At 40.4% G+C, this 60,948-nt stretch overlaps 2 protein-coding genes across 5 annotated transcripts in view; one reads left to right on the top strand and one right to left on the bottom strand.

Moving 5' to 3' along the window:
• SIDT1 (SID1 transmembrane family member 1) overlaps nucleotides 1-1,875 on the top strand; it is a 183,096-nt gene extending 181,221 nt beyond the window's left edge. For all 4 annotated transcript variants that reach the window (XM_056793482.1, XM_056793483.1, XM_056793484.1 and 1 more), the window contains one exon: nucleotides 1-1,875. This exon is cut by the window's left edge and continues 296 nt beyond it. The gene's annotated coding sequence lies outside the window, so the exon portion shown is untranslated.
• A 12,216-nt stretch (nucleotides 1,876-14,091) lies between these two features.
• Nucleotides 14,092-60,629, bottom strand: USF3 (upstream transcription factor family member 3). The gene is made up of 7 exons (XM_001362759.4): nucleotides 60,329-60,629; nucleotides 43,903-44,033; nucleotides 41,177-41,241; nucleotides 40,625-40,653; nucleotides 32,108-32,190; nucleotides 30,259-30,355; nucleotides 14,092-26,446 (listed from the first exon to the last, which is right to left on the bottom strand). The coding sequence occupies exons 2-7, from the start codon at nucleotides 43,909-43,911 to the stop codon at nucleotides 20,028-20,030; spliced, it is 6,702 nt and encodes a 2,233-aa protein (XP_001362796.2). The 5' UTR covers nucleotides 43,912-44,033; nucleotides 60,329-60,629; the 3' UTR covers nucleotides 14,092-20,027.
• Between the last annotated feature and the right edge of the window lie 319 nt (nucleotides 60,630-60,948).

The following is a 60,948-nucleotide window of genomic DNA, read 5'->3' on the forward strand; positions in this document are numbered from 1 at the left end:
ACAAGAAGCATAAATATCGTTCCCGCGGCATCGTCCTGCAACCCTCCCCCAGAAGTTGGTCAGCTGCGGCAAACTGATGGTGCCCCTTTTCCTTGATCTCTGGGCCCAGTGAGGCTACAAACTGACTTCTCCCAAGACCTTTTGGCTACAGTCACGTGTTTGTCAGCTTGTCTGCTCTTGGACAAGCCAGAGCATCCGTCTGCACCTTCGGAGCCCTGGTGGGGACGGTCCCTCCTTCGGTGCGCGCTATATAAGCTCGGGGGCTTCCCCTCAGCCCGGGGAAGGCCCACTCTCTGGGGGGAAGCTGTCTGTTTCCTATAGGCTCCCGGTCTATGTTGTTAATGGATGTGGAGCAGAACGTCCACTGGACGTTCTTTGTGACAGAGCCTCTGGGACAGAAGGCTCCTGTTCCTACCTATTCTTCACCCATCAAGCGCCCGTGTCTGCATCAAAGGCTCTTTGCGGACTCCATATTTGGCTTTAACGTTCCTGGGAAGACGCTGCTCCTCCTCCTTCCTCTTGCCAGCCCCTGTGGTGATGGACACCCTTTCAAAGCACGTGCCAGGGCGGGAAACTCCCAACAACCAGTAGAATGACATCCAGCGAGTGAAGCCAGCCCATCCTTCCGGGTGGCAAAATCGTCAGCAACTTCAGAACTAAACATCATCTGCCTCAGCCCAAGGCCGCAATCTTGGAAGATTCTAGACTTTGGTGCAAATGCCCCCTCGTAAAAGTGCTCACTCTGTTCTTCGGCCCCAAATAGCTGAATGGTGTACCTAAAGTATCAGTGAGAGAGAAGCGGGCAAATAATCCAGAAAAAGGAAACTTAGCAAGGCACTCAGATGAGCTCTAGCCTGTCCCTTAGTTTGCCCCACTCTGTGGTAGGCTCAGACCGTCTCACCTTGAGCCATTTTTAGAGCTGACCCCTTCCTGGCTGCAGAGAGCTCTAAGGATTTTAATGCTCTCTTTGGTAATACTCGATAGTCTTTTTTTCTCCCCCCAAAGGTATGGAAAAGCAGAAATCTAACTTAGGTCTGCTTTCCTTTTGCCCAACAGGCCTGCCTCTATGAGGCTGGGAGCCTCCATTTTTACATTGCTCCCTTCTTAGAAGGAATTTGATGTGAGAGGAAAACTAACTTTTGAGTGAAATTTAAGTCCCCTGAATTTTTTGACCCATCCCCTCAAAGAGATGAATCTACATCTTTTTTAAAAAAAGAAAAGTGCTTTTTAGCATTATCTTTACTCGAAAATATTTGCATAAGCATTTTTAACAAATACATTTTGGAAGTTTTACTTGGCAAGCCTCTTCTTGCTTTCACAACATGTGCACACGCACAAAGATGCTTGCAATGAAATATTGTGTGAAAAGTTTCTAAACAACCAAAATGGATTTAATAGCGTTCTGTTTTTCTTCATTCTTAAAAAGACCCATTTTTATAGTTACAGCCACATGGAGACCATTAATTACATACTCATCTTAAACCATAAAACCAAAGCCCATTTTACTGCACCTGGCACTCTTTAGACTATAATCCATGAATTCTTTTTCTTTTCCATTTCTCTTTTGTTTATAAGCCCCACTACGGAGAAATAGAACAATAAAAATCCATCCAAGCAGCGCCACGGCCTAATCTGAACAAGCTGTAAGGTCTATTCCCAATTCTGAGTCTTCCTTGGAAAACAAATCAGTAGAACCAGAGGGTGGGAGGCGGGCAGGAGGGTCCAGGACGCTTCTTCTAGCACTGTGTCTTTGATCACCACTCTGATGTCCGCCTTGTGCTGTGAAGTCACTGATTGTTGTGGATTGTGTTCTGTGTGGCAGGACTGAACGCCCAGATCAAGCCTGCTGTGATAAATGTCAATACTGAGATACAAGTGATGCTTGACCAACTTCTGTGCAGTCAGATCCAAGAACGAGGCTCCAAAGCAATCACTTGGCTAAAGCGAGCCTCCCGGGAACACCCAGGGAATGGGGCGACACACAGATCGTTTGTAAGCAGTCCTTGATCGGCAGTGGCTAAATTAAAAAGTGTGTGCTTGGGGCTCAGGGGACAGAGCCAGACCTAGAGCCGGGAGGTCCTGGGTTCAAATGGGGCCTCAGACACTTCGCAGCTGGGGGACCCAGGACACACCATATTGCCAGGACCGAGCGCTCACTCTAAAAGGGCAGAGAAGGGTTAGAAAAACAACAGCTTTGCCCTTGTAGTGGAGAAGCTGGACTTTAAGATAATGCCGCGGCCTAGTTCTTAACGGGGGCAGCGAAGGGGAATTCTGAGGGTGATAAAGTCAGTAGATGAAAAAGCCAAAGAAAATGCATCTCCCTGTGAGGAGCTGTCAGCAGGGCAGATAAGCAGTAACAGGGCCGGTGGGGGATTGACCTCCCAGAGGGGCAAAGTGACGTGTGGACGAGAAATGGCCCGGATGGGAGCCCACCTGTTTGCTGGGGGTGGCCAAGAGCTTACCTCCAGGGCTATTTTAGCCGTGAGAGACCAGGGCAAAGGCTCTGCCCATTTGGGGAAGGGACTTTCCAAGGTTCATGAAAATAAGCAGAGGCCACTTGGGGCAAGGACGGCTCTACTACAGGCCATCCCGCCTACCCCGCCACAGAAAGATGTGGGCTATGGAGAAAGGAGAGTTGGGCAATTATTATTCTCATGGCTGAATACGGAACTGGCACTATTCTCATTTAACAGAGAGGGAGACTGAGTCTTAGGGGGATAATGTTGCTTCAGAGCCTCCATACACTGGGGCTCCTGACCCTCATTCAAATGTCATGCCCACGGGCAGCTGGATGGCTCAGTGGATTGAGTCAGGCCTAAAGACAGGAGGTCCTGGGTTCAAATCTGACCTCAGACACTTCCCAGCTGTGAGATCCTGGACAAGTCACTTGACCCCCATTTATTGCCTGGCCCTTACTGCTCTTCTGCCTTGGAATGAATGCACAGTATTGATTCTAAGATGGAAGGTGAGGGGGTTTTAATCTTTTAACGTCATGCCCATTGCCAAGGGGGATTATGCCTGCAGGGGAATAGCTCTCCCCAGGGGCAGCCCAGGACTCCCAGCTGCTGTGCTTCCTCCTTTCCAGCTCTGACTAGGGCCCTGAGCCCTAACAGGCCACTAAGAGCCTGCTGTGAAAGCCCAAGCCTGGCCCTTCCCAGCCCCGGTCAGAACTTGGAGAAATACAGCTCCCGAAGAAAGAGTTGTCCAAGTAGGAAAACTGGGCCACCTCCAGGGGAAAGTGCCGCCCAAGCACCAGGAGAAGTGCTTTCTGCATGGAATCCTGTTCTTTCCCCCTAAGCCCTTATCTTCCCTCAACATCTCAACACTAAGCACTGGTTCCAAGGCAGAAGAGTAGGCAGTGGGGATAAAGTGACTTGCCCAGGGTCACACAGCTAGTTAGTGTCTGAGGCCATATTTGAACTCAGGACCTCCCACCTCTAGCCCAGCTGGCCCCAACAGCATGGACCTTTCCAGAGAAGTTCCCCGGGGATGAGATCCTAGACTTAGGTCTGGAAGAGATGGGAAAGGCCCTGAGTCCAACCTCTCCCTCCTCTCATTTTACAGATGGGGAAACTAGGCTCTAGAAAGGTGCCTTCCCAGGTCACGGGGCAGCAGAGGCAGGATTCGAACCCAAGTCACCAGACTCCCAATTGGGCATACCTGCCCCCTTGCTGCCTCTTGAATGCCTAGATGTTCAGGCTGTTCGAGGAAAGGGGGAAAGTCCTCGGGGGAAAGGCGATGAAACAAACTGCAGCAAGAAAGTGAGCCACAGACCGGTCCGGAGAGAAAATGGCTCTTCTATTCCGCCTCAAGCAGCTAGTACAGCTGCTGCCCCATGATGCATCTCCAGCATGATACCGCTGCCTGGGCTCCCGCTCGCTGGCTTAACCCCATTTAGGAGAGAATTTGCCCCCGGCTCAACTGATGTCCCACCGCGGCAAAGGCCTAGAAAGCCTCAAGATGTGGTGGGCCAGTGGGGGAAGGGTCCCCCGGAAGGAGAGGCCGTCCTTCCTGGACAAAGGAGGCAGGGCCTTCCTTGGCCACCCGGCGGCCCCAGGAGGGAGGGAGGCAGGGAGGCCGGCGCTTCTCCCTGGGGCCACCCAATCATTCTTTTACATCTAGCAAATCTCGATTTCAGGACTTCTTAAGGAACAACAACATAAGAGGCCTCCATTTCACATCGAGCGATCTCTTCCCGACCGCGCCAGCACTTTCATGGCTCAATAGACGGTTTAAGTGAGTGGCACTAACAAAAGCACCACCTCCCGCACCCCATGCTGGGGAACCTTCAACCAGGAGCCACCCTGAGGCGAGCGGAGCCAGGCCCCGGCGGATACGGAAAAGGCGCAAGGGCCGCCGGGAAGCCGCGGCGCCACTCCCACCCCGTGACGTGGCAGTCGAGTAGGGCGGAGGGCTAAAATGGCTCCCGCGCAGCCCCTGCACAGAATTTTACGGTCTACAAAGAAAGCACTTCACAGGTGTAATCTCGGTTGTTCCTCACTACAACCCGTGAATAGCCCCACGAGAGACCATGGTGATTTACACTGGGGAGATGAGAAAGCCGAGGCTGAGAGGCTTACCCAGCTAGGAAGCCCCCGCGGAGGATCTGAACTCAAGGCTTCCTGGCTCCAAGCATACTATTCCCAAAGGGTGGAAATCTGCCCTGTTCTCAATGGCGTCTTACCTGAAGGACCATGAACGTTCTCTGAAGCTCATTCTAGCTACTTGATACGTTTCTGGCAGAACTTAGTCTTCTTGTGGAACTTACCCTTATTTCCTCCCTTCTTGCCTTCTTTTGGATAGGGGCAATTGTAGGTCTCAGGGCAGCCACAGAGCACATTGGTCGGGGACCAGGCCTCGGGTTGGAAGGATCTGGGTTCAAATCCGGCCTCAGACACTTCCTAGCTGTGTGATCCTGGGCGAGTCACTTATTCTCCACTGCCTGGCCCTTACTGCTCCTCTGTCTTAGAATTGATACTAGGGCAGAAGGGAAGGGTTGTTTTATTCGTGGCTAACCACTAGCCTTTACACAGATAAGCCTTTAAAATTTTTGACCTCTATAAATGCATACCAAAATTTTTTCTAAGTTCTTATTTTCCATCTTAGAATCAATACTGTGTATTGGTTCCAAGGCAGAATTGTAGTGAGGACTAGGCAAGGGGAGTTAAGTGACTTTCCCAGGGTCACGCAGCTCGGAAGTGTCTGAGGTCAGATTTGAACCCAGGACCTCCCATCTCTGACTCAATCCACTGAGCTACCCAGCTGCCTTCATCTGAGCTTTTACCTGGACTGTTTGCAATGACCTCCTACTGGTCTCTTTGCCTCAAGCTTCTTCCTTGCTCCAGTCTATACTCACACAGCAAATAAAGTCATTTTCCTAAAGGTCTAGATCTGCAGGTCTAACTGGGTCACTCCCCTGCTCAATAAACTCTGCTGGCTTCTTATCACTTTTAGAATCGAATGCTGTTTCATCTCTGGCTTCTCTTTCAGAATTCCCATTTTGGGGCAAGCTTCGATAATGTAGACAATTTTAGTGCCGTTAAACATGTTTATGACCTATAAATAAGTAAACACATACTCGGGGACAAGGAGTGTGCAACCAAAAACATCTGGAGAGGGGCAGCTGGGTGGCTCAGCGGATGGAGAGTCAGGCCTAGAGAGGGGAGGTCCTGGGTTCAAATCTGGCCTCAGACACTTCCCAGCTGGGTGACCCTGGACAAGTCACTTGACCCCCATTGCCCAGCCCTGACCATTACACAGTATTGACTCCAAGATGGAAGGTGAGGGTTTAAAAATGTGGCGGCCACTGGCCTAGGAGAACGATGGGGACTTAACGGGGAATTCGCCCAAGAAATGGGCCTTTTTCCAAGTGCAGAAAATGAAAGCAGGGGGCGAAACCCAAAGGTGTGAGGATGAGCCAGGATGGCGCTAGTGGGTGGGAGACGGGGGAGGGCTTCCTTTTGAGTCTGAAGTGGCCGAGGGAGGCCAGGCGGGGGACTGAAGGGCAGCAACGTCCCCAACAGGGGCCTTCCCCCTCGAAGCCATCCGCCGCCCTCAGGCTGTCACAGAGATCAAGATGACCCTCCCCCGCAGCAGGGAGAACTGGGATAACAGCAGCCTCGCACCCAGCGCCTCACTGGGCGGCAGCTCTGCCAGGAGCCCAAACCTTGTTTTCCCGTCTGATAAGAGAAAGTCAGGTTGGGGCAGGCAGATGGCAGCAGGGCCGGACGCCAGGCCCTCTTGCCCCGAGTTCTGGGCTGCCTTCCAAAGGGTTGGCATATCCCATGTCAGCCTCTGGGAGGATGAACCTGGGGTTGCCCAACTCTTGCTCCACCTTTATAAGATTGAGAAAAAAAAACTTGGACTTAAGAAATAGAGGGGTCTTCAAGTAGGTGCAAGAGTCATCAGAAGGACAGCGAAAGGGGCAGCTGGGTAGTTCAGGGATAGAAAGTCAGACCTAGGGATGGGAGGTCCTGGGTTCAAATTTGCCCTTGGACACTTCCCAGCTGTGTGACCCTGGGCAAGTCACTTGACCCCCATAGCCTAGCCCTTACCACTCTTCTGCCTTGGAGCCAATACACAGTATTGATTCCAAGATGGAAGGTAAGGGTTTAAAAAAAAAAAAGAATCCATTGGATGCCATTTGAGGTAGGTTTTATGCAAAAAAGAGAAGCCTGGACTCAGAGCAGGGCTCTGGAAAGGGGAAAAAAGGGAAAAAAGAATTAGGAGAGTCTATGCAGCTAAGTGGTGCAATAGATTCAGCACTGGACTTGGAATCAGGAAGATTCATCTCTGTGAACTCAAATCTGGCCTCAGACACTAGCTGTGGGACCCTGGGCAAGTTTCTTAATTCTGTTTGCCTCAGTTTCCTCATCTATAAAATGGGCGGGGGAGGAAACAACAAATCTCTCCAGTCGCTTTGCTGAGAAAACGTTAAATGGGTTACAGAGTTTCAGACACGACTGAACCAGAGGGGGAAAAATGAGAGGAGATAGGTAGAAACTTGGACGATGGCTCCAGGAATCTAGTTAAGGGTTCTTTCTTTGGATTTAAAGGTTCCGGGGGCTCTGCGATGCCTAGAGAATGGACACTCCAGAAGGAATAGCTATGTTCTTCCTTAGATGCAAGATAAGAGAATTAGGAAATAATGAGAAACCAAGCAACCAGAAGAGCCTAAATTGAGAAACTTGAATTTCCCCAATGAAAAAAGAAAATGGAAGCCTGGATCTTGAAGGGGAGGGGGCTCCCTCTTGAAACCAATACACAGCATTGCTTCTAAGGGGGAAGGTACAGGTTTAAAGACCAACCAACCAACCAACCAACCAGAAATTAGGCATTAGTGCTTAAGTCGTACCTAGAACTTAACTGTAAAAATTAGTTTAGCTTCTAGTAATAAAAATATTATATTTTAAGAGGTCTATTAAGGATTATTAGAAATCAAGGAATAAAGAAAATACAAAATAAGAAACCACATGCCCAGGGCTGATTAGCCCATTCAAAGCTTGCTTACTACATCATTGCAATGGAAGAGAGAGAGGTAGGCGTTACCGCCAGTTAAATACTCCTTGTGATCTCATCCAGGTGGAGACTCAGGTGAGATTATAGGGAATTCTGGGAAATACCAAGGACTTCTGGGAATTGAAGTCTAGGTTCAAATCTCCATTTTACTTAAGTATGGATCACAGAAGAGAATGGCTGTTCCATTTGAGTTCCGGCCAGCAGAGAATAGTCTGCGGTTGTGAGGAAGAGATGAGAATATTATAACCAACCTCCTTATCACCGGGCAGCAATTCCTGGTTTTGTTTTTTTAAGGTGCAACAAGTTTTTATAAAGGAAACATTATTTGGAAAAAGAGGTGGACCCATCAGGTCTACTGAGGAATAAGAGCGGGAGGGCCCAAGTGCTGCAAGGGAAACTGTTTTTAGACCCAAAGGAAAGCCTTCCCTTCCTTGCTGTTCACTGTAGCAATGGCTATTTAAGAAGGCAGTTGCCAGCCCCAAACCACCAATTTGCCAAAGGTTTAGTTTTTTTTTTTGTTTTAGCCCTTCCCTTCTGTCTTAGAATCAATACCGTGTATTGGTTCCAATGCAAAAGAATGATAAAGGCTAAGCAAGTGACTTGCCCAGGGTCACCAAACTGGGAAGTGTCTGAGGTCATATTTGAACCCAGGACCTCCTGTCTCTAGGCCTGGCTCTCCATCCACTGAGCCACCCAGCTTCCCCCTTACCACAGGTTTCTTGTACCTCAAGAAAACCTCTGTGGAGTCTCTGTGTTGGATTCAGGGGAAGACACGGACCAGAATGGCTCTGGATGATCAGGCTGTGCTCTGATCTAGTGAAATATCAGACAAATGAGCTATTCTCCCTGGGCAGACTCCTGCCCCGCTGCAGCTATCTCCAAGGACACGGATAAGCACAATGCAGAAAAAGTCCTCAGCAGTTATCCAGCCAGCCATTCTCCTTCTGGGGATGAGATAGCTGATTCAAGCCAAACAGTGGCCAAGGGGGTGCCCTACCCTAGCTGGCAAACACAGGCTTCGTTCAGAGGAAACGAAATCTGTCACAGCCTAGCATAGTAAAAGCTCCTTTAACACGTGCACTCACAGTTTTACAGTCGGGGGTCAGACAGCAGGCTGAAAAGCCCTCATTGCAGAGATGAGGAAATTAAAGTCCACAGAGAGGGAGGGAGTGGCCAAGGTCTGCCATTGCTGAATCCAGACACCTCCTCCACCCCTCCAGCCACCACACAATCCCTGCTCCCCGGGAAGGGAAAGAATGGAGTGTCTACAAAGTCAGAAGAGATCCGGCTGTTCTATCAATCCACGATAACCATGAAGCCTGCTGTGCCCGAGGGAAAGCCAACCAATCAGAGAGCAGCTCTGGACAGCTCTGGCCTCCAACGGGGAACAGCTGGATTCCAATGAAAACTATCCCATCAGACACAAAGCCTGTAAACCCCAAAGCCAAGGCCTTTTACACAGATTCAATGATTGAACTTGGCAGCAGCTGAGGACCCAGATTCATTTTTTAAATTAAAACATGCACAGCATAAGGTGTCAGGTTTCCCTTGCACAGAAAGCAGAGGAAAGAGTGAAGGGAAGGCAGCAGGCCCTGGTATGCTTTCGGTTCCTAAAGAATATTCACAGATTTAAGACACTGTCAACAGTCCGAGACACGTAGTCCTTTAGCTTTTGTTCCAGGCCTCTTTCCAAGTTACCTCTGAGACTCCAGCTGTGCCAACCAGATGGATAAAACAGGATCAACCACTCAAAGGGAAGACAGAGCAGTCATTCTCCGTCCTCACTTGGGCCTTTCCGATGGGTAGTGGCTTCATTCGCAGGCAAATTCAGACAGAACCTGCCTACTCTGAAACACTGACTTGAATCTCTCGCTGGGAGGCCCAGGAAATAAAGGGAATCCATGTTCGAAAGTGCGCCTTCCTCTCCGGACTGAAATTCTCATGAGAAGCCAGACACAAAGAGGAGCCCATTTTAAAAAACTGAGATCCTGGGAAGATTCTGATCTTGATCAGAGAGCCACGCAAGGGGCTCTCTGGCTTAATGTTTAATCCACGTGTAACCTTTGGAAAGTGTTGCATCCAGGCATGAGATGCACAATGAGATTCACAAAACGCTACGTAGAGACAGCGATGAGTAAGAAGGGCTGGCCCTGGCGTCAGTGTCTGGCTGTGTAACCCTGGGCAGCTCACCTTCCCTCTACTAGTGTTTGTTGGAGAGAAGTCATTTTTCAGCCCAGTCTGACTTTTCATGGCCTCATTTAGGGTTTTCTTGTCAGATACCCGAGCAGTTTTCCATTTCCTTCTCCGGCTCATTTTACAGATGAGGAAACTGAGGCAAACAGAGTTAAGTGATTTGCCCAGGGTCACACAGCTAGTAAATATCTAAGGCCAGCCTTAAAGTCAGGTCCTCCTGATTCCAGGGAGCAAAGGCAAAGCTCTATGCACTGTGCCCACAACAACATTCCACGGGGCTGTTGTGCGAATCAAATCTGAGTGCTTTGCAAACCCTAAAATGACATGCACGTGCTTTAAACCTCATGGAAGCACAAGGACACCCATTTGACCTCCATTCACTGAAGCAGGACATTCTTCAGCACCACAAGTGGCCTGTTAAGGCACTAATCAGTTAGCTTTGTTGAAGGTCTTTCCAAACTGCTGATCTGGAATCCCTTTAAGCAATTTAAGAAAAGACCCACAAACACCCACACACGGCCAACTTGGTTAAAACCTGGGGTTACAAAAGGTCCTACCAAAAATAGACATCGCTTATTTTCTCTCGGCAGGCTTGGCTTCAAGGCCCTTTGAAAGATGAGGTCTAGCAAAGTTAATAGGTTATCTCATCTGCTAGACCAGTGATGGGTGGCTCTTAAGTTTCTGGGTTCAAAATGCAATGCTGGAGTTTTCTGGAGCTCCGAGAAGCTATTTATTATCTTCACTTTCTTTAAAAATATAAGGGTTTAAGGATGATTTCAGAAAAAGCTAGAAAGACCTCCATGATCCGATGCAGAGTGAAATAAGCAGAACCAAGAGATCATGGTACACAGTCACTGAAATACTGTGGAACAATCAAATGTGATAGACTTACGATGATCCAGGACAATTCTGAGGCACTCATGACAAAGAATGCGATCCCCCGCCAAAGAAAGAACTGTTGGAGTTGGAAGGCAGCTGAAAGCATACGATTTTTCACTTGTTTATTTGGGTCTACGTTTTGGGGTTTGGGTTTTAGAAGATTATTCATTTATAAACATGTTTTGCTTGATAATACATGTATAACCCAGATTGAATTGCTTGCCAGCTTCAGGAGGGGGAGGGGAGAAGAGAAGGAGACAATTTGGATCATATAACTTTGGAAAACTTAGGTGGAAATTTATTACATGTAATTGGTAAAAAAAAAAAAAAAGAAATATTGACAATTTGAAAAAAATCAAAAATAGGGGCTTAGGGAAATAAAACTAGATACCGACCTTTAGGAACAGAATGTTTCAAGAACCAGGTCATTCTGTGAGTTTGAGTCTTTTTGGGGTGGGGTAGGGGTGAAGAAGGGTCAGGGTACAAAGAGTTTGAACTAAAGAACCTAAACCAAGACACAACTGCACTTCAGCTAAAGTCACGATCGGAGAATAGAGGAACGGGAGGGGACCTCAGCAATCATCTGGCCCAAGGACTTCGTTTCACAAATGACAAGTGTTGCCCAGAGGTAAAGGGCTGGGTCGGGGCCGGGCTGCTGGGTACCACCAAATCCAGGCCTAGAACCTGGTGGTCTGACTCCCAGGAGAAGTGTTCTTTCCACCACAAGGTGCGGCAGTGGCTATTCCTTAAAAGAAAATCAATGGCATGTAGAGTCCCGAAGAAGTCACGTAAATAAGCACTTAAGGGCTTCCTACGTGCCAGGGGCCAGGTTAAACACCTGGGAAAAGAAGGAGGGCAAAGCCAGGTCCTGCCCTAATGGAGCTCACATGGGAACAGAGGAGACGATGTGTGTTTAAACAGATCTGCGTATGGGACACACATGCAGGGTAAATGGAAGGTAATCTCGAAGGGAAAAACCCGGGCATTCAGAAAGACCTGGAAAGCCTTCTTAGAGAAGAAAGTGGGATTTCAGCTGAGCCTTGAAGGGCAGCCAGGAGGCAAAGCGTCCCAAGGAGTGGGTGGGGAGAGGGAACATTTTGAGGGAGGAACAGAAAAGATCAGAGGAAGGAGGGGAATATGGCTTAAGACTGGAAGGGCAGGAAAAGACCTGCCAAGCAGGATTACAGATGCAATCCTGGAGGCAAGAGGGAGCCATTGGAGGAGGGAGGGTAACCCAGTCAGACCTGAACTTTGGGTGCAGGATGGGCTGGAATGGGGAGAGGCTTGAGGCATTTTGGCCACCCAAAGGTCACTGCAACAGTCCCAGGAATAAGGGCCTATACAGGGATGGATGGTGACTATCAGAGGAGCGGAGACAAGCATGAGATGTTACAAAGGTGGCCACCGAATATGGGGGAAGGAGGGGTACCTGGGTTGTAGCCTGGGTGACTGGAAGGATGTTGGTGCACTCAACAGTAATAGGGGCATTTGCAAGAAGAGAGCTTTCTGGAGGAAAGATAATGAGTTCATTTTGGGCCATGTTGCTTTTAGTTACGTGATTAACCAAGATGGAGGACTGGACATTTTCTCTGATCCTAACCTCGCAAACGTCTCCAAAACTGGAATATGGCAAAGATAAAGCAACTTCAGCTGTCCCCGTGAGTTAGGACACCCAGAATCCAAAAGAAGGCTTTTAAAAAATAACAAAACATCAACTAACTTCTACAAGGAACTCACTCAGTACTCCTCCCCAATGTGGACTCCATATTCATTCCTGGCATCATGCACTTAGCCTGTCCAGGAATCTGAACCAAGGATTCAACACATGGACTCTCAACCAAACCCACACCCTCGTTCCCACCTCCCTGTCTCCAGGACTGGGGAGATCCCAGCTTCAGGCTTTGGTAGGTTCTTCAGGCCTCAAAGACAAGCAGTACCACCACAGCTCCAGGGGTAGAAGCTTGCTTAAATGGGGGTGGGAGGGTGGAGAACCAGGAACTGAGGGAAGGGCAGAACTCCTATCACATGACATCCCATCATCCTCAGGGCTCTTGAGACCTAAAGGACAGAAATGGGGCCACAGTACATAGGTGGCAACTCTGGACTGCTGGAAGGAGCAAGCCTGGACACCGTGAGGAGTGGACATTGGGGAGAGTTGTCAGGCTTGTCCCCACAAAAGTCACTTGGGGCAGAGACCAACACTGGTGAACTATAAATTGCTTAGTGTGGAAGGAGGCTGAGATGCTTCAGGATCCAGTCCCCAAGGAAACCACCTTGAGAGGGGCAGGATTCAGACAGTGAACAACAGGGGAAATGGGGGGAGGAGACCTGAAATTACCAAAGATCTCAGGAGGAAGAAAACTCAAAACATCATGAACATAATAAGCTTGATAAATCTATAAGAAAAGCATGAACAACAGAAATAAGCCTCCAGATCTCATTAATAAGTCTGGGAAATGTTAGTTCGAGATGTCTGAGACAGTTGGAAATTCTGTTGGTCAAGAGAAAGGGTAGATTTTGGAATTAATTTGTACATAATTGAATACATAAGAACTGGTGGGATCACCTTGATACTTGGAAAATAGTTTGAAAGAAATGTATCTGTCCAAGCCTCTACATTTTTAAAGAAAAATCGGCCATCTAAATAATCTACTAGGTGGGAAAGGGAAGATAGTGCTGGGCCTAGAGTCAGGAAGATGACTTCCAGTCTCAGACACTTCCTAGCTATGTGATCCTGGACAAGTCACTTAACCCTGTTTGCCTAGAAATAACTAAATAATATACTCTTGTTCTCCTAAATTTGTATAACGTCTAATAAGACAAGCAAAGATAATTAATATTATTTGTAACTAATGAACATGCAAAATCTTTGACACAAAATGACATTTTTTGTTACATGCAAACTTTGTACTACATGAAGAGCCCCTTATATAAGGAAAATACATATCAAACCAACTGTTATGGTATTGTAGAACACTTTTGTAGATGTTGAGAGGGAAATAAGGTTTAGATAAATCACACACTTTGCTCTCACAGAACTTAGAAGGCTCAGAAGAAAACAGATAATTATAATAGAAAATTTCACATGTACAATCCACTTTAAATAGTTTTTAAAGGACTTTCACTAAGGAAGAAAGAGCACTGGCTGCTACTATATCAGGCTGGTCCCAGCATCTTCCCAGGCCCATGTTTCTAAATTTAGGAGTAAAATGGCTGGACTAGATGGTCGCTCAGGTCTCTACTGCCTTAAAATTCTGACTAGAATATAATGTTACTCTTAATTTCCTGTAGCATGTAGTTACTTTATCTTTGCTTTTATGACACATTGTTGGCCTCCTCTCTGATTTATTTGATGCCAGGCACACAACTACCAGTTATAACATGGTTTACAACATAGTTTCCAAGAACACAACGTGACAAAATGCAGGGCCTGCCCTCAAGTAAACTTCAAGGGCAATTTCAGTTTGTGAGATACAATTAAGTAATCAGAACCAGAGAGAATTTACATTGCAAAATTGCAAAGTTTATTTTCTTAAATAAAATACTATATTCATATCTATACAAATAATTATTACAACCATTAAAGTGTTACATTTAACAATAAAAATTTCAAAACTTTAAACAAGAGCATGGTTTAGAATATTCACACCCTAATGCAATGTATCTGTAAAAAGATGTCAAAATAAACAGGACACAATCTTATTTACAACTGTATGACGTTCCTGATCATATGATACATTTCTGTTCTGGACTCCATTACAAAAAGGAAACTAGAATTTCCATTAGAATTATAAACCAGGTAATTTACAGTTATAGGACATGGTGCACAGCAGACCCTGCTGGCTTGGTATAGATACAAATAATTACACTATTGAAAGAAATGCATTTAATTTCTCTTGGTAACTGCCATGTATTAGCCTTCTCAGGCAGTGTATGTAAAAATCTGTGAAGGTAAATGTCATTTCTACTTCAGTGTCCTCCACTCTATGGAACCAAAGTGAAATATCTTATGGGCAAAACGTGGAAGCCAAGCTATTCTCCTTCACACTAAAGCAGGAGCAGCATTTTAAACAACACTGTATGGTCCCATCCTACTTGGAAAAGAAATAATTCAACTTCCCCTAAAAAGAATTCAACATAGCCCAGTCCAGTGCCTTAATGACCCCACATGTGGAAAATGACAAGACTTGAGGAAACGATGGGATCGTCAAAAACAAAGGAGTGAAATCTCAAGTTTCTAGGACACAGTCCAAAGTGTCCACTTGTACAGAACAAAAAGATCTACAAAATAAAGGCCACCTTTTTCGGAGTATGGTTTAAAACTATACACGGAGATACGCCCCCCCCCCCCAATTCTCCACTTTTAGGCTCATAATATCTACAATGATAAATTATACATTATACCATAATCCAAAAATGACATTTCCATATTATAAAATGTATTTAGGAAAAAGTGTGATTAGTTGGATAAGATGTATGACTACTCCTACCTTTACACAGAATATATGGGTCACAGAAAGAGAAAGATCAATGTCGATGGGATTCACTTAAATATAGAGCCAATAATTTCGAATGCCGTCACAAGCAACCTCTGTTTAAAGTTTTGCTACCATTAGCTGCTTCTGACAAGATCAGAATCAAAGATGGCTCAGTAAGATAAGGCAACAGTGAGAAACAAGAGCTGGACTTCTTTTGGCAGGGGAGAAACATCCTGGCATGGCAAGTAGCACTCTGGCTGTTCCAACTGGGTGGGTGATAAGCTCCAACAGCAAGCCTAAGGACCAGAGGCACAGTTTCAGTTAAAGTGCAGTACTGGTACAGGGAATTCTGTGCAGAATGAGACACAGCCTTAGGAAGATCTCCACTTTTTATAAATTTAACTGGATTGCCTCAGGCTGAGCTTAGAATCACCTTGCAAGCAAATAAACTCCAGTATTTCTTCAGGGTCCGCAAAAGAAATTTCAAGGACAGAATGGATGGTACCCCAAACATGAAGGTGGCCATTTTAATTTTGAAACAGGAAAAGGAAAACAAATATTCAGTACAACATCAGAAGGATGCCATGAGATCTATCAGAGATTAACTCCAATAGTCTTCACTGGCCATTGGATGTCACTGTTGCCCTCCAGAGATACGGAGCCCTAAGTGCATTTCAACTGGGGGCAAAGTTGAGGTTTATATGTATTTGAAACCAATAAACTCGAAAAGAGATTCCCAACCTTTTGGAGCTGCACTCAAAAGTTGCTGGTGACATGCTGCCTCCCTTCCCCACTTTTTCTGCTCCTTCCTCTTCCTACCTAATTCCACCTTGAAAACAAATATGGTGTAAGATGACACTTGGGGGGAAAAAACTACATCAAATTTTAGTTTGGTTTTGAGAATTTCTTGACAACTCTTTGAAATAACTGCAGACAAGCTAGATCAACAAAACTAGGGGGTAGCTGGGTAGCTCAGTGGATTGAAAGCCAGGCCTAGAGACGGGAAGTCCTAGGTTCAAATCTGGCCTCAGACACTTCCCAGCTGTGCAACCCTGGGCAAGTCACTTGACCCCCATTGCCTAGCCCTTACTGCTCTTCTGCCTTGGAGCCAATACACAGTATGGATTCCAAGATGGAAGGTAAGGGTTTAAACAAACAAACAAAAAACAGACATTGGGAATCACTGATCTAGGAATACAGCACGCCACCTTCTACAGACTGTCAGGCCAATGGCCCAAAGGAAGGCTTTGTTCGGCTAAGAATGCCTAGGCTGACAGACTGCCATCCACTTGACACTGTCTGGCAGAAAGGGAAAAAAAAAAAGCATGTGTACTCATGTGTCAGGACAGAAAGGGAAAAGACAGAGACATTTTTTAGAGCTTCTATTTCTGCGAATGTTTTAAACTGCACTTAAATTCCATTATATTATCACATTATTAAAGTTGGGTTCTAGGCTCACCCACTTTATAGAGACAGCTAAGAAGGCATAAGCAAGTAGTTAAAATATCGAAAAATTGTAATTCCCTTGAAATGCATAAACGTTTCGTATATTCAAGTAAGATTGCTTAACAGGTTAATTTTGGTTCCAGTTCAGCATAGCCACTTTTACTGAAGTTTTTTTGGCAAAGGAATGTTCTGCCTTTCCCTAATCCCTGCCTCCAATTCTTTTTTTCACAGTTTGGGTACGTTAAAGTTTTACAAAGCAAATTCATCCCTGACTTTTCACTTATCTGGAAAAACAGGGACAGGTCTCATACTTCCAAATTACCCAACTAAAAAGAAAACTCACTGAAAAAGTATCATCATGAAAAACCATCTATCCTCCCTCTACTCTACCTCCATTAACCTGCTGTGTGACAAAGTCAATGATTGGTATCAAACATGATTACTTTCATCTTTGATGATTATATAAAAATTACACAAAACAGAACTTTGAATCTTTCTACTCATTAAAAATAGTTATCCGTAAGAGAAATTAAATGTTTCAATGTTAATTTTTCCATAACCAATTCTAAACCAATACTGAAGCAAAGACAAAAAGAATCCATGAATTAAAGGGTAATCACTGATTCTCCAACTATACTGATTTGGAGTTAGTTAACAATAACTAATCAGATCATAAAATCATCTCTAGAATTGGCTTCAATCTCCAACCCAATTGTGAGCTTAATTTTTTTCCCATAAAAATAACCCGTTCATGTTCCACTGCCCAAAACTTTAGATCACTCATTATTATAGAATCAATTGCCAAGATTTATATAGCACATATTTAATACTGCTAGGATATATCACCATAGGCACTGGCGTTTTCAAATCCAAATAAGAGCATGTACATCAATATATAGCAATTACAATTTATTTTTGTATTTGAGGCCTCATCTGAAATGCTCTCCTTAGTACTGTTATATGTAAGTACATAAGTATAAGCCTACAGCAGGGAAACCTCTTTCCCCTATCCCCGCCCCTGCCTGTATCAGTAGCCACATCTTGAGACTAGTAGGGGGAAGGATGGACCTGGACCAAATAGGGAGGATCATTTAGGGCCATTCAAAAATCAGAATGTCCGCACACCTAAAGGTAAGTGTAATGCAAATGAGTAACTACCTTTGGCTAGACCTGAGCAGAATAAAGCAATAAGCTCATTAAAAGGTACTTGGGAAATATTTGGGTTTTAAGGACTTTTCAGAAAAAGGCAGCTGAACACTTTCCTACTTCAAGCTTATGTTTCTTCTGCTTAGCTCAAGGTAGACCTAATGGCTTTCAGGTTTCCAACGGGTCATAAAGGGTTCTACAGAAGTGCATATTCACATATGGTCTATATTCCCAAACTTGCGCACCTTCTGACAGACAGGAGCTGATAAAGTATAGGGAAAAGCTTGATTTTATAGATTAAAATCCCCAAAAAAGTCCAAAAACATGTCTTGCCCTCCTTCCTGCTATTTATTTACTATGTTCATCGTCCCTTAATTTGAACCCCCCTCACACACACTAAATTTTGAGAGAAAAAGAACTTTGAGGGGATGAAAAATAATAGCTTACATTTATGTAAGTTTACAAAAAGCTTCACAAACATTATCTCATTTGATCCTCACAACAACTACAACCTCTCCCAAGCCCAGGAAGCTGCTTTCCTGAGTGGCAAAAGCAACTGAGATTGGCCAGAGCAGCTAAAGAGGCACAAATGACCCTACTGATGAGTCTTTAGAAGAGGTATTAACAGGGGTAAACTGTCCTGACCAAAACTTCAGAGACTCTACCATGGGGGATGGGGGTGGGGGTTATGCTGTAGAAGGTGTGGTCCCTTGGGTTCACTCCATTAGCACAGCATTTGGAATAATGAATACAAGTCATTCACCATCACTGACTCATCACTTTGTTGTGGCATTAAATACCTGCTAAAAAGGTGGCCAGGGAAATTATGAGCAATCTCAGTCACTGCCTTGTTAACTAGTTGGATAAAATGAAGTTTCTGAAATAGTCATTTATCCAAAAAACTTTTTAAAAGGCTTTCTCTCATTCTTGAAGTAGGTCTTATCTGTACATTTGTAGGCAAGTAGACCTGTCAACAAGCCATTTTCTGCATATAGACCTGTGTATATATATTTATTTTTCTCCCAAATTTAAAGATTTTTTTCAAATGAGGATTAAGCTCCTTAATATTCATGCTAGGGAAGAATAGTTAGAAATTTCCTGAAGAGAAATCTGTGTATTTTTGTGAAATAAATCATATATTAGACAAATTAGTAAAGATAGGGGCAGGCTATCAAACAATAGGGATGGTTGGACTATATGATTTTACTCATCTAGGGTATTAAGAAATGAGGTAATTCCTTATTCTAATGCAAATCAGTAACTTTCAACAATTTATGGCCTTAAGAGAGCAGCTTAGAGCACTGAGGGGTTAAATCACTTGCCTAGGTCCACAAAGTATAAGTCAGAGGCAAGACCTAAATCTGGGTCCTCCTACCTTCAAGGCCGGCCCTCTATTTATTAGGCAATCTGAAAATATTTCTCTGCTGAGAAATGAAAAACTCAACCAATCCTGTGAAATTCAATATATTATCCTTAACAGGAACTAATGATTAACAAATGCAAAGGAAATCAGTTAAAGAATAAGCCCAATTGATCAAGTACTTACTGGGTATTTGTCTTTATGGAAAAGACCTACTTTCCAAAAAGGATGAAGAAACTGAAATACGGATTTTCCAAAAAAAAAAAAAATCGGTTTGGGAAAGTTGGTGGGCCTTAGTTTTCTCTTGTGTAAATAAGGGGGTTGGTTTAGATGATCTATAAGGTCCCTTCTAGTTCTAAGTGTATCCTATTGCTGAGGCTAATACTTAAAGGCTTTTGACTTCAGGATCAAACATATTAAAAAGTGTCTATTGAATTTGGCTCCCTATTTTGAAATGCAAGACTTATGAAATTCAAATGATTTTTAATTTACTTGAGCTTTGTAAATCAAGGCAATAACCTTTTAAAAAAATAAACCAATTGGGGGGGGGGGGAATATAATTCACATATTTGTTCATTGTTCTGCTTTCCATTATGAACATTAACCAGAACTTGGTCATTAGCCATAATGTTTTTACATTATGTTATTATTTTTATCTATAAAAATAGGTTTTGAAACTAAGCTCCTTCTCACCTACCAGCCAATACAAGGTTGGTCTATCTCTAATACCATTTGATTTGTTCCCAAGAAATACAAAGCACCCTAAGTGATACTTGGAAAATCCACTGGGAGAAAAGTCATAGTGCATTTCAAGTTTAAGTGTAATTTCTTTCAATAAGCCACTTTTCTTTTTTGGATTATCTCTGCTGTTGCTTCCCTAGTGTGGATAACAGAAAATGGACTATATACACATGCACACATGAATATATATATATATATGTACATATATATATTTACATATACACAAATATATAATCTCACTCATCACATTTAGTTTCTATCAGTGTTTAAACTGCTGAACTGCAATCATGACCTAGAATATGGCTTATGTTGTGGGCAGGTCTGTTTGAGGTCTGTTTGGAAGAGTCAGATGCTGAGGAATTTGCTATTGTAAGCAAAGGAGACATTGCTGAGCCATCAGGAAGAGCTGTGGCTATCTCTGGAAACAAAGATGTCATGTTAAAATTGGACAAGTGAGAGTTGGTCATGTGCATTGGTGGCATATCAGGGAGAAGAGGAAAACTTGGTTGAGCAAATCCAACGGGCCTGGGAGGAGATAATATTGTTCCAAATCGGTTATTTAAACCTCCACTGTTTACCTTCTCTGTGCTAGGATTTGGGAACATCTGATTAGAAAAATAAGGGATTGAAATATCATTGGACAGTGTGGGGTGAGCAGGGGAATAAGGAGGATAGAAGGAAGGCAATGTATTCTGGGGATCTACTGGAATGAGCGCTGGGGTTCTAGTGGCACTGGGCTGTGTAACTTGTGGAATGAAAGAAGTATTGGCATTGATGGGTGGATTCATACCACCCTCTGGAATAAATGGGAATCCAAAATTTTGAGACAAAGTGTGTTGGTCTGGGGCTGAACTATCATTAGGTACTTGTGGGCCATCAGGCATAAAACGAACAATACTTCCTCTCTTCTCTGTAGAGGATTGCTGACGTCCAATAATCATACTGCCACTGGTAGACAGAGGGAGGTGGGGAAGACTAGGATCAAAGACGTTATTATGTCTTTGGTTTCCAGAACGATTCCTTTCAGGCTGACGGATTTTGGAACCACCACTGCCATCCTGTAGGGGATGCCTTGATCGCTGGGTTACTGAAGAATTTGGCTGACGAACTGAAGGAGGCCCTTGATCACCACTCCCATGAGATACAGCCGGATGAGGCAGAGTTGGCCGTGCTACCCCATGAATGTTAGTAGTAACTGGGGGATTCATGTGGCCCTTGGTTCCATGACTTTCAGTCATTCTCATGGGATTAGACTTTTGTACAGATACATTGGGGCTTGTGTTTCGACCCTGAATATCCCCTGAGGAAGAAGAGCTTGAAAAAGGGATATTCAAAGTACTGTTCCTGGTGTTAATAGCACCCAAAGACATGTCACAGCTTTCTCTATTCTGACTCTCGCTCTCTCTTCGAATATGGATGCTCTCATGGCCTGGAGGACAGTTATATTCAATTGTAGAAGATGGGCCACACTGTGAATTCCTCTGATGTTCTGAGATTGATCGTTGGTTCCCAATGACCTGATCACCTAGATGAGGTGCAAGCAAACTCTGCATAAAACTCTGGTGACATGCATTTTCATTGTCCCTAGGAGGAATTGCATTTCCAGCTGGCAGGCTCTGAACTGGTGGATAAGGTAATCTCTTTTGTCGATCAATAGGTGGCCCTGTATTTTGACTAATTCTAAAGGCCTGGGATTGCATGCCCCTCAGAGATGGCACAGGATTACCTATTTCATTGTTTCTTGAGGATTGTACTTCAAAATTAGTCTGGGGCTGTTGGCTAGCCCCACTTGGCTTAAATGTCTGACAGTCAGAAAGACGAACATCCGAGGCAACAGTGTGATCTACACGACTCTGCATATTATGAATGGCTAGACCTTTATTTCTTGGAACATCAAGATAACTTCTCATTTCAAGCTGATCTGAAACCCTAGGACCCTGAACTGATATGCCCATTCTTTGCTCTGAATTAGATGATGTTTTTCCAATGAGTGCTTCTGCAGAATAACTTGAAACTCGATTTCTTTCTGGCCTATGTGGCGCGCAGGTCATATCTGAAGACCTTGTTACAATACTTGGCTGGGATACCATTTGTTGCTCCAACCCTCTAGGTGGCATAAGTCGTTGCATTGGGTTGTGTGCACTCACATGCTCAGAAGAAACTCCTGAACCCTGTTGTCTAGTTCCAACATCCTGTTGCTGATGCATAATATCTTGATTTAGATGGTTGGGGGGGTGGTTATGGTGGGTCCGGCTTGTTGAAGGATTCTCACAACTTTTTTCTGATTGGGAACCTCCAAAATGCTGTTGCATCTGTTGTTGGATCTGTTGATGGTGGGGATGAGGCTGACCACCTTTGGGTCGTGGCTGATCACTCGCATGATGCTTCTGCTGTATTGAAAGCTGAGGGGCTTGAGTTCCCTGGACAAGACTTCTTTTCTTTTGCATCTGAACTTCCTGCTGTATAGTCCTTTGCTGATGTACATTGTGGGGCTGTGAATGAATGGAACTGTCTGCATGAGGCACATGATGCTGCAGTTGATATAAGTGATGTCTGTCTCTTAACTGTCCTGCTTGTTGCTGTTGCTGCTGTTGCTTTAAATACGGATGGTTGTTGTGAAGGTGAGAGATGCCTTGAGCAGGAGGTACATGCTGCTGCAAGGGTTGCAGATGCTGACTTCCTGCCTGGCTTTGCTGCTGCTCAGCCATTGAAGGCTGTGAATTGCACTGAACTTCAGGTTGTCGCAAAGCAGGTGTGACAAAGTTGTTGCTGGATGGAAATAACCGAGAAAGGTCATCCACATGCCCTGGGTTGCTAACAGGCACCACTGAGTTTGAAGAGTTAGAAGGGATTTGACCAACCATCATCTGAGTTTGCTCAGCAATGCTGTCAGGTGTCCGGCTCATCAGGGTCATACCTTCAAGTCTGAGGGGTGCTGGCTGACAATGTTTTTGCCTTTTGGCTGTAGAAAGTAAAAGATCATCTTGAACAGGACGCTTGGCAGGGTCCTTACGGCTGTCATGACTTGACTTTAAGTGTGATTCCTGAATTTGTGAATTTGGTACATTATTAGTCATGGTACTTAGCTGGTCTTGGGAATATTCAGTCATCAGGGATGATTCAGAAGGCTGGTTGGCATAGGAACTAGACGAAACTGATAGATTCACTGTTGCAGGAATAGTCGATTGCTCTGAGCAGCTTACTAGAGGATGGCTGATGCTACTCTGATGGATAAGATTATTAACACTTAAACTGGAAATGCTTGGGGACTGAGAAGTTGAAACCTGTATAGAGGCATTTGATGTTTCAGTTGATACTGAACAACTTGGTTTTTCAAGAGACCTATCTACATTTGCTTGAACTGGATCCTGGGAATTAAATTCATTTGCTGTCACTTCTACCTTTCCTGTGGTACTCTCTTTTGCTGTCTGTGTTTTGAAAGACTGGTCTCCCTCTAAAGATGAAGCTTCAGATGGCTTTGGAGGAGTTTCCTGGATATCAGCCTGGGCACCAACTCTTCCCTTCTCAAGGTTCTCTTGATCAAAAATAGCTCTTGCTGCAAGTGCTACTATGTCGGTTTGTTCTGCAAAAGTACAGCTGTCACATGTATTAGCTGAAGTACTGTTGGTAACATCTTCTCTAGTGGCATCAGGAAGCATGGATGCAACTGAGAAACCTCGACTACTACCAGAGCTAGGTGACATGGGGGAGTCGGCCTGCCTGCTGGCAAGCAAAGAGCTACTAATGGCCTCTTGATCGGGAATACAGGAATGATGCTGTGGTAAATTCCCACTGTCACTGTTCATCAGCAATAGCTCCTGTTTCTGAGGCAAATCAATACCTGATCCAATGATTTTAGAGTTTTCTGAAGAGAAGTTAGGATGGTCCACCTGGGATGAGAGAGGGGTTTTCTGACCATCTTTTTCTTTAGTAAGGTCAGAGAGCAATGCAGTTAAACCATGTCCCTTTAATAAGCCTGTGGCTTGCATTGCAACTGCTGAATCTTGTCTGCATGGCTCAGCAGCAATTTCCACTTCGGAAGCACTGTTGGTACTTGTAATGCTTTGGGTTGATGAGGATGCAGGAACCTGAGAAACCAAAATATGTGGATCATTTGGAGAGGGAACCAAGATACCAGGCGAAATGCAGGACTTGGAAGAATCTGACAATTCTGCACTAGCTGTTGGTTTACTTTGAGATCTCCCTGATTGCAAGGCAGACACAGAATCCTTAGTTGAGGCCAATACAAAATGTTCAACCGTCACGGGTTCTTGGGAGGGTGAATGGGATACTTCTAATGAATTAGACTCTGAGACTATAGGTTCCGAATTTACACCCTCAAAGGCATGAGAATCAGAAACACTCACACTGTTTGCTTGAGATTCAACAGTAGGAGTTAATACCACAGGTAGGCTTTCAAGCAGCCCATCGGCACATGACTGCTCACTGGATCCCTCTGTGTTGGCACAATCTAATTTCCCCGAATCCCTAATAGGATTTGCCAGGCATGCTGACTTGTTAGTTACATGTTTTTTAGGTCCTGGTTTCTTATTCACTCTTTTTGATTTCACATTAGAAGGCAAACTAGTGAGAGCTTTCACTGGAGAAGTGTTCATTTGATTAGCAGTGCTGGGTAGTACTGTTGTGTTTTCAGTAGTTATGGGAGATGCTGCAGTAGTTGGTAATGAAACACAGTTAACTGGAGTGATGCGACTAGTAGTAGCAGGTGGAGGATTGGCAGGCTGGCTGATAGCCAATTGTACACAGCTTTGCCCAGCCATTTGTGAGATGCTTTGATTGAGGCTGGCCAAAGCACCAAATGTATTCAGGGCAACATTGGTATTTGGATCTTCGCTGGTGGTAGGTTGAATAATTTGCATAGGGGTTTGATTTGTAGCTCCCGTTGAGGACATTACAGGCTGCAAAGCAAATAACTGTCCATTTAAAGAAATAGTTTGAGGCTGCTGTTGGTTTGACATGGTAACAGAAAAAGTCTGTGTAGAATTTGATGATGATGATGATGAAGGCCTCGGTAATATATGGACGAGGTGCTTTCCTCCAAATGTTTGTGGAGTCAAAACATTTTGCATGGAATTATTAGACACTACTACAGGACTGGCTCCATTAACAGAGACACGAACAGAACTTGGAGGTGGAGCAGAGAGGAGTGGCAAAGGATTCTGATTAGCTGCCTGTATAATCACTATCTGTTGACCCACTGTTTGATTGGGAACTTCTCTCATGACTCCTGGGCATGGTGTGGTAGTAGGTGGCTGAAGAATGATAACATTTGGATTAGCTGGGCCTGCATTAACAGCTGACCCAACTGGCTGAGCCATCTGAATTACTTGCATTGTTGAATTAAATGGAAGGATATTTGGGGGAGGCTGAGTTTTAACTGTTGGTTGAGCAATTAGTGGCTGCATAGGTAAAGATGGACAAGAAGGCAAGGTCACGACTACTTGCTCAATCTGCTGCCCATCTGTAGGAAATGAGCCATTCAAACTGATGTTTGAAGCCATGTGTCTACTGTGGTTGGTAGCTGAGGTACCAGTGCCCGGCTCATTTAATATTGGGGTCACGATAGTGGATGGTGTCTGGCTTAATGGCTGAACAGTGTTTCCTGCCAGTTGCAACGTAGTCCATGTGGTCTGTGTGTTTCCAGATGAGGGGATGCGGGTAAGGCTGTTTATATTTTTCAAATCAGAAGCACTAACACTTGAAGAAGGCAAAGAGCAAGAAAGAGACCAACCACTGTCTAAATGACTTGCCGAGACCATGCTTACAGAAGTTGCAGGCTTGACTGCGAGAGCTACAGAGGGTGTCTCTACACCAGCTCTACTCATTAAGTCTGTGTTCTTATTAATGCTCAACGGAGAGGAATTCCTAGGGACTGAAGGTCTCAGAGTCTGGGAGCAAGCCATATCAGCACCTAGTGCCACAAAGTTGTCCTGGCAATCACTTCTAAAGTGCTGCAAGCCTGGACAAGATTTGTTTCCATGTTGTACTTGAAAGGAAAGGCCAGAAGTGCTAGGGGGGATGCTGGTAGCACAAGACACAGTCTTCGGTAACTTGGGGCTCTCTTGTCCATTTTTGCTTTCAGAAGCATTCTGACCACTTGGTGGTATATTTGAGGAATTTGGTTGGTGGGATTCAGATCCAGATGGAAGGATAATCTGTGAGCTGTTGGAATTAAGCACACTTGACTCACTTTCTGAGGTGGAAAGTTCAAGAATGTTCTGAGCAGGAATGGCAGCAGGAAGACAAAGAGGAACAGACTGGCTAGCAGCCAAGGAGGAAACTGTGGTCTGATGCCATGGCTTATTTTCAGGGGGATAAACTCCAGCATTAGACACAGGAGTCATCAGATTGCAAGTCCTTTTTACTGGTACAACATTAGCAGTCTGCTTTTGTAAATTATGACCTACATTAAATGTTATTCCCTGAACAGCTGTCCCTTGGCTATTTCCACCAGGTTGACTTCCATTTGAATAGACGATGATGTTCTTTTGAATCTGGTCACTAGGAATAACAACAGAAACTTTTGCATTTTTGAGATTTCCTTTCCAGTGGATTGTAGGATCATCGTATAGGCAAATGTCATTTGCTTTCAGTAATTCAATATAACGGCCATTTTCCCTTTGGATTTCTTCCAGCTGTTTCCGCAGTTTTTTAATTTCTTCAGCTGTAAAATTTTTAAAAATCATGAGAATGTTACAAATGTCCATTAAAAATAATCCTAGGATTACAAAATGATTTCTAAATAACCAATCTGAATTCTAAATCACTTAAGGACAGTACCAGCAATCTTAAATTCTCTTCTAATACAAGTCAGACTGCTGAATTTGGTGGCAGAAGACTAGGATTCAAACTCAGCTGCTGCCATTAATTACTTGTTTGATTTTTGGCAAGTCATATAACTTTTTTTAAATTAAATTTTATTTTTAAACTCTTATCTTTTGTCTTAGAGTCAACACAAAATATTGGTTCCAAGGCATAAGAGCAGTTAAGGGTTAGGTGCTTGGGATTAAGTGTTTTGCCCAGGTTCACAAGGCCAGGAAGTGTCTGAGGCCAGATTTGAACCTAGGACCTCCCATCTCCAGGCCTGGTGCTAAACTACCTCACTACCTCACAATTCATACAACCTTTATGAGGCTCTGTTTCTTAAAAGGAGAAGACTGGATGAAATGAATTTATACGGTTCCATCCAGCTCTAAATCTACAATCCAATGATTCTATCATGGGATAGATAATACAATGACAAGTCTTTTATCACTAAAGGAACATACCGATTTCCTTCAGTCCACATCTTTAAAGTTTATTACTTGACAAGAAAATAATCTCCAAAGTTTAGAAGGCTTTTACTAAAATTTAATTTATTCTGGATTCAAAACTTGCTTTTAACACTTCATAGCTGTATAACCAGGAATAAGACACTTGACTTTTCTGAGTTTCAATATCTTTATCTGGAAAATGGGAATAATACTTAACATAATTATTGAGAAGCTAAAAAATGTTTGACAAACTTGAGTGTTATGTTTGTGTTGGCTATTATTTTTATCATCTGCACTATGGATTTTAATACTCATTTTTACACAGATGATTTTCTCTGTCTCTCTCATGTTACTTTCTCCAGTCCTAATCTCTCTCCTTTAGTGAATATATATTTTCTTTTTAAACACATACTTCCTGATTTAGTATCAATTCTAAGGCAGAAGGGCAAAGGACAGCAAAGAGGGTTAAGTAACTTGTTCAGGGACAAACATCTAGAAAGTGTCTGAGGCCAAATTTGAACCAAGGACCTCCCATATCCAGCCCTGGCACTCTATCCATTGAATCACCTACCTGCCCTTGGGAGGTATATATTTTCATACCCATACAGTATATATCATCTTAGACTTTTCTTCCTCTCACCCTGCATATCTAACTAATTACCAAGTCTTCTAGGATCTACTGCCCCCCCCCAAATCTATCTCCACTTCCTTTAAAAAGTTATCAGATTCCTAGATCAGGCTCACCTCATGCCCTGAATTATTTTAATGGTAGCTGGTCTCCCTTCTCTTAATTTTCCTCCTCTCCAAACAATCTTCCATAAAGCTATTGTCCAGAGAAGAAAATACAAACTCCTCAGCCTGATAAAGTTCTCTGGCTCCAATCTACTTTCCTCGTCTTCTTTCACACAATTTCCCTTCACCAAAATCTATGTTCTAGTCAAACTAGAATAGGAACTATTTCCTAAACAAGCCCTTGATGCATCTGTACATGTCTAGCATGTATTCCCCACCTCTACCTCTCAGAAATCTTGTCTTTGAGGCTCAGCTGAGGTGCCACTTCCTCAAAAAAGCCATATTTGTTTTCCTCATAAGTCAATTCTCTCCCGATTGACCATGGATTTACTTGACTTTGTAAATGGCAGGAAGTTAAGCTTCTCAATAACAGGGACTATTTTGTTTTTAATGCCTCAAACAGTGTCATCTCAGAGCCTACCTCTAAGTAGGCACTTAGTAACCATTTTTTTTTGCTCAACTGAATTATCTGATTACTAAAGTAGGTAACAGTAATTACTAGTTAAATATTTATTGTAGACCACTTTGAAAATACTCCTTATCTGTAGCAATAACCAGCACAAAATAAGAAAAGTTGCTGGAGAAATTATTACTAATATCTTCTAACTTTGCCCCAATGGGATCAATATATAATACAACATAGAGGTTTCATTTTTTTTCTGACACAGACATAATAAGATATATCTTATTCAGGGACTTCTCTCTCCCCTGCTTTTACCTTTATCTCGATCAGATTCTCTACTAAACTAGATGTTCTTTAACCTTCATACTTTAGGCCTATAAAATTTCTCAAGAGTATTCTGTCTATATGGCCAAAAGGGATATCATGGTGAAGGAATAATAAATGGCAACCTAACTGCTGTGCTGGTATAAATGAAAAAGTAAAAGAACCAGAGGAAGGCAGTTCAGTGTTCCAGTGTGTTGGGCAGATGCTGAATAAGGGATTTACAAAAAGACAAGGACAAACTGTTGACCAAACTAAAAGTGGAATAAGAAACTTGAGAATTGTGTACCAAAATGTTCTGCTGAAAAATAGAAAGCAAGGAACTTAAAAATTAAAAGAAAATTCAGGTTCAAGCTTTGCCACAGAAAAATCACTGTACCTCTACCTCTCTGGGCTTCAATTACCTAATTTGTAAAATGTGAATAATGATATTTACATTCCCTCTTCTGTAGGGCTGATGCAAAGAAAGCCACTTTATAAGCTTAAAGGTTCTATGTAAATTCAAACTATTATCTCTGACTAGTTTCCTGAAAGAACTGAAAAAAAAAAATCACTTCATTAGACACTTCTTACTCCCTCTTCACAATTTATCCCTGTTATAAACTTGGGACCTGATCTCACATCTCTCAGAAGAGGCTCTAAACTTGTTTAAAGACCAACATTTCTGAGCTCATATACTTCCTACTTCTGCAACCCTGGGCAAGTCACTTAACCGCCAACTGTCTAGGCCATACTGCTCTTCTGTCTTAGAATTGATCCTAAGATAGAAGGTAGGAACTTCAAAAAAATAAATAAATAAATAAATAAAGAAGTCCAGCATCACATCTACCTCACTGGATAAACTCTACCTTCTATTCTCATCTAAAGCAACAGATGGCCTATTATGCTATTTACAACCATAAGAGGCTTCCTTTTTGCTTTCACCAAAGCTACAAAACACGAATATAATCTAAACTTGCCTGCCACCACGGTCATCATACCTCCAGGCAAAGTATTTTTAGCCACAATAATGAGGTTTCCTCTGTAAATAAACTGAAATTGCTTTGTGATAGTAAAAATCAATACTACTTAGAAGTCAGGCGGTATGACATTTCTTGCAAACACAGTAATTAAATCATTTAATAAATTCCTTGCACTGGCATGGAGAGCAACAAAATTCTTTATTATCTTTGTAGATGGTCTTCATGAGTTACTGTAGCCAAAAAATTTCAGCCCTTGTGGGCAACCTTTCAATGATGAACCTTTCAATAATGAACCTCACAATAATGAACTACACTTCACTATGCTGGTCTTCTAACCACAGTCACACAACAAACAAGTTTGACAGGCTCAAACTTGAAGCCTTTATAAACCTGTGAACTATTGGTAGGGTCTCTCAAAAACCCTGGTCGCCTCCATGCCACCATGAGGTATCAGCTATTTCTGTCCTAACAGTAATTTGAGGAGATATGAGTGGACATAGCCATAATAACCTGCCCTGTTTTTAACTTAAACTAAGTCGAAATCTGCCTTATAACCTTTTGGCATTGCTTTAGCCAAAAGATACCATTATAAGAAAGAGAAATAAATATTCCTAGTTTAAAAAATTTGCAGAAAATTAGAGTATATCACTTGATTTGATTATTTTAAAATGATGGAATAGTGATAGGTATAAAGTGAAAAGAGGTGAAAATTTGGGGAAAGTTTGAAAGAAATGTATATATTTACCTTGTTCGTGGTTTCCTCCATTGAGTAAGAGCTCATCATTTTGCCTTTTTAATTCTGTTATGTACTTAAAGGCTTGATCCAGAATCATATTCTTGCTCTGCCAGAGAAAACCAAGTTTTAAAAAATGTCATTTAAGAAACGGCCAAAAATCCTAAAAGTAGGCTTACATTTAGTCTCAATAAGAATATCTGAAAATCTAGTCTAATTCATGGCTTTAAAATAATGTCATCCTCAGACACTCTTCATGTTGTTATATCTGTGTAGCCACCATTATAACTTTGTTACATGATATACTAAAAGGTTTCACTGAAGAGTTGTAGTGCCATACCCTAACATTATTTATGCTGAGATTAATTCAGGACAATTGTATATGAAAACAAAATGTCTTGAAGCATTACGAGATATTATGATAAGCATTAAGTATGTTTCAATATCCTCACACCACTACAAAAACTTCTCAATAAGGATAGAGACTACATCTAGTTTCATTTTCATGGCCTTAAGGCTTAGCAGAATATGTAGTACATAGTAGGAAATTCATGGTTATAAAGACATCATGATGTGATGAAATGAGCACTGAACAATATCAGAAAATGAGGTCTCTAGTTCTGGCTCAGCCGTTTCATAGCTAAGTGAACTTGAGCAACAGCTTCTCTGAACTCCAATTTCATTATTTGTAAAAAGACAGTAATATCTATACTATAGCCTTAGTGAAAATCATGCTTCTTAAGCTTTTTAAAGTTTTTTAGTTTAAAACTATTTAAACTATTGTGCTTAAAGCTGCAGTAAAACTTTTGTGATACTCTGTATATTTATTTCAAAGTCATAATGATCTAATGAAATAATGTAATAATTCTCACATCAGTGAAAAGTACTTTCCTATTATTGTCCCAGGTCACCTAAAATTGAAGCGTGGATTTTAGAAATCTGTGTGATCCAGTAAACACACTTAGACAAAAAGGGATTGACTCAAGCTAAGTACACCAAAATTTTAATAATTAGCCCTAGCAGAGACTTGCTAAATGATCTGAAGCAATGTCTTTTTAATACAAGATGGGAAATAGCATGCTTATTATTTTATGAGGCTGCTATGCAAATAGGCACACAAACAATTAATGAAGTTTACCTGCCAACCCCTCTGGTTGACTGCCCACCAGTTTCTATACCAGACAAAATAAGTTTGCAAAAAATGTCTTTATGTAGCAGTGGTGGAGAGTCCAAAATGGAAAAAAAGAGTCATCTGGAAGGCATCTACAGCTCTTCTCCATAATGATTCCAGAATTTTATCCACTCCTACTTTCAGGTGCCAAAGACTGGATTCCATATGGAATTTAGTGGAAGGGGGATGGGAGGAGAGAGAGAAGCAGGGTCATAGTTCCTCCCTTTCACCTGCCTTAGAAGATAGCCAAGAGGTGAATACCTAGATCAGGACCTGATGGGACAGAAACTATATGAGGGAGAATTCCAAAAATTTGCTGTGTAAGAAAAAAAAAAACAAAAGGAATAAGAGGACATAATGCTTTCCCTCAAACTTGTCACATAGTTAGGGAGACAAAACATGCATGAAACAACTAAAGAGAATTATTAACACTTTGTATGAGTTCAAACTACTACAAAGCAACATACTTAGGTGGTGAAGAGGGGCACAGTCATGGGAATTAGTAACTCAAAACAAAATTCTGGATGTTTTGTTTCTACAAATGGTAAATAATTGTAACTATTCAAATATCGCAAGCATCATGATCTCTAGGGGAAGAGGACCATTTTAATGATAAGAAATGGTTTAAAGCATAAAGGAATAACTGAGGGTTTTCCTAAGCAACATATGTAAGCATAAGTGATTATTTACCTGCTTTAGTGCAGGTGAACAAGGGACAAGTTCTCCAATTCGATTGATCCCAGCATTAATTTTCTTCTTTCGATGCCTCTCCACTGAAGAGAAGAAAGTAATCAAAGAACTAATGAACTGTCACATTTATTCCATATTGTTTGATCTCTTTTCCCATCAAGATAAAGAAATTTCAAAGAAAAATGATTAAGATACTAGCCAAGGGATTATAAAGAGCTTTTTCCTCATAATTAGTCCATGAAACAGGTAGTACAAGTATGATTATGCCCATTTTTTTTAACCCATTAGTAAACTAGGACTTTAAGAGGTTAATTCCCAGAGTTGTCCAAGATCACACAATGAGTGTCAGGCTGGGATGCAAACTCAGGGTTCTGAAGTTTAAGTCTAAAAGGCATCCTTGGTCAGGGACAAGCTGGGCTGGCGAGCCTATGAAATTCCTTTAAACTCTTTTAAGAGTCTGTGATTCTGTGAAGTTTTAAGATCAATAATGGATAAACAGATGTATGGCTATTCTTTTTTTATGTGATCTTTAATAAACTCAAGCACATCCAGGTAAAGAAGGTATAATGAAATGACAGAAATTACCAAAAAAGAATGGCTGTGCTGATAGTCTACATTCATTAGTCTACAAACTAACAATTACTAGACACTTTAACAAAAGATGAATCTCAAGAGCCTGCAGCCAAAGACATTAGGAACTTACATAGCTTTATCAAGGGACACAAACTTGAAACCATCTTATGTTAGCTGCCACTTTAGACCTGACAACATGGATAAAAGAGATGTTTAAAAAGTCTTTCAGGGAGGCTAGTTGGGTATAGGAATGCTTATTACAGGTGGCTTAAAACAACCAAACAATTTCTGCTTCTAGATTTGTCCCTTCTTTGTGAGGTCAGGGTTGCCTGCCTATTCTAGGCCTACAGGATTTTCACCACTCCCACACAAAATTTTGTGATGTTATTTCAATAACTGTTTTTAAAAAAAACCTTCATATGAAAATAAAAGTTTATACTTTTCAAAGTTGCAAGGAAGGAGAATGGAAAACCCGAGTTTCTTTAAATGTATTAAAACTCAGAGAAGTAACTTCACAAATGTCTATCAGGTTTTTGTCAGTCCTTTTAATAAAATGCTTCTAGAATTGATGGAGTGTGAATGCAGATCAAACCATACCACTTTTCACTTTAGTTCCTTCATGAATTTCTTCTTGAATGTGTAATATGTGCCTTCTTTCACAACATGACATATATAGAAACAGGCACTATATGATAGCACACATATAACTTATATCAGATTATTTACTTTCTCAGGAAGGGAGAAGAGGGAGGGAGAGAAATTGGATCTCAAATTGTCAGAAAACAAATGTTAAAAATTGTTTTGATATGCAATTGGAGGAAAAGTACAGGAAAATATTACTTGGGGGGAGGAAATGATGCTTTTAAGAAATTTTTCTTTAAAACAATAGCAAAGGTATTGTAGACATGACTCTAAAGTCTGCTGCCTCTCAGTTCAGGTTCGATTCTGGGATGAAATGAGGCCCTCAGTGAATAAAGGAGGCTTACTTTGTTCAAATCCAATAAGATATACATCTCATAGTTTTTCTGGACATGGTTTCCATATTGCCTCCAGATAAGCACATCTGTTCAGTACATCAAGGTATGGTGACTCATGTGGTCTTAGGCAACCACCAAGTCTGAGAAGCACCCTTTTCTGCTACTAAGGCAGGAAGCTGCACCAGGAAGCAGAGACTAGTCAGCATTCATGAGAGGAGAAAGTCAAGGAAGTTCAGTGAAGTCAGGGAATGCAGGGACACTGTGTCAAGAAAACAGTGGTTCAATTGGTAAAGGCTGTTTTGTGTGTTTAATTTTTCTGCTTCCTAATCTGTAGCTGAGAACATTAATCATTAACTGGTCTCTAATTACTTCTTCATAAAAGGCTGCTCCTTTGGTAACCCCTTCAAATACAATAAATTAATAAGGCTGGAAATCAAAGTTACAAAGTAAAGCATTCCCTTGAATTTCTTCAGTTGTCAGGCAATGGATGCACCAAGGATATTCAGAAAAAGATTTTTGATAAAGGGATTAAGGATAATGTTTGGACCTATGATTTCAGGGATACAGGGAACTCCCAACTGAGGAAACTTCCTCTATTAATGTAGTTTGACATCCAGCCTGGATCATTCTACTCTCCTAATCTCACATATCCAACTGCCTTCTGAACATTTAGATGGCCAGTAGACATCTTAAATTCAACTGTTGAAAACTGAACTCATTCTCTTTCTCCAAAAACCTTCCCCTTTTCCAAATTTCCCTATTACTCTTAAGGGCACTGCCATACCCCCAGGGACCCAGGCTCATGGCCTAGGCATCATTCTGAACTCTTCACTCTCACCCCCTCTATCCAATCAGTTACCAATTCACAATCCTGTTCTCCTCTGACACAGCCAACACCCTAGTTCAGGCCCAGATCACTTCAAGCTTAGGACTACTGTTATAGTCTTTTGGTCAGTCTCCAAACTTCAAGGCTCTTTCCACACTCCAGTCCATCCTCTACTTAGCTGTCAAGGTAATCTGTCAAGTTGATGGAGCAGGCAAGTGTCACAGTAGAGTGCTAGAGTCAAGAAGAACCAAGTTCAAATCTGACCTCAGATACTTACTAGCTATGTTGTGAAAAGGGAATTCTTTGTTCTCTTTGTCTATTCCAAGTTCCCACTTGTAAAAGGGAATCCTTTATTCCCTTTGACTATTTTGAGTTAACACTTAGTTAATAATTTAAGTACCACTACTTAGTAAAATAACTTAAGTACCCCTACTTAGTACTGCACCAGATTGTGAAGACAGGATTAACTCTTCTTTGTCTACTTTTGAATTGAATCAACAAAAGCTTGAACACCCTACTTAGCACTAGGTGGAAAAGCTTGCAATCCACTTAGAGAGAGCTCCAACCTTTCAACTCAATCAGCCAGGAATCTGTGAATCCTTTTGATAAGAATTTACACCTCCAGTAGGGAAGAAGTGGATCTCCCAGACACTGTGGGCAGTGCTAAACAATTTGGAAACTGTGACTGGCCCCTCTGAAGAGGGGATAGGACAAGAGGTCACCATAAAAGCCATGGAATCTTTCAGCTTGGGGCTGGTCTTGTGGAGATTGTCTTCTAAAAACAGTCTTCGAGGGAGCTTTGCTGGAGACTTTGGCTTGGATCTTGACTTCAATTTGGTTCAGACTCCACCACCAGCCCTCCTGGCTGAGGACTAATATAGGTATTCTCTAACCTCTTTCATATTACTTTATTGTTTCTCCTCTATTTTTGGTAAATAAAGTTCTAACTTGAGATAAAATAATTTCGGTGATGACATTATTTCATATAGTTTTAAATCCAACCATTAAAACTTAACCCTTACAATGTGACCCTGGGAAAGTCACTTATTTGCCTCAATCTCCTCAACTATAAAATGAGGATAATTTACAAGATCCCTCTCCCAGGGTTACAGTGTATAATTGAAAATCTGTTACCCTAAAAAAGAACTACATTTCTCAGGAGCCCACTGACTTCCTCTCATTATGTACTTCCTGTAGACAGGGGATAAATTCAGTGGGTGGTCCTGCTCGGGCTCTCTTTGACTTCCTGTGAGCATGGTAATGGTGGTAAGAGGGGATTTTAAAGAGGCTGATTAGCCATGGGCACATGGTTGGTTTTATTTTGTTACCTTTTTATTCCTTTACTTCTAATAATCATTAATAAATCTATTAAAATATAATGTTTTTATTATTGAGATTTAATTTTAATATGATGGCAACCACTAGTTGGAGAAGGACTTCTCAACTTTTTTAAAGATAGCCTAGATAATTTTTTTTAAGCCACATTTCTCCTGTCTAGGCTTTTCACCCCCAACCACCCACCCTCACAAACTCCAAGAGAACTCTGAACTCTCTTTGGAACTGCTGACTTACTTCTTCAGGCTCTACTTTTTGCCTGGTTGCCCTCCCTACCAGCCCAGCTGTTTTAATTTGAGGGACTTGTTGGAGAAGAGATAAACCACTTCTCTCGCCCATCTGCTTGAGCCAGTGTCCCTCGATGCTGCCTCTCTTTGGAGCTGCTGCCAATCCTGCATGTTCCTGATACTGCCTGCTCTTGCTCCTGAACCTCCTCCTGATCTCCTGATCCTCTGGCCCCTGGCCCCTGCCCCTGCCCTGACCACAATCACTTTTGTTGTTGATCCTTCTGAGCTACTGGTAGCTGCCACTATATCTTCAAAACTCACAAACTTGGAGCAGCTGGTAAAAACCGGGATGTGTTTTCCTTCGGCAACAATTAGCCTCCTAACTCCCTATCCACATGGCAGGGTAAACAAACTGCTCCTAAGAGTTTTATCCCCGGGGGAAAGGTTACTCTTTGAAACAGGAAGTAAAATTATAAGCATGGCTCACTCTATCAAAGAGCACTACCTTACCTATTTCAAACAGCTTCCAGTTTTATGATGTTTTTTCTTTCTACCATTCCTGGGAGCACTGATCCTTTCAATTATCTTGCCTGAGATTCAGGGGAGAAATTCATCTCCCAACAACCCTTTGCCATTTTGGCCTGCCCAGTCTTGAAGATTCATCTAGTTTGGGATTCCTCCAAACCATGTTCAGGGAGAAATTCTCCCTCACTATGGGAGATACCAGAGCTCTGATGAAAGGAATCTGTTCAGATAGAGAAGGAACTTTAAAGAGACTGGAGGTGAAAATTTCAAGTCTTTTCAGACTCCATTGTTTTATAAATGTCTCTGTATTTTATTGTATTTTGCTGATTGTCTGTTTTAAGATTTAATTTTGTTGTTGTAAGTTCATATAGTAATCTGATCAATACTATTCTGTTCCACAGAATCATTTTGATCTACTGTGTTTTAACTATTAGATATATTCTGTTACCTTTCCCCTATAACTATACTGAACAAAATATCATTGTATAAGTCCATAAAAACATCTTTTTCTTCCATTTTAGCTTTGATAATTGTCACATAGATGATTGGTAGACTCCATCACAGTGGTTAACAGCCTTTGGAAAATATAATGAGCTAAATATCTCAATTTGATTTTAAGGGGTCTTCAGACATGACTTTTTAGATTTTTTTTTTCAATAGCTCTGACTGATCATCTTGCCTGCCTCTGAGTTATTTGTAACAAGAGGTAATGGGTCCATTTAGTAGCTGAAGTGGAGTGCAATTATATATCTCCACCTCTGCATTTGTAAAAATGAAAATGGATGGGACATATCAGTCTCATACCAGAGGAGCTAGAAAGTTGTTCCTAGGGCATGGTACCCCTGGATGGCTTCCAAGAGGGAGTATCTCCCATTTGTAACTTTTCAGCATACTCTACCCTTCCACCAGAATGATCTAGATTCTTGGGGATGTTTTTAGACCCAACATCAACAGTACAGAGGTTTAGCTTTTTCTAGATTCCTCTGCAACATTTTTAATAATGATGCAGTAATAGATTTAAAAAAATATCTCAGCCAAGGTTGAAAGACTGCTACACCTGAAAAACTTGTGACAAGTATCCATCAGTTCATTTTTAAAATGTCATATAGCAACTCATGTGAATCCTAATGATAGTGGGTTTGTTTGCTATTGTCATTAAATGGACTATTATAACTTTGGGGATTTTGATACTTCTTCAATGTGCATTACCTGTTGTACTACTGTTCTTTATGAAAAAGTATTACTTTGTGAAAATCATTTGCACTCAACACAATAGATCATGGCCAAGTTTGAAAAAGAAATGGATCTCATTTTTGGTGAGATACCTTTGTATTCTACCTTTCCTTAGCTGACACAGTGTGTCAATGATTGTAAGCTATATATTTTTGATTTTTAAATCTTTTATTATTTTTTTCTTGTATGTGCAATATAGTATTTCATTTTTGTTTTTTCCTCTCCTTTTTGTATTTGAAGCACATGTCACAAGTATTGAGAACATTTTGCAATAATATAAGTTTAAAAGACATTTGCCCTAATGTCAATGCATACCCAAAAAGCTTTAGACTATAAAAATGGTGCCTTTGATTGTTTAAAAAAATTATGGGACTTTGCTTACTGATTCTGTCTGATTCCAGAAGAAGAGAATACAAAAAGAGCCACTGCACAGTGCCAAAGAAGCACAAAGCTAAACTGCATAGTGCTTATCGAGAACAAAGTCAAAGAGACCAATCTCAGTGAGATTGATGAAATTTTGAGCTAAGACAAGAGGAATTGAACTTGTTTGGGGTTCGAGGTTACAGCTGCTTTGACATATGTCAAAGGCAGGTCTTCCTTGTCCCACATTCTACCAAGTATCTCAAATTTGGCTCCTACCTGGTTCCCATAAATCTAGTCCCTTTTCTGTTTTTCATAGTGTGGCAAACTTTTTGAAGTCCTGGCTACTAATTGGGTAAATGCATAATTGCTTAAATCACTTTACTTAGATTTTTAAGACATAAGACTTTGATTTTTTATATTTTATCCACAAGTTATCTTTTCTTTTATTTGGATTTTTTTTATGTTTCTGATTTCTCTTGCCAACTGATTTATATACCTCATAACTCAGCCATGCATCCCTAAGTGATCCCCGTGTTTTTCAATATCCTCTTCAGGGAGGATTGTATTATTATTCTAAAATGCAAAGTTTAAATTCTTTTTGAGAGTAATTTTAGCATAAGAGACATGCTACCTCTCCAAATCCTGAAAATGAACTGTTTGGAGAAGGCACCATTAAGATTTCAGCACAGACCACCCACTGCACCAGAAGATCTAGAGTGAACTTGGGGATGTGATGATTTGAACTGTGTGGGGTTGAATGCATTTGTTTTTGTATGTATACTCTTATGCCCTCTAACTGGCTTTTTGTCAATGCGCCTAGCAATCATGGGTTTGTTCTTTTCCTTTTTATCCCGAAATTATTGTAATTTAAAAGTTAATTATGCTAAATGATCAACTGGGCAGATGAGTCTTCCAATGATCATCATGGGGGAATGTATAATTGAAAATCTGTTACCCTAAAAAAGAATTACATTTCCCGGGAGCCCACTGTTTCCTGTCATTACATACTTCCTGTAGACGGGGAATAAATTCAGTGGGTGGTCCTGCTCAGTCTTTTTTTGGCTTCCAGGGTTTGAACAGGATAATTAGCCATGGGCACGTAGTTTTATTTTGTATCCCTTTTATTCATTTATTTCTAATGATGTTTAATAAATCCCTTTTAATATAGTATTTTTGTTATTGAGATTAATTTTAATTTTTACAACAGTTAGGATCAAATGAAATAACATTTGTAAATTGCTTAGCTCAGTGTCTGGCACATGGTAGATGCTACAGAAATATTCATTTCTTTTCCCTCTTCCTGAAGTGCAGGAAAAAGATTCCAATGGCTCTTTATGATCAAATAGAAAATCCTCTGATGTTCATGTCTGGGTGTGTGTGCATACTTTGTACACAACTGTTTATCTTTTGCCTTTCTTTTGTATTCTCAGTGGTTAGCACACTGCTTGGCACACAGAAGATGATTAAGAAATATTTGCTAGCTAACTGATTGGAGAGTCACCCGAGACACAAGATGTTTAGTGACTTGTCCTAGGTAACAGAGGCAGGATAGCAAGACTTGTCAGTTTCAAGGCTGGCTCTCTACCATACACTGCCTTTCTTTTTATGAGGATGAGGGAAAAAAATGAGAAATATTCACTTCTCTCTCCTCCCACTGATAATAGTTGTTTTTTTTTTAAAGAGGCAAAAACAGGACATATAGTTAAAGTTCTAAGTTTTTAACACTAAAGATATTTTTCTGCTAGGAGAATAATAATCTCCTACCAGGCCATTCACACATTTCCCTGCACCAGTAGAGAAACAGATCAAGTTTTTCCTGGGTCTTCAGTGGAATGATAAGGAAACCCTTAAGAAAAAGAAGCTTTTTCTAGCTCTGTACACTGATGCAGATAAAATCTATTCAGTCTGAAGCATTATAAGTAAAAGCACAAATAACCCCTCCGCTGCTTATAGTGTCTTTCAGAATGGTCAAACTACAACATAAAAAAATATATATAAATTACCTCATGTAAATAAAATTCTGAGGTGCTAGGGTATCCCATGCCCCTACTACAGTAAACAATAAATACAGGATTCTGCATTCAGGATCTTAAAGAATCCTTATAATATATATCCTGTAATACTCCTTTCCCCCCTCCTACATATACACCTTTCAATTACTTTGGTGTTTTCTTAATTAATATAATTTATCTAAGTCATTGAAAACAATAGATTCTGGGGCTTTATTAGTCTTTAGATTTCAGTATTTAAAGAAACAGTGAGTCAAAAAAAGGTTACTTTTTTCTTCCTCAACACTTTGGAGTCCTTTATAATAACTAAATACAGCAAAACTGTACATTTCCATGAGTAAATAATTATTCTGTGTTGCAAAGTATAAAATCTTGCCTTCCAAAGCCAATACAACTTGATTCTGAGTGAGAGAATGCCAAATGTAAAAATGAAACTCCTATATTATTACCTGCATTGTGTGTCTCCCGATTTTTCTTTCTGTAACAAAAGGTATAAAATAGGTTGCATAAAAACAACAGGCAAAGACTTTAGTAAATCACATAAATGAACAACTGAATTGTCATATAAGAAAAGAATCAAAATGAAGATAAATTTCTCTAGCAAGTATTGTGGTCTGGAAACTCTCAAAGGTAGATATTTCATTGTGAATTAGAAGCCATAATGCTGGAAGGAGGTGTTTTTGTTGTGTTTTTTCCCACCAGCACCTAGCAAACCACTTTACAGAGGAGGCAATTAAACAAATATCTGTCGAACACTTTCTTCCTCTCAATAGGGATATGGGGGACTAAAAAGAAGGAATGTAGTATATGCTGGCTGTCCTATACAATCACTTTGCCAGTTGGTTTTGATTAGTTTTATTTGTAACAAAGAAAAAGTCAACAACCCAGAGGAAGAGAGATATTAAGGAAAAATAAATGACAAGAATAAAATTTTGAAAAGAAAGGCAAAATAAATGCTTGTTATAAAGAACAGAATGGTTGTCTCCACACTAGTTCCTTACCGGTGCTGCTTCTTTGTAGGAGTTTCATTTTCAGTCATCTCTGGCATGGTTATAGAGAGGAGGACCTGGGAGAATATAAAAAGATACACTGACAATTAAAAACTTTCCAGAACTTCCCAACACAGAAAACTGCCTTGAATTGGAATAGCAGTGTTTTACTGTGTGCCTATTCTGGGGAAGGAACCATGCCAAGTGCTTCAAATACAGTCATAAGGCAATCTCTTTAAGGAGCTTATGGCTTAGTTGGAAAGATAGAATATAAACAGAAAAACACAAGGTAGCATATGCTAAGTGTGAAATGAAGAATAAAGGCAACAAGTACTAGAAGAGTTCAAAAACAGACTTCTGGGGGCTAGATGAGCTGAATAAAGCTTCATAGAGAAGATAAAACTGAACCTTGAAAGACAAGTAAGTTGAGATGAGAGACAGAAAAGAGAAGGCATTAATTAAAATCCTTGTAACATTCTCCTGGGTATTGTACTTAATTAAAATGGCAGTTCCTCTCCCACTAAAGCGTGACAATTTAAATTTTCAAACAAATGTTTAAAAAGATTAAAAAAAAAACTTTCCCAAAGTTTCTCTGTAAGACATTTCAAATTTTGGCCTAGGTTGGTGGAATAAAAGAAGAATGATCTATTTAGTGCCATACCCATGGAACTCCCAAAAATTTTTTTTACTGATTTAGAAAAAAACATAACAAAGTTCATTTGGAAAAACAAAAGATCAAGGATACCCAGGGAATTAATGAAAAAAAATACAAAGGAAGGGGGTCTTGCAGTCCCAGATCTCAGACTATATTATAAAGCAGCGGTCATCAAAACAATTTGGTACTGGCTAAGAGACAGAAAGGAGGATCAGTGGAATAGACTGGGGGCAAGCAACCTCAGCAAGACAGTATATGACAAACCCAAAGATCCCAGCTTTTGGGACAAAAATCCACTATTTCATAAAAACTGTTGGGAAAATTGGAGGACAGTGTGGGAAAGATTAGGCTTAGATCAACACCTCACACCCTACACCAAGATAAATTCAAAATGGATGAATGACTTGAACATAAAGAAGGAAACTATAAGAAAATTAGGCGAACACAGAATAGTATACATGTCAGACCTTTGGGAAGGGAAATACTTCAAAACCAAGCAAGAATTAGAAAGAATTACAAAATGCAAAATAAATAATCTGGATTACATCAAATTAAAAAGTTTTTGTACAAACAAAACCAATGTAACCAAAATCAGAAGGGTAGCAACAAATTGGGAAACAATCTTCATAAAAACCTCTGACAAGGGTTTAATTACTAAAATTTATAAAGAACTAAATCAATTGTACAAAAAATCAAGCCATTCTCCAATTGACAAATGGGCAAGGGACATGAACAGGCAATTCTCAGCCAAAGAAATCAAAACTATTAATAAGCACATGAAAAAGTGCTCTACATCTCTTATAATCAGAGAGATGCAAATCAAAACAACTCTGAGGTATCATCTCACACCTAGCAGATTGGCTAACATGACAGCTATGCAAAGTAATGAATGCTGGAGGGGATGTGGCAAAGTGGGGACATTAATTCATTGCTGGTGGAGTTGTGAATTGATCCAACCATTCTGGAGGGCAATTTGGAACTATGCCCAAAGGGCGATAAAAGACTGTCTGCCCTTTGATCCAGCCATAGCACTGCTGGGCTTGTACCCCAAAGAGATAATGGACAAAAAGACTTGTACAAAAATATTCATAGCTGCGCTCTTTGTGGTGGCCAAAAATTGGAAAATGAGGGGATGCCCCTCAATTGGGGAATGGCTAAACAAATTGTGGTATATGTTGGTGATGGAATATTATTGTGCTAAAAGGAATAATAAAGTGGAGGAATTCCATGTGAACTGGAACAACCTCCAGGAAGTGATGCAGAGCGAAAGGAGCAGAACCAGGAAAACATTATACACAGAGACTTATACATTGTGGTACAATCGAAGGTGATGGACTTCTCCATAAGTATCAATGCAATTTCCCTGAACAATCTGCAGGGATCTAAAAAAAAAATACTACCCACAAGCAGAGGATAAACTGTGGGAGTAAAAACACCGCTGAAAAGCAACTGCTCGACCACAGGGTTGGAGGAGATAAGACTGAGGAGAGACTCTAAATGAACACTATAATGCAAACTCCAACAACAGGGAAATGGGTTCGAGTCAAGAACACATGTGATAACCAGTGGAATCATGCGTCGGCTATGGGAGAGGGAAAGGCGGGGGGGGGGGGGGGGGGGGGGGAGGGGAGGAAAAGAAAACGATCTTTGTTTCCAGTGAATAATGTATGAAAACGACCAAATAAAATAATATTAAAATTAAAAAAAAAAAAAAGAAGAAGAATGAGGTAAGGACGTATTTAAAGGAAAACAGCCATAAGAGTAAAAAATGACTGAGGTCAACCATCCTACTTCCAGAATGAAGTAACATTAAGTACTAGAGGAATTCAGGGAGGGAAAGAATCTCTCTGAAGTTGGACAGTTGGAAGAAACCTTAAAGTAGAAGGTAAAATTTGAATTAAGCCCTCTTGGAAGGTTACATAGGTAAACCAGCTTCAGGGAGAAGGGTGTGTTCAAGAAACCATTTCCAAAAACTTGTTATAGCTCCAGTCTGATACTAGTAAAGATATTAATCATCTAAAAACAATGCATTGGTAGAAAACCTTAGAATCATAATGTCCAGTATTTAAGGATACTAGATCACCTTTCTCATCCAAAAAGGCTCACAGTATTTCTTCACTTTGGATTCCTGGTTTCCACCTTCTTACTTCTGTTTCTGATCCATATGTATCATCTTCTGCCAGGAGATTGTCTATATATTATAATTTCTTCTTACTATCAAAAGGAAAAAAAATAAGAGAATGTTTACAGTTTCTATATCTCTTATGGAAAATTATAGGATAAGGTTTGGCATATATATATATATATATATATATATGCCAAGATAACATGCCATGGTCTCTTCCTTACTGCCAGGGAAAGGCTGTAGCCCTTTGAGTAATACTTCCCTCTTCAGAATTAAGGTAAAAATTCTCTAAGAGGGTTTATCCTAGTAAAGAGGTCTTGGGTATCCTCTCACAATATCCCTTCCATAATCCTTTCCTGAAAGACACTCATTTCCCTTAGGTACCTACTATCAAACTTTCCTAATCCCATACACAATTAAAATTCCTATTTCCTCAGTGAGGATAAATTCAGGTATTTGAAAGAAAAATAAAATGGGATTAGAGAAATTACAAATAGTCCACAGTAAAGTTTCTTGAGGGCAAATGGAGTAAGATAACTAGCACAGTGCACACACATTACAGAGTAGATACTAAATAAAAATGGCTGTTAAATTATTAAATAAAGGCTCTCTCAGAAGTATCTGCATTTTAAAAGGCCTCTTGTCAACTCAGAGCTCTCAAACTGGTAGGATTTTTTAGTATGACAAAGTGAAAAGGAAAATTATAGGCAGAATAGGCTGGAAGACCTTCGAGCACTTCCCTTCTCTCCAAGTTCTAGTATTCTGTCTAGGGCTAAAATTAGACTTTCTACCTCACCCACCCTACCCCAATTCCCCAATGACTATTAGTACATATCCCCCTATATTTTTCTGAGAACTGATATCTATTACCCGATATTCTTACCAGTAAGCTGTAAGAAATGGAGTTAGAATCTTAATGTCATTTGTGAAGGATTGACACTTCAATTAAGGATGTTACAATTTTGACAGGAGCAGTACCAAGTCCTAGCTTCTGCAATTACAAAGTTAAACCACAGAGTTGAAGGGGCCTAAAGGGAAAGTAGGCATATATACTCACTAAATGCCACAAATAAGGCAAAAAGAACTAAAGGATGAAATGACTTTGTGAACCTTATAAATATATTCATCTTTAATACAAGTAGGATTGAAATTTAACTGATACTATTTAACATTCAATTTAGTACAATGAGATAAAGACAAAATGAGAAACCAGGTGTATCTCATTCTGCAGAATACTTTGATATTTCAATGGATCTGTGATCACACTTGCATTGATACTCCCTTCAAAATAAAGCTTTTAATTCATATGTGAAAATCCATCCAAAGGACTCTGCTCTGACCTATGATATATTTTATATCCATCACTGAGAACTCAATGAACAGAGTGACTTCTCCAAGATCTATCTTTAAAAAACAACAACAAAAATAGGAAAAAAACACCACCTTACTTTCTGTCTTAGAATACATACTAAATATACAGTACAAGGCAAAAGAATGATAAGGACTAGGTTATTGAAATTAAGTGGTTTAACTAGGGTCACATCAGAACCCAGGTCCTCTTGACTCCAAGCCTGGCTCTCTATCCACTGAGTCACCTAGTTCTACCCTTTCTCCTTGTTCTTCCTAGGGGTCTATCTTCTTTTCTAATCATGTGGAATCTTTTATGCCACTTCTTGTGAGAAATTCTCCATTAGGTAATGTACTGCTGCCTAGTAAAGTTCATTATGGGTTTTCCAATTACTCTTCAGGCAACCCATGTTATGGTGTTCAATGGATCAAAACCACATTAAAAAATACTTAAAATAGCACCACCAAGAATATTGGTGCAGAAAAGATGGCTCTTTGTTTTCAGAAGGAAGCTTGTGGTCACTGAAAGTACATTAAAAGCAACTGAACCCATATTCCAGCTCCTATTCGATTCTCAGTCCAGTTCACTGTCCATCTGCAACATCTGTTGAAGAGATATGAAGTGATGGACCAACATGAATTCTTTATTTGATGGTTTCTTCCTGTGAAGATAGACAAAACTCTCTTGAGTATTAATTTGCTACTGGGTACCTTAGTTAAGCTGGTTTCTCTTAGGTAGAATTCTATTACCTGGTTTTAGGTGCCTTTCTGCATTTTCTGATTGTCCATTATGGATTGGTAAGATAGCATATTTGGAGAACCACATTGTGAATTATTGTTAACTAAATACCATGCTGATGTTCATCCTTAATACTACTGTGCTATAAGGAATGATGAACAGGATGATTTCAGAAAGAGCTGGAAAGAGCTACATGATCTAATGCAGAGTGAAATAAGCAGAACCATGAAAATACTGTACACAGTAGCAGCAATATTGTAGAATGATCAACTGTGACAGAGTTAGTGACTCTCAGCAATACAATGATCCAGGACAATTCTGAGGAACTTATAACAAAAAATGCTATCTACTACCAGAGAAATTACTATTGGAGTTGGAATGCAGATCAAAGCATATGATTTTTCACTTGAGTTTTTGTTGTGGGATTCTGGTTTTATGATTATTCTCTTAAAAAAATGAATATGGAAATGTTTTATATGATAATAATACATGTATAACCTAGGCAAAATTGCTTGCTAGTTCCAGGAGGGAAGTGAGAGAGACAATTTGGATCATATAACTTTGGAAATTACGTGGAAATTTGTTATTACATGTAATGGTAAAAATAAAATGTATTTATAAATTTTTTAATATAAACCAATAATGGATAAATATAGGGGGAAGAAGATTTTTTTTTCATGCTTTATCTCTTTCTTTTCTTAAAAAAAATTTTATTTAATTAATTTAGAATATTTTTAAAGTCAACATCCCTAATCATATACCTGTCAAACCATGTGATCAATTGTGTTTTTCTTCTGCGTTTCTACTCCCACAATTCTTTCTCTGGATGTGGGTAGTGTTCTTTCTCCTAAGTTCCTCCGGATTTTCCTGGATCATTGCATTGTTACTAGTAGAGAAGTCCATTATATTTGATTGTGCCACAGTGTAGCAGTCTCTGTGATTAATGTTCTCCTGGTTCTGCTTCTTTCACTTTGCATCAATTCCTGGAGATCTTTCCAGTTCACAAGGAATTCAGGAGGAAGATTTTGAATTACTAAAGGATAATTCCCTTTACTAAAAGTTCATTTAGTTAATCTATGATGTATCTATAAACACAGATCATTAACTACTATTTGAAAATATAGTGAGAATATGGAAAAGAGATTTAGAGTTTGGAGAATCTGGAGTTGGAAAGGATCTGAGAGTTTTTGAAGTCTAAAGGTTCTTTACCTGAGGTCTGAATCCCTTGGGGTCTATGGACAGATTTCAGGTTGATACAAATAAATTTAAGTGGGGGGTAGGTGGAGAAGGACATGTTTATTTTCATTAACCGTTGGTCTCCTTTGTAAAACTCCGCATTTTATTCTAAGCACTTAAAAACATTATCTGGAAGAGTCCACGGGCTTCCCCAGACTGTCAAAAAGACCCATGACACAAAAAAAGTTAAGAACCCCCTTGGTCTAGCCCGCATATTATGGATGAGCAAACTAAAATTCAAAGAGGGAAAGTATTTGCCTAAGGTCAAGAAGAGGGTGAACTCCTCTACCCTTATGGCAATTCTGTCTGAACATGTAAGAACTTTTCCTTTTGAAAACTTTCCCAAGGATCACTGCTTTGTTAACACCTGCACTTAAGAAGTCATAGCTAGACCATATTTCCAAATGCAAAGGACAAAAGTTGCATCAGCTTCTGCCAAGAGATGTGTATGTTCTGTTATAAGAAAAATACAGATGTAAATTTGGCAGATCCTTAAAATCAAAGGTGCAGTTCTAGGTTCACTCTACCACTTCACAAGCTATGTGGCCTTGGGTAAATCACTTCTTAGCTTAGTACCTCAGTTTCTTCATTTATAAAATGAGGAAGTTATACCAAGTGACCTCCAAAGTCCCTTCCAACTTTAAAGTTTCATGACTTTAAAAAATTAACGTGAATGTCCTTAGCAGCAAACATCTTATACCCTGCTAATTTTGCTTTACGTGAGTTTTCTGGAGTTTAAGGAAGAATTTCTAACCTCACTGTACAAAGTAATTTCTAATTTGGTGCTTATAATCATTTTTTTGGTGAAGTTTTAAATTTTCACAATTATTGGTAATAACTGTATACAAGAGTTGATTTTAAGTTATATATGTCTATCCAGTTTTCTGCATTTTCTACTTCCTCATTAGTAAACTTCTTTAATGTATTACCAAAATCCTCCTAAAAGCAATGAATCAATCAAGCTTTTATTAAGGCCTATTATGATCCATGTATGTGGTAAAGGCATTAGGAATACAAATTCAAAAAATAGTCCCTCACCTCAAGATGCTTTTACTACTGAGGGAAAAAACATGTATACATATGAGAAGATCTAAAATAGGTACAAGGTTAATTACAATGTAAATTCAAGGTACTTTGAGATCATAGTACATTGTGAGATCAAGAAAAGTCTGACTAGGAATCTTTGAGTATTTTTAAAAATCTCCTTAACCACTCATATATCATACATTATCAGATCCTGACATCAATTTCTCTGTAACATTTTTCAGGTCAGCTTTATTTCCAAAACCACATCCTTATCCCTAACTCTCCCAGATCAAAGTTAGTTCTGACACTTTACCATAACTAAGTTCAAAATTCTGGTCTAAGTCCTATCCCATTGCAAATATGCTACTCCACAGCTGACTTCCAGTCTTTCCCATCCCCAATTTACACTTTAGATAATCATATGGCTCAAAGCATCATTTTGATCGCATCATTGTTTCTCAAAAGCTCTCAAATGCATATGAAATCTAAAACTCTTAATTCTTGTTTCAAGCCTCTCTTTACCACCTGGCTCTCCTTTTCCTTATTCCCTCCAGCTTATACTAAGCCCAGTTGCATACTCTGTTTATTCTAGGGAAGTCCTACAATTACTACAAATAACCAGCCTGATTTCCCCTTGTGAGATTTTTGGTCATTTCTCCCTTATTTAAAATCCCCTAGGGGGCAGGTGGGTAGCTCAGTGGATTGAGAGTCAGGCCTAGAGATGGGAGGTCCTAGGTTCAAATTTGGCCTCAGACACTTCCCAGCTGTGTGACCCTGGGCAAGTCACTTAACCCCCATTGCCTAGCCTTTACCACTCTTCTGCCTTGGAACCAATACACAGCATTGACTCCAAGACGGAAGGTAAGGGTTTAAAGAAATAAAATAAAATAAAATCCCTTACCTGATTCATTTTGACAAACCAAATCCCCCTTCTTCTGCAAAGAGTTTGCTTCCTAAAAAATTATAATTCCACTAGGCTCACCATAACCACTTGGGCAACCTCAACACTTCCACATAGTTGTCATTATAGATACACAACAGGGCATCTAGGGGACACAGTTGATAGAATACCTGGCCTAGAGTCAGGAAGACTCCAGAAATTCTTCCTGAGTTCAAATGTGGCCTCAGACACATACTAGCAGTATGAAGTCACTTTAGCCTGATGGTCTCAGTTTCCTCATCTGAAAAATGAGCTGGGGAAAAAAATGGCAAACCACTTCAGTATCATTGCTAAGAAAACCACAAAATTAGTCATAGTGAGACAGATATGACTAAATAATAACAAAGATACATAACCTGAGTAGTATATCTCACTGTAAAGCTACTTTTCAAGTCTTAGTAATCATCTTGTCACAAGTTAGTCCATGAAGGAAAAAAGTCCTTTCACTAATCCTCTTGGCATGGAGTTGTATCATACTATAACTAGAGAACTAGAACTTAACTAAACCTGTAATTCTTTTTGATTCCAAATCTGTATCTCAACTCATTCAAATGAGAAAACTAAAACAATTAAAAATAACATTGAATTTAATATTTGCCCTGGTGAGTTTTTTATTTGTAGAAATAACTGAACAGAGGGACATACATGTACTCATATGGAAATATATATGTGTGCATCTGTGTTCTCTCTACAGGACAAACAATAAATACTAGATCTGTGATTTTGATAGTTAGAACAACTTTTAAAGATACTACGAAATTTGACTTCATCTTATCCACCTGATGAGACTTATCACTGCTACAGGCTGAATTATAAAATAAATAGAAGTGAGTTGTAAATTGCACATTATAAGCATTCAATTGGGCATCTAGGTGGCCAGTGGAATGAGTACTGAACTTGGAGTAAGAAAGACCTAAATTCAAATCCTGCCATTTACTAGCTCTGTTACCCTGGGAAAATAATGTACATCTCTACATTTTAGCTCTCTCCTCTATAAAACAAAGGAATGGCACTCACTGACCTCTAAGGTTCCTTTCTTCTCTAAAGCTATGATCCTATTAAATATTTGTTAATTGATTACATTAGTTCAATGTATTATTCAATAAACATTTATTAAGCTCCTTCTATACACTAGGTGCTATGCTAAGCACTGGGGATACAAAGAAAACCAAATGATAGCCCTGGTCTCAAGGAAGAGAATATATAATTGGAGGGGAGGGGGTGCAGTGAATCTGATTTCTTAAAGCTGAAAGAGGTGGGAAGGAAAGGTATTCAACAGTGGAGGAAAATGAAGAGGTGGTTTCACTGAATCCCTACCTTACAAGAAGGATCCAGGATGAGCTCTTCAAAGTCCTCCTTCCACCCCCTCCAATTATAGGGAGGAAAGGATCTCAGAGGCAGGGGACACCAAGGAGGTGTGAATTTCTGGTTATGACCATATTAAATATAATAGGTATTTTCTTGCAGGAAGATGAGATACTACAGACATTAATGAAGAACAGACTTCATGTTAGGATCTATTAATTGCTGTTATATTAAGTATGGTCATGATCAAAGATAAAAGTCCCATGGAACCAGGGATAATTTTTTTTAACCCTTATCTTCTGTCTTGGAATCAGTACTGTATATTCATTCCAAGGCAAAAGCATGATAAGGGCTGGGCAATGGGGGTTAAGTGACTTGCCCAGGGTCACACAGCTGGGAAGTGTCTGAGGCCAAATTTGAACCCAGGACCTCCCATCTCGAGGCCTGGCTCTCAATCCACTGAGCTACCCAGCTGCCCCCCGGGTTAATTTTTTAAAAGATGTGTATTAGTATATTGTTTTCATTTTCTCTTCCTTTCCTAATATATTCTTTTTCTTCTTCCCCTTGTGGACTTATACCTTATAACAAAGAATAAGAGAAAAAAAGTACAGCAAAAGCAACCCACCACAACATATGTATGCAGTGTTCTACATACTAATATTCCACTTCTATAAAGAAGAGAGGTTCATCCTCATATCTCTTCTTCAGGGTCAAGCTTGGTCATTTTAATCACACAGCACTAAGTTTCAATTGTTCTGCTACTATTCTTTATAATACTCATTGTGTGCATGGTTATTGGTTCTGCTTACTTCACTTTGCATCAATTCAGGCAGGTCTTTTCATGTCTACTAGTATTCTTCATATTAAGTATTTCTAGTATCATAGTAATAATACACTATTACATTTATGTACTACAATTTATTAAGCCATTCCCCAATCAATGAGTTTTGCTTCCAGTTCTTTGCTAATACAAAAAGTTATGAATATTTTTACATATGAGATTTTTCTTTGACTTTCTTAGGGTCAAAAGATCTAGACATCCTTAAATCACTTTCTTACATAATTCCAGATTTCATTCCAGAACAGATGAGCCAATTCACAGTTCTTTACAAAAGGCTAAATTATTAGTATGCCTTTCTTTCTATAATCCTTCCAGCACTGACAATTCCCATCTCTGCCATCTTTGCCATTTTGCTGACTATGAAGTGAAACCTCAGAATTGCTCTAATTTGAATTTCTTTTCTTACTGGGGATTGGGAGCAATTTTTTAATATGGCTTTTAACAGTCTGCCCTTCTTTCTTTTGTGAACTATTTGTTCATATCATTTAACCATCTATACACCAGGGAATAGTTTAGAGTGTTTGATATTTGCAAATATATAATACACTTAACTAACACAAATATTTTATATAGATATGTGTAAAAGTATCCTGGCATTAGTTCCTTATGAGAGATATTTGATACAGATTTTTCCCCAACTGACCACTTCTCTTTTTCCAGCTATGTTTTTTAGTGCAAAGCTTTTCAGTTTCAACTATTGATAATTTTAATTTGTGTACATCTGTTGAAAGTTACAAAAAATATGTAAAACTAAATAAAAGGAATATTACTTTAAAGTTAGTGAATTTGGGGGCACCTGGGTGGCTCAGTGGATTCAGAGCCAGATCTCAGAGACTTCTAGGAGGTCCTGGGTTCAAATCTGGTCTCAGATACTTCTTAGCTATGTGACCCTGAGCAAGTCACTTAACCTCCAGCCCTTTGCCTAGCCTTTACCACTCTTCTGCCTTGGGACCAATACACAGTACTGTTTCCAAGTTGGAAGGTAAGGGTTTTTTAAAAACCAAATAAATAAAATTAGTGAATTTGAAATAAGTGCTAGTAATTTAATACTTGTTTATTTTTTAAATTGGCAGAACCAAATTCTATTGCAATCAATTGTAGTCTTGGCTTCTTAATATCAACCAAAAGACTAAAATCCTCAACATGCATATAACAAAATGGGCAATAAATGATAAAATGTTTACAAGGCTGTAGAAGACTGCTCTCAGTGGACCTGGAATGTTCTCTTAGTTTTCAACTGTACATCTCCCAAATGGTTATGGCTCCTCCTGGGGCCTCATTATTGGAAGGCACTTGGAAGAGATGTCTATCTTGATACTCCCCTTTCAGACAATGTCATCTCTCCCAGACCCTTTAGATGCTTTCTACTTAAACTTTTCCTATTATTTCATTTATGGCATCATTGCTTTCCAGCTGTCCTAACAGGATCACTTATCTCAAGTTAACTATAACACATTTTTAACTACACTTATTCATCCATCTTCTACTTCATTCTTAAAGGAAGATCACATGTTTTATTCTTTAACAACTAAGCCCTCTCCACTGTGGGTGACCTACTTCTTTTACCACCACTCTCAATTGCGTAGCAGGTTGTCATGTTAGCCCCCCATCCTCGGTTCACCTTTACCATCTATTTCTTCGGAGGCTCTTGACTACTGCTAGGACTGTACTGACTTCAAATCAACTAAGTAGTTAAGTTGTCCAACTATCAATCTGGAGAGCTGTGTACACGTGGTTTTTTCTTCTCATTGAATATAATATAGTGAAAAGAAGAGTAGGCTTGGAATTTCGAGGCTTGGGTTATAATCCTGACTCTGCCACCTATTTTCTGTAGGACCATGGAGAAGTCTCAATCTCTCTAGGACTCAAAGTTCTCATCTGTAAAATTAGGACGTTTAGCTAAATCATATCCATAGTCCTTTTAAATCCCATGACCCTCCAACCCTAGAAACTCCACAAAGCAACTAGGGTACTAGTAAGCCCCCTGATTTCCTTTCCTCTCTATTCTCAACAGATGATCTTATGCTGATGGGAGTCATGTGCCTTCTTGTTCACTTTGGCACATCCGTTTCCACATATTTTCTCATTTTCCCCTATAGTCTTAGAAGAAGAGAATTCTTGCGACTACCTAACATTAACCCCTCTATCTGTATCCTTTGCCCCATATTTCTCTACTCCCTCTCCACTGACTTTTTTCTATTTTTCAAAACATGTAGATTTCCCCTATGATGGACAAACAAGTACTTAATTCTATTACTTTCTTTGGGCACTATCCACTCTCCTTCACTTTACTGGCAGACTTCTTAAAGGCATATTACATATACATATATTCTACTCCCTCACCATTTCACAACCTGTAATTTACATTTAGGATCCTTACTTAATGAAAGCAATTCCTTAGAGGGCAACAAAGAATCCCTTGTCACATACACACACAAACAAACACATAAGGAGACATTTTTGTGTTTCTTCTCTTTTCTTTTATTAAACCCTTACCTTCCAACTTGGAATCAATACTGTATATTGGTTCCAAGGCAGAAGAGTGGTAAGGGCTAGGCAATGGGGGTTAAATGACTTGCCCAGGGTCACACAGCTGGGAAGTGTCTGAGGCCAGATTTGAACCTAGGACCTCCCATCTCTAGGCCTGGCTCTCAATCCACTGAGCTACCCAGCTGCTCCCCCTTTTCTTTTCTACAAAAACTTTTTTGCTAACAACTCACTTCAAAGAAACAACGCCCTCCTCCTTTCATTTTTATTATTTACAATAATGGTTCTATTTCTCACCACTCTGTGATTCTGTTCTCTTCCTGCCACCTTCATGTAGAGTCAATATTCCCCTTCAAAATACTATGGTGTAGGAATAAGAGTACTAGATTTGGAGCCAAGACTCAAATTTGAACCCTGGCTCTGCTACTACTTGTGTGACCTTGGATAAAGAGGGCTTGATTTAATGAACCCCAATTCCTTCCAGCTCTCAATCCTTCTACAAAAACATTGATTTGTGACTTCGATAATTACCTGAGTGGTATTCCCCTATTATCAAACACAGGCTGTGGGCCTTAATAAATAACTGTTGGAATGAATGCAGTTGATACCTGATGGTCCCTCATTGCCTATTTCTTTCATTGGCGATCTCTCTTTATCTACTAGTTCCTTCCTCAATGGCTCCAGGTACCCCCAATCATAGAAAAAAGAAAACCAAAAAATACCCAACCCTACTTGCCATTACCATACTCTGGATCTCTTACTTCTTTCACAGCCAAACTCTGTTAGAGTGGAAAGAGTGATAGCTATGGAGTTGTAGGGCCAGGGTTCAAATCTTCCTTCTGTCTTACAGTAGCTGTGTGACCTTGGGCAAGTCACTTAACCTTTTGGGGCCTTAGTTTTCTCATCTCTAAAATGAGGAGGTAGAATAATACTACCATCCCATCTGAAACCCATTTGCTTAGTCAATTGGAACAACCAAACTTGTCTTCCCAGCTTCCAGTCTATTCATCCCTGTTCATCCTCCATTCAGCAGCTAAATAAACGTCGTAGGGCACAAATCTTACCACATTACTTCTTTGATTTAAAATCTTCCATGATTTTCTTTTGTTTTTAGGATAAAATACAAACGCCATGTCCTGACATCTCAGTCATCCACAACCTGGTTATCTATTCAATCTCTCCATATTGCTCTCTTCTTCTGCAGTCTATGCATAGGCATATATTGTACTATTAACTATTCTCTGAAATTAATCCTCCGTAACTTGCTTCTATACCATGTGGTGCCCTCCATGCCTAGAATTTCCTCAAATCACTTTTCAGAATCTTTGCCTTCTCTCAAGGTTTAATTTAGGGGCCACCTGCTCCTACAAAATCTTCCCTTCCCACCAACACACAAATGTAAAATGTTTTTTCTCCACACAATTTATCTTCTATTACATTTGTACCTATGTTGGATAACCCCAGGCATTTCTGTTTCTTTTTTACCTCCTTACAGCCTAGCACAGAAGTTTCTAAATAGAATTTAAATGAATATCTGTTCAATTGAATATGATGTCCAAATCCGTATCTCTAGTTCTGGTCTTACCCAGCCCATCCCTTAGATCAATTTGTCTTCAAAACATTTCCACTCAGACATCATGTAACTGTTTCAAACTCAAAATGTTCCAAATTGAGATTATTCTTCTTTCTAAAGCAACCTCACTCTCAATTTCCCCATTTTGGTCAACACCACCACTTTCTGATTTATCTTGGGTCAGTTTTTCTTCAATTTCTCTCTCACTAATTCCTGACAATTCTTCTTTTCTAATCTTTCTCTGGTTTATCTTTTCTATCCACTTCCATCAATTAAGTCTAGGCTCTATTAATTTCATGCTAGATTATTTAAATAGTTTAGTATCCCTGCTTCAAAAATCTCTTCTCTCTCCCTTCCTTGAAAAAAATAAAGTCTTATACTCTATCACCACAATTGTCCTAAAACACAAATTCCTATCATATCACTACTCTGCTAAAAAACAAACAAAAAACACCAACAATTCTGTTTTCCTCTCTTACCACCTATTGGATCAAAACTAATGGTACTCATCCTAGAAAACAAAATGCTACATAAACTAACCCCTCCTTCCCAATCTTACACCCAAAATTTCTCATTAAATATTCTCTTACCCTCTGAGAGCAGTATCTTTACAGAACTTCCTATTCTTTTTGTTTATGTTCCCCAAATAAAATGTTCTACTGAACAGTTTATCCAAATCCTATTAAGAATCATCCCAAATCCCATCTCCTCCACTAAACCCTTACCAACTCTTTACTTTCTTACCAACTCCAATTTATACAGATCTGTTATTTTTCTCACCACCTATGTTACCTTACTACAAAATTTGGGCACTATCCTATAAAAATATAAATTGTTCTTTTGCTATTTTGTGCATATCTTATTTACCTCCACAAATAGCTTATAAATGTCTTGAAAGATGGAGTCTCTAAAGTCCTTTTTTACATATACACAACAATTAATTCTAAGTATGTGCTCCATAAATATTTGCTGAATTGAATTTAAAACATACAATATGTAGGAATTAATAGCCGCTACTTATCACAGTCTACCATTATAATTAGAAGATTAGGCCTTCTGAGGCAATGCAACTGCAACCATATGTAAAATTTAATGAGAAAAGGAATAATCATCCAACTGGACAGTTAATAGCCTTACTCTTAGGAGACATTCCACAAGCTCTTTATTGATTACAAGAGCTAACCTATGGAACTCTGGAAGATTGAAGGTGCACATATGTATAGAGAGGGAAAAGACAAGATAGAACTATGGGGATCTGTGATTACCCCACTGCTTAATCCCTAAGCATGGTACAACTGAAGATGAGGGACATCGTAAGACTATTTCATCACAGAAGCCAGCTAATACCAAGATATCTTGCTATTCTTGCTTGCTATTAACTTATGCCAGAGGGCAGAAATGTGTTTTCTGAAGTACTCTTTGTACACTTAGCCCAGCAATTGCAAAATTAAGTGCTGAACATTTTTTTTAAAAGGGGGATGAACTAACTGTGTTATCACTTAGATAATCTATATGAAAGCTATATAAACATCATTGACAAGAAAAGCCTCAGCATAAATTGTGTCCTAAACAAAATTTATTTTTAGGTACCCCAACCCAGATGGTGATTACAGAGTAGGGAGGATTCTAATTACCCACATCTCAATTCAAATATGTCTTATACTTCTATGATCTGCCAAGACCCTAGATTCCACAGATCCCTTTCCTGCAGGAAGAACTTGATTGCCCTATCACTGGTGCAATCCTCACCTTTCACTCTCCAAATTTCATTCAAAGATTGATACTCAAATTGATATCACTGCTACCCTATTCTGCTTCATTTGGACTTCCTGTGATTCAGGGTTCTGGGCTACCTCAGACAAAATTACCCCCTTCCCTTATCCCTATCCAATTGAGTCTCACCATCCTATGCCCTGAACTGACTCTTAATATATATCCTTCTATTATGATCTCTGGCATGTACTCCTAGCTTCTCACTTCCACATTAACAAGTTACTCTCTACATTAGGCATAAACCCTCCCCCTGAAAATATCTTGTATTCAATTTCCTTTGAACATGGTGCTTCCAAATAGAAGATAAATTCTATGAGGACTGGGATGGTTTTATTTGTCTTTGTATTCCCTGTATTCCATAGTACAGAGTCTAGTGCTAAGCAGGCATGCAATAAAACTTTTCTGAATTGAGTTCAAAACTTAAGAATTAGATGGAGAACTCCAAGGACACCTAAAATACACTAAGCCAAAAGCGTAATTTTAACCAGAAAATCCCAATAACAACAAGTAGGCTCAAAATGGAATAAACTTTTGATAAAACTCCTGAACCTTAACGAAATATCAAAGCATATGCTAAAAGCTGTGGAAGACCTGAAAAAATATTAGATTTGTTCCTAGCTCTCAAGAAACATATAGTCTAGTTGAGAATTAAGAACATGAAAAGTTAAATAACAATGTTCAAGAAAAGAAACGACAAGTGTTATAGAAAAATGCTAGAGAAACACTTATGCACTAAAAATCAAGAAAATTCAGGATCTATGACTAGCTATGGGACATTAGTAAAAACACCTTACTTCTCAAAGACTCATCTGCAAAATTAAGGTGTTTATCTATATAAACCCTAAAATACTTTTCAGCTCTAAAATTCTATGATCTAGATTCACAAAAGAAATTACTAGACTCCAGTGATCTGGGAAGACTTCTCAAGGGAGAAGGAAAGATTTTAAGGATGAAAAAGCTAAACAAAGAAAAAAAAACAGTATGGCATTCCAGAAAAAAGGGAAATGGTATGATCAAGGTTGAAAGAGCAGTTTGAAAAGTAATTTCAGGGGCAGCAGAAAGAGCCAGGCTTGGAGACAAGAGGTCCTGGGTTCAAATGTCATCTCAAGACATTTTCTCTGGCTAATCATTTAAACCCAATTGCCTAGCCCTGACCACTGAATTCTAAGACTGAAGGTAGGGTTTAAAAAAAAAAAAGTAATTTGTGAACTAAGATTGAGCCCCTCTTTATATTCAGTCACTAATGAAGTGGCTAGCCACTTATTTTTATTTATGATGGTCAATTTTGATATTTTTCTCTTGTACTGAACCTTTTTTCCTTATTGAAACCATAGTGACTTTTAGTTCAGTGAGAGGTTCCATGTCTATTGTCTGAGAACTGGCTCAATTTGAAGAAGTCTATCATAAAGAGCTGGCTACCAAGTGAAAAAATTTTTTAACATCAACTTATGCCATCTCCTAAAGGTGTGTAAAGGCTATAATCTGTATCAGGGGAGAAGAATTCACAGGGATAAAATCACAGATCTTTGAAAATGTTAAAATACAGAAAACAATGCTAAGCTCTGGGAATAGAAAAAAGTTGTCGATTCCTTTTACAAGATTGGTTTCCTGGTTGCACAGCTTAGATTTCAGAATTGCTATTTTCAAGGCATTTCTTTGACAAGTAACACAAAATTACTATTTCAGAACTATGGCGAATACATTTGTCAGTGTTTTTCCTATCCTATGTACAAGTATGAGTCAGACATACCATAAAAGTTCATTTTTTAACTGATTCCTTTAAAAACAGGGAAAATTTAGTACCTAAGACTATATGCCATATTGCCTTGAGTAGAGTTTGATATCTACCAATCCATTTCAATAAGTATTTAAAGTCATTCAACAACCTATTATTAAGAAGAAAACTGATTTTAAAAATATTTTTAAAGCATTTCACAAAAATAAAGTGATACTAACATCGAGAGGTTCTTGTTTGTGTCCTCTTCCTACTATACAACTCTCCAATTATATAAAACATGGTGTTTAGCTGAAAAAACTCAACGGGTAGTTTGGAGATTAGGTGAGTTTGCTGAATTCAAGAAATGACCTGTTTTTATTCTTAGAAGAAAGCTATAGTATAGACAGTGTAAACTGTCTTATCAATTTCTTTCAATCCAAAACTGAAATTCATGAATCTGGTACCCTACTTCACTTGCAATATAAAAAAGAACCAGGCCACTATATCATTCAGACTGCATGCTGGTCAAGTTTGTCTCTCTTGTGTTCTGTGGCACTGAGTAAACTGTGGATGCTTAAAGAACAATAAGGTAAATAGTTAAAAGACGGGCATAAGGAGTCAGTCCCACAGTGTAAGGAGGCATAGGGATGAGTGGAAAGAAGAAAACATCCAGAGTTATGAGATGAGAGAACCATGAATAATCGAATGGAGTGAATAGGAAATTAATTTTGGAATTTTCCTTTTCTTTTATCCAGAGCTTAGCTCAGTACCTAACACATACTTTATTTCACGAATGCCTGAATGACTGACACAGGAGTTCAGCTTGAGGAACTAGAAAACTGTCTGAAGGAAGGAGAACCAGGGAGTTAAAGAACAAACCCTAAGTGCAAGTCTGTGAAAGGTGGGCGTGCAGGAAATTCAGAAATCAAGGAAAGATTGCGAAGAAGGATGCCAGAGAAGCAAAGGCCATTTAAAACCGGTATCAATGCACCTCGGGCAGGTGTGGGGGAAAACCAGCCCATCAGAAACCTCTCAGAAAGAAAGGAAGCTGGGTGCCGTAGGGCCCAGAGATTGGGGGGGAGGGAGGGCAGAGAGCCTGAAATTTACCTTTCTCCTAGAAAGGAAAGAAGGGATGGGCAGCATTAAAGGAAGAGGGGCAGCAGGGGAGAAAAGAAAGGCGTCCGTCCCCTAGTTCCGTCCCCCCTCCCCCCACTAAACCCAGGGTCCTCTCCCTTGCCTCGGCCCCTGTGCCCCGGGTAGGACCACACTTGGTTTCTACCCTCCTCACTCAGGCACGGCCGGGAGAGAGTAAGGGGAGGGAGGGACGAGGAACCAGAGCCGCCCAGCGCTATCCTGGGGGCGGCGGCAGCTGACAGCGGTGCCTCCCTTCGCACACTCACCGGCCGGCAGGGCGCTCCTGGCCGCAGCGGCAGCTGCCCCGGCCCCGGCCATGATCCCCGGCGGAGGACGGGGTGAGGGGGTGTGTGTGTGTGTGGGGGGTGATGTCCGGCCGCTGGAATGGGTCCGTCCGTTTGTCCTTCCCTTCGCCTCGGCCTCCTCCGGGGCTGGGGGAGCGCGGGCCCCGGCCCCTCTCCCCCCGCCCCCAGCCGCCTCTTCTTGCGGCCGCTAAGAGGCCCCAAGGCCGGAGACCCCGCCGGCAGCGCGGCCTCAACTCTCCCAGCCCCCCCTCCCCCTTCCCCCCTCCCTCTTCCCCCTCCCCCTCCCGCGGCAACCGCTCGGCACGCGCAGAGCCTACCATGATGGTCCGACTTCCCGCCCCCGCCATGCAGTCGACCAACCCCCCGGCAGGGAGTCAGTCACACCAGCCAATGGAAGGCTAAGACACCTCAGGAGGAGGTGGAGGGAAGGCTGAGGAGTCAACGGACCTAGGCTGGCCCAATGAGTGAGGCGAAGAGGCGGAGACGTTCAAGTTAAGTTGCAGTACACAGGAAATATTCTAAAGACAGAGTGATTGGCAGGAAGCAGACCCAGCGGGCCGGCGAGGAAGAGGTGGGACCAA

This window comes from Monodelphis domestica, chromosome 4 (genome assembly GCF_027887165.1).
Source record: "Monodelphis domestica isolate mMonDom1 chromosome 4, mMonDom1.pri, whole genome shotgun sequence".
Taxonomy (NCBI): domain Eukaryota; kingdom Metazoa; phylum Chordata; class Mammalia; order Didelphimorphia; family Didelphidae; genus Monodelphis; species Monodelphis domestica.

Coding starts and splice junctions, on each gene's coding strand:
- USF3 (XM_001362759.4), bottom strand. Junction 32,191..40,624: donor TCGGGAGACACACAATGCAG/GTAATAATATAG, acceptor TCTTCTCTTCAG/TGGAGAGGCATCGAAAGAAG. Junction 26,447..30,258: donor TGGAGGAAACCACGAACAAG/GTAAATATATAC, acceptor AAAATTTTACAG/CTGAAGAAATTAAAAAACTG.